This window comes from Neovison vison, chromosome X (genome assembly GCF_020171115.1).
Source record: "Neovison vison isolate M4711 chromosome X, ASM_NN_V1, whole genome shotgun sequence".
Classification (NCBI taxonomy): Eukaryota; Metazoa; Chordata; class Mammalia; order Carnivora; family Mustelidae; genus Neogale; species Neogale vison.
The window spans coordinates 98,532,868-98,593,815 of NC_058105.1; the positions used below are offsets into that span (position 1 = coordinate 98,532,868).

General features: G+C 41.3%; 1 protein-coding gene and 1 pseudogene across 2 annotated transcripts; one reads left to right on the top strand and one right to left on the bottom strand.

Moving 5' to 3' along the window:
- Positions 1–21,679: 21,679 nt before the first annotated feature.
- Positions 21,680–22,261, top strand: LOC122896667 (annotated as a pseudogene).
- A 3,691-nt stretch (positions 22,262–25,952) lies between these two features.
- On the bottom strand, positions 25,953–60,263 carry LOC122897321 (cytochrome b-245 heavy chain). Of its 2 annotated transcripts, none has more exons than XM_044235521.1 (13): positions 60,160–60,263; positions 58,075–58,123; positions 56,412–56,522; positions 47,715–47,799; positions 44,957–45,102; positions 42,784–42,974; positions 39,873–40,002; positions 37,648–37,740; positions 34,777–35,030; positions 33,491–33,653; positions 32,163–32,309; positions 29,407–29,531; positions 25,953–28,129 (listed from the first exon to the last, which is right to left on the bottom strand). In XM_044235521.1, the coding sequence occupies exons 1-13, from the start codon at positions 60,183–60,185 to the stop codon at positions 28,003–28,005; spliced, it is 1,647 nt and encodes a 548-aa protein (XP_044091456.1). In that variant the 5' UTR covers positions 60,186–60,263; the 3' UTR covers positions 25,953–28,002. The 2 variants fall into 2 exon arrangements, with proteins under 2 accessions (XP_044091456.1, XP_044091455.1); XM_044235520.1 differs by having other exon boundaries at positions 58,075–58,170.
- Positions 60,264–60,948: the final 685 nt, after the last annotated feature.

Genomic DNA, 60,948 nt, shown 5'->3' on the forward strand with positions numbered 1-60,948 from the left:
TAGAGTCTACCACAAGTGTGGAAGATAGCTGAATTATTTCTAAAAAATTGGGGTACTTTTTTGCAAACTGTATTTATTTTACATACTGTATTTATCGGATGATGGAAATTTGGATTGTTTCTTAGTTTTTGATATTATGAAAATGCTGTCCTGATCATTTGTGAACAAGTTTCTATGTGGGCATACGTTTTCATTTTCTCTTGGGTACATGCTTAAGAGGGTAATTGCTGGGTCATATGTTGTGGGCTTGGATGGGATGCCAGTAAGAAATCAGCAATGCCCATTACCCTTCCACAAAGAAATGCTCTCCCACATTATTTTAAAATATATAGTTATCTTGATATAGTTTCCATTTTCCCTCTAGGGATAGATAATGCATATAAGAAATGTTTTAGTTTCTCCTTAATTCTTTTTTTTTTTTTTAAAGATTTTATTTATTTATTTGAGAGAGAGAGACAGTGAGAGAGAGCATGAGCGAGGAGAAGGTCAGAGAGCGAAGCAGACTCCCCATGGAGCTGGGAGCCTGATGTGGGACTCGATCCCGGGACTCCAGGATCACGCCCTGAGCCGAAGGCAGTCGTCCAACCAACTGAGCCACCCAGGTGTCCCTAGTTTCTCCTTAATTCTTATATTAGTTTCCTATTGCTGCGTACACTTGGTGGCCCCAAACCAAATGAATGAAGTTTCTTACAGTTCTGGAGGTCATAAGTCCACATGGTCTTACTGGGATAAATCAAGGTTAAAGCAGGGCTGCATTCCTTCTGGAGGCTCTAGGAAAGCATCTGGGTTTTTTGTGGGGGCTTTTTTTGTTTTTTGTTTTTGTTTTTTTGCCTTTTCTAGTTTCTAGAGGCTACACACATTTCTTGGTTAGTGGTTCCATCATCAAAGCCAGAAGTGTAACGTTTTCAAACTTCTCTCCTCTCTGACCCCTGCTTCTGTCCTTGTTTCTGACCCTGAGCCTCCAGCCTCCACCTTTCCTTCCCTAAGTCCCCTGTGATTATACCAGGCCCACACAGGATAATCTCACCCTCCCAAATTCTTTAACTTAATCACACCTGCAAAGTTCCTTTTGTCATCTAACATTTTTTTACAAGTTCTAAAGATGAGAATGTGGATATGTTGGGGTAGTCATTATTTGGTTTAGTACAACTAGACATTCACATGCTGAATGTCAACGGACTTGATCTAAGTATCATAAAATAGGGGGCTCGAGCCCATGACCCTGAGATCATGACCTGAGTGGAAACTAAGAGTCGGGCACTCAATTGACTGTACCACCCAGGCGCTCAGATTCTGAAGTTTTTAAACACTGTGTAGACTGACATTGTCCAGGCCGAAGAAAGCAGGTCTGTGGGTCAATATGGCCCATGGGTCATTAGTCTGTCTCTGTTTAATGGCCTACCAGGCCCTACCTTCCCCACCCCCGCTTTCCCAGTCTCTTCCCCTGTTTGGCTAATGGCCAGACACTGCAATCATTCCACGATGGTCAACAGGCAAGGGGAGAAAATTAAGTCAGCCTTAATTTTGTTGTCTGGACTTAAGGCCAAGTCAGTATGTCTGGGAGTGGCTGCTATCACGGCAACCTCGATGACAACTACACAGAACTACTGTTCTATGAATCGATAGTATGCTCTCTTCCGAGGGCAATTTGGCAGCATCTAGCCAATGTTTAAGTGTTATTTTACATCCCATGATCTCAGTTCTTAGAATCTATACAACAAAATGACAGCATTAATGGATGAAGAAAAAAACAAGAATTTTCCTTGCCATAGTTCATAAAAGCAAATTTACAAAAAGAAAACAACTACCACTAGGACAAGAGATAAATTATGGAGAAGAAAAGAGGAGGTATCACACTGGGCTTTATAGATTATAGTTTAGAAACAGATAAACAGTTATATATTAATTTTTAAAACTTAATTTAAGTCACACATGAATGCATTTTTATGGGTCGCACTTCTAATATAACAAAAGCTTAACAAGGCCCTTGCTCTCCATCTTGTCCCCTTTTGGTTCCCCACCTTGTCATCCACTCCCAAGGGTAATAAGAGGTAATAATTGCTGTCATTTTGATGCATGTAATTTTTCCCACATTTATATACATATATACACGTACCACCAGAAAATTGTATAAAATAGAGATGATTCTGCAGACTGTTCCTTTCAGGCAACAGTATACCTTGGGGATTTGTTTTCAAGTGAACACACACCAAGCCACCTTGTTAAGTTTAGCTGCCATATTACATCATAGGGTACGGATCGGCCATAGTTTATTCCTTTTCCTCCTTGTGGGAAACTGGGTAATTTCCAATGTTCCACTCTTACCAACAATACTGACACGAGTATCTTTGCCCAATCTGCCTCGTGTCTGTGTGCAAATGTTTCTCTAAAAATACTTGAGAAATAGAATTATTGGGTTTTAACATGCATACCTTTCAAATATTAATATATTGCATTTCTTCTGTAATCGAAAAATCATCATTTGTCTTAAGAAGAAAGAAAACAATTCAGACTCTTGAAAATAGCGAGCAAATATATTTGCACACGGGAGGGAACATTTCCTCCCACGGACATACATACAATGTACACATAGAAGGCTAAAGCAATCCTGCGCCAGCCCTTTAAACAAACAAACTCAAGAGCAAAGAAGAAAAAAACGTGTTACTAGGTGGAAGTAAGAGCACATGGTGAAGCAGCACATGGCTCCGGCAAGGGGAAGCTGGACAAGTTCGGAATGCCCAGACTCACGGACTAGAAGGGAATGGGAAGAGAAGGGCTCGTCATAAAACCGTAGAGTCCTGGAGTTGGAGGGAACTTTGAGTTTGCCTGTATTAACCTCTGACCACAATAGAAGTTCTTTTTACAAACACATTTGGCAGATGGTTTATGAGGGAGGTCAGGGAGGGCCTGGCTTGGGGGGATGTTCTACATCCCAATCCATTACCTGGCAGGGTAATGTCTTTCGTTGAACTGGTCCCCTTTGATGCAGAAACATCAAAGCATCATCGGATTTCATGGAGAAGAAACCCTGGGACGTCTTTACCCCCGAGCAAATACACCTGTGCACACACATTTAGGGTTGGTATGGGCTTTGGCAGATAGAACATTGAAATGCTTGTTTTGTCTTCTCTTCTTCAAGGAAATTTAACTCCCTTGCAGGTTAGCGGTGCTGCCACCAGGGGACAGAAGGAAGCCACTGATCCTGTCCTGATTGTGAACTTGAAAGTTTGTGCTCTCCCCAAGATTCAGACAATGGCTTGACTGGCTTCGATCTCTCACCCAAGATGTGCAGCCCTAGAGCTCCAGCTGCTCCTAGAAAATGTATCCGTTTGTTAAACCGATTAAAATCTGTCAAGTTTTAAGCCTGTCACGCTGGAACCCTCATTTTCCAGGCCTCTGAGTGTATAAACTGGAGAAACTGAGAGTTTGATTTGCAGCAACTCTTCTTCAGAGAAGTCCCTGAAATGCCAAATCCTGCCATCGCATTGGAGGCCTCTCGACTGTGTCTCATTTGTTTTCCTCAGTGGCCCTTCCAGGCCTCCTCTTGCCAGCCTCCCAACGCCTCTTGTCCTTCCCTGGTCTCTTCCCATGTGGGACACGGAACACGGGGCTGGGGGCGGGGAGGGGAGGTCAGTAAATCATGCAGTTAAAGTTTACTTAGCAGGGCGCCTGGGTGGCTCAGTGGGGTGAGGCCTTTGCTTTTGGCTCAGGTCATGATCCCAGGGCCCTGAGATCGAGCCCCATATCGCGCTCTCTGCTCAACGGAGAGCCTGCTTCCTCCTCTCTCTCTGCCTGCCTCTCTGCCTACTTGTGATCTCTGAGTGTTGAATAAATAGAGGAAATATTTTTTTAAAAAAGTTTACTTAGTGTGCACTAGGGGCCAGACACTGTTCCAGGCTCTGGAGGAACAGAGGAACAAAACTCTTCCCTCACGGAGCTTACATTCCGGAGGAGAGGCAAACAAGAAACACGCGTGTTCAGACAGTAATCAACGCTACACAGAAGTAATAATAAATAAGAAGTAATGCAGGTCTTACCAGACAGAGGACTGCTTCCACACTCAGATGCTGCTGCTCGCCCGCCGCCCGAAGGTCAGTAGTTGGGAGAAGAGAAGTGGTCGGAAGGGAAAGGCAGCTTTATTCTGGAAGGGGGCAGCCTAGAAAGATGGCGGACTGACGTCCCAAAGAGCTTGTCAGGGAGTAGCAGGATGTTTTTAAAGGGGAAGGCGTGGGAAATGGTGATGGGACTACACGCAGGACAGGCCGCTGCTCGGCAGTTAATCATTTGTCTTTGCAAGGCTTCCAGATTCTTCCACTCTGCCAGTAATCAGGGCTCCCATGTGTCTGTTATTGAGGATACCACGGCCAGCAATGGCTGTTTTTGAGGGCAGTCAGGCCTTACCTTCCAGAAAGTCTGGTCCTTTGGTCCTCAAGGCTGGCAGTCAGCAGGACCTCAAGGGAAGTAAGTGAGTTCTGCTACAACCTATGGGGTTTAGGCCAGCAGGCAGGGACTGCATAAGCTTACCGGCTGGAGTGCTATTACACAGGGGAGGGGGATGGGGAGGGATTCAAGGAAGGGGCAGTGGCAGGGCTGCTACTTTCAATGGGGTGGTCAGAGCAGACCTCTCTACTGAAGGGAATATTCGAGGTGAGATCTGGAGGTGAGGGGGTGAGTCACACAGGCTTGTGAAACAAGATGCATTCCAGGCAGAGGGAAGCACGAGTGTAAAGTTCTTGAAGTGAAACCAGCCTTGGTATGTTTGTGGGACAGCAAAGTGGCCAGTGTGGTTGGAGCTGAATGAGAGAGGGAGCGAGCAATGGGGAATAAGACCAAACATGTAAGAGAGGACTTGATCACATAGGACCATTTCTGCGTGAGGCGATAGAACCCTGAGGTGATGGAGTCTCTGTGGCTGCTGCGCTGAGAGGAGACTATAGGTGGACAAAGACAGAAGCAAGGAGCCCAGTGAGGAGGCCATTGCCGTGGGTCTGGTGAAAGATGGCGGCTCAGATGAAGACAGTGGTAGGGGAGGGGCTGAGAAGTGGTCAAATTCTGGAAACATTTTGAAGGTAGTGGTGACAGGATTTGATAATGTATTGCCTGTGGCATTGTGAAGAAAGAGGACTTGGGGTAGGTTATGGTTTGGCCAAAACGAATGGAGTTTTCTGTTTACTGCAATGGGAAAGACTGTGAGATAGGCATCAAAATAAGAAAAACACTACACCCCTCACCATAGCACATATGTCCCCCAGTGTCCATAACCCCACCACCCTCTCCCTACGCAAGACCATCTTTTGAGGTAGACGCCTATCCTGCATCCCAGTGAATTTCAGTATCTCTGTACATTTTCCTTGATCACCATTGTTCTATGAAGATAAAATGTAGTACTTAACTTTTGTGGAAAACACACTGTCCAGATTCAAATCCTTATTCCTTTGTTTCCTAGATGTGTAACACTGGGAAAATTGCTTATTACCTCACTGCCTCAGTTTCCTCCTCTGAAAAGCAGGAATGAGAACATGAAGATTAAATGAGATGAAGCATATAGAGTCCTCTGCACAGAGTAGAAGCAGGGAGATAGAACAGGCCCCAGCCTGGGTCTGTAAAGAAGAAACATGTTGAACAGGGCCTCTTACACTCAACCAACATACCATGCTTGTGTAGCATAGCAAGAAGTAAACTTCCATTGCTTGAAGACACTGAGATTGGGAATTGTTTGTTACTGCAGCATAACCTAATCCTGACTGACTGACATAGAAATTGAGTTTGGAAGTAGGGCATACTGTACCAAAACCTAAAATTAGTGACTTTCACATAGTCATCTCTTGGTGGGTAGCAAAGAAACAGGTATCAAAGTTTGAAAAGGTGAAGATCTCTGTTATGCGGAAACAAAACATGGGTTTAAAATGTTGCCTATAGTCACTTGGGAAGAAATTCCTTTATCTATGAATCCTGTGCAGGTGGGAAAGATGGAACATCTAATGCTAGGAATGTGTTGTTGGCTCTTAGCTGAGACTACAGGCGCATGGCAGGACAGCACTTTCTAGGGCCCTTAACATTAAGTATAGGGAAGGCACAGAAGAAGACACAGTCGCTTTGAAGTCATGTTAAAAACTGAGGGCTCTAGGGGCGCCTGGGTGGCTTGTTGGTTAAGCGTCTGCCTTCAGCTCAGGTCATGATCCCAGAGTCCTGGGATTGAGTCCTGCTCAGTAGGGAGCCTGTTTCTCCTTCTCCTTCTGCCCCTCCACCTACTTGTACTCTCTCTCTCTCTCAAATAAATAAATAAAATCTTTGAAACAAAAAACAAAAAACAAAAAACAAAAAGGCCTTGGGGTCTATCCTGGAGCAGTAGGAAACATTGAAGAGTTTTTATTTTATTTATTTATTTTTAAAGATTTTATTTATTTATTTGACAGAGAGAGCACAGAGAGAGAAGGAACACAAGCAGAGGGAGTGGGAGAGGAAGAAGCAGGCTTCTCGCTGAGCAGGGAGCCCGACATGGGACTCGATTCCAGGACCCTGGGACCACAATCTGAATCAAAGGCAGATGCTTAACAACTGAGACACCCAGGCACCCCAAGGGGGTTTTAAAAGAGAGTTTATGGAAAACAGGCTGGCCAGAATTGTATCCCCTTCCAAACATTTTGTCAACAATAAATATGCACAAATCTGATTATGTGAAAAAGCATTTAAATACTCCAAAACTAACACAACATAATCTAACATAATATATCATAACAAAATATAATATAGAGTAAAAGTGAGAATTCCCTTTGACCTAACCCCAGATCCCTCTCACCTCTTCGCACTATTGTATCGTTATTTTGGTGTGCATCTTTCCAGACCTTTGCTATGCACCTAAACTCACACACACACACACACACACACACACACACAGGCTTCCTTTTTTTTTTACATTAATGGGATTATACCCATAGATCTAAGTAGATGGCTGTATGATAGGTATTCCAGTGTGTGGATACACTATAATTTATTACTGATGTACAAGTATGATGTTTCCAATACTGCATAATTATCCTTCTATACATCTAGTGTAGTTGTAAAGTCTGACTCCAAACCAAAGTGTATGACTCCCTATACTTTAGAACATGTAGGACTCCTTCTAACAAAACTTAATTTCTCTGTTAAGTCCCTTCTATTATATAGAAGTAAAACTAACCAGTCTTTTAAGGGTTATGGCTTTACTGCCCCCTGTGGAATTTGGGTCACAGTTCCAGGACCTTACACAAGCCAAGAGGGCTGGAGCATTTGGACATTTCCCACCCCTCCATCTGTCCATTTTCCCCATAAGATCTGGTAACTCTCAGCTGGTCCTGTCCTGCATCTGGCCACATGAATTTCTTTCTAAGAGATTTTCTATGGGCATATCCACATGTCTCGATGGCATATCCCTTTTCTCCCTCAGGTCTTGCCAATACCCCACCCCTTCTGTTGTATCTTCCATTGTACCTTTAATTTTACATTGTCAAGGTTGGCAACTTTACTTTCCAGTTTTTAAGCACAGCCAATTCTTCTGTGCTTTGTCCATTCATTAATTCTAATATTTAAAATAATTAGACAATATCTACATCATTATGACATATAATATATTTCATGATGATAATAATACCTATATTTCTTTTTAACTTTGAGCCAAGTTGCATGCTAGGATTATTTTTCCTTCCCTATGGATCTAAGCTCATGACCATACCACAAAAAAGGTGATATTCCTAGTCTGATGTTTGAATGGATTCCTTTTTTCCAAACTCCTATCAAATGCTTTCAACATATGCTCAAGAAGCCCAACTCTCTATCCCTGCTTATTCCACCACGTTTCTTTATTTCCTGGAGATCACGTTGGAGTGTTCTTTCCTCCTGCCTCTATCTGAATTAGCAGCTCAGCCTGAAAAACTGCACGGCCATAATCCCAAGGCATTCTTTCCCTGCTCCCCTGGGTTAGAGACATTTCACTTTAGATCTTATTTCCTCATTTGGTTTAGATTACTTCCTTATTTTTCAAAAATACAGCCCCAAGTGACTTCTCATGGAAGAGTTATGGGAGGTTAATTTTAGTGCACCTAAAAATCTGAAAACGTCTGAGATTTCCAGCTGCTCCACCTCCTCGCCACCGCCAAGCCTCCTCAAATAAAGCGATAGTTTGTATGAGGTGGTATTGCCTGGTGATCTTAATTTGCATTTTCCTGATGGCTAATGATATGGAGAATTTTTCGTGTTTACTGGTTATTTGAATATGTCTTTTTGCGAAATGGCTGTCCAAGCGGTTTGTCCATTTTTACTTTTTTTGTCTCTTGGTTATGGATCTGTACAAGTTCTTTATATATTCAGACTCTGAGTCCATTATGGCCATATTTATTATTAAACATCTTCTCCCAGTCTGTGACTTGTCTTTTCACTTTCTTATTAATATTTTTGATGAATAGTAGTTCCTAATTTTATGAAGTCTGATTTTAATTTTTTTTTCTTTATGGTGAGTGATCATTGTATACTCCTTATTTAATCTTTGCCTAGCCCCAAGATCATAAACGTAGTCTCCTCTGTTCTACTCTAGAAGTTTTGTTTGTTACCTTTACAATTTAGGTTACTTAGGACTATGATTTCTCTAATTTTGGGCTGTGGTATGAAGTAGGGGTCAAGATTTAACATTATTCCATACAGATATATAATTTCTCCAGCACTGTTTATAAAAAAAAAAGACCTTATTTCCCTTGACTTAATTGCAATGGCACATTAATATATGCTTATAATATGTGATATTAACTTGAATATAAATATAAATATATATATATATATTTGCTGACTTTTCTATTTTTGCCCCAATACCACACTATCTTAATTATTATACCTTCATAGTGCTAGTAGGCGTACGAATTGGGACAGCCACTTTGGAAATTCTAGTGTCTAGTAAAGCTAAAAATATACTTACCTTATGATCTAGGAATTTGACTCCTGCATATTTGCCCAAGAGAAATAAATGCATCGGTTTACCAAAAGACATATAAGAATGTTTGTACAGCTTTATTCATGAGAGCCAAAAATTGAGAATAAACCAAATGTTATTAATGGAGAATGGATAAATGAATTTTAGTGGACTCATACAATTGAAGATTACGCCACAATAAAGAACAAATCCCTGCTTCCCATAACATGGACGAATCTCATGAATATTTTTGAGCAAAAGACAGAGAACTGCATATACTACAAGATTCTATTTCTTTTTTTTTAAGATTTTATTTATTTATTTGACAGACAGAGGTCACAGAGAAGCAGGCAGAGAGAAGAGGAAGCAGGTTCCCTGCTGAGCAGAGAGCCTGATGCGGGGCTCGATCCTAGGACCATGGGATCATGATCTGAGCGGAAGGCAGAGGCTTTAACCCACTGAGGCACCTCCATGATTCCATTTCTATGAAGTTCAAGAGCTTGCAAAACCAAACACACTGAGATCAGAAATCAGAATCGTGGTTACCTCTAGGGGGCAGGGTATTGACTGTCAAGGGGCAAGATGAAAATTGGGTTCCAGAAATGCTCTGGCTCTGGGTCTGGGCAGTGTTACACAGGTACCTATATGCATGTACGAATTGACTGAGTTGTACATTTTAAGGTAAGTGTTCATTATACACTTTGCTTTATCAATGTCATATGTCAATACATTTAAAAAAGGAGATGGAAGTCCAAAAATGTTTTTGTTCTGCCTCACAGTTGAATGTTTAGCTGGGTTAAAGGACACAAACTGTGTGCTTCCTCTCGCATTTCCTCAAATGCCTCCTTAATGGCCCTCTTGGACGGGGCCCCATCTGTGTGGCATTGCTCCTTTTCTGTCAGACCTCCGTGAAATCTCCCAACACAGCACAGGAGGTCTTGTTTCTGACACGCCACTAAGGCTAGACGAGGCTACCCAAAAGTGTGTGTGTGTGTGTGTGTGTGTGTGTGTGTGTTGGGGGAGTGCAGCAATGAAAAGGAGAAACCATTATTCCTCTCCACACGACTTCACTTCCGGTCACCAAATGTGTGGACACTTTCCCACACTGACCAAATTTCCAACAGCAACTGGGTGTCCTACGACTCACTTCAGTTCCGACACCGTCTACCTGGAGTTAACTCGGATCCCCCAAGTTCAGAGCCCAGTCCCAGGACACTGCTCCCATTCTGGACGCCGCCAGTCACAAGTCCCAGGTTGTCATCTGCACTTTGACTGACCGGCTATGAGTCAGAGTTCCCACGACCTGCTCTTCAGGTTCGGTCAGTTGTTAGAGCGGCTCACAGAGCTCAGGAAAACCATTTATTTATGAGGTCACCAGTTCATTATAAAAGGTTATGGCTCAGGAACAGCCAGGTGGAGGAAGCGCGTAAGGCCAGGGCTGAGGAGTTTTCCTGTCCTCTCGGGCTGTGTCAGCCTCCGAGCACCTCGAGGAGTCCAGCAACCTGGAAACTCTCCGAAATCCGTGGTTCAGAGATATTTATGGAGGCTTCGTCATATAGGCTGGATCAATTATTAGTCTCCAGCCCCTCTTCCCTCCCTGGAGAATGGGGAGTCGGCCGGAAAGTTCCAAGCTTCTAATCATGGCATGGTGTTTCAGGTGACCAGTCCCCATCCTGAAGCCATCCAGGAGCCCATCCAGGTCTGCTTCTTTAGACCCAAATGTGTTCCTATCATTGAGGAAATTCCAAGAGATTTAGGAGTTCTCTGTCAGGAACTGGGTCAAGACCAAATGTTAGAACAAAAGATGCTTCTAGTACCTTTATTGCTTGGGAAATTGCAAAGATTTTAGGAGCTCTGGCCAGAAGCCTGGAATAAAAACCAAAGTAAGTATATTTCTTATTATATCCCAATATCACAAAGGGTTATAGTCCCTTGAAGTGAAGTTGGCCAATGGAAAACAGACAAGAATACACTAGGAAGATTTTTTTTTTAAAAAAGGGAATGCATTTAAATATCACTCTAGGAGTATTCCCTTTTCAGTGTTATAGTCATGACATTAAATCTGTAGAGAAGGAAAAATAATCCTAGTACACAACTCAGCTAGAAACTAAAAATAATATGTTATTAATATGTATATATGTACATATATGTCATGTTTACTGGTTACTCAATGGACCCTATCAATATGATGCTTTGTGTTATTTAGCTCAGATAAATTATCTTTTACTTTCTTTGATACTTTTTTTGTACCTTCTATTTCTGTACTGTCTTTCTGGAACTTCTCTTGGTTGAATAATGGACTCTACTCTTTTCAGCTCCATGTCACTATTCTCCTCCTTTAGATCTGGCATTCCCATGTCCTTAAACTCTCTGGCATTCTTTAGGATAAGTATGGCATCCGTCTACACTTTGGCCTCCTCTTCAGATACTTCCGGTTTTGGTTTCCTTCCTCCTAATTCATGAATTATCATTTCTCTACCAAGTAGGAATTGGTATTCTAGGAATACATTGAAACCTTTTATCCCTTGAGGTCCTCATCTAGTCTCTTTGCATGGGTAGTTATACTATTATCTTTTTTAATGCACTCTAAGAGCCTTCAGGGAGAGAGAAGGAAAATTGCTTAGGGTCAGTTTGCCGCCTTGAACTAAGGTGTCTAAATGTTTATTACATAGTTGAGTCTGTCTTTGCCATGTGACTTGTGTATTTCATGACTGCTTAACAGGACCATCTTTTTCTAAAAGTTAGGCACGTTTTTGATTCATTTGGCTTATGTAAACTTTTAGAGACAAGTTAATAGTTATCTGCCATCCCAAAGCAACCAACACCACCTGTCCCCAACCTTTATCCACAGGTCAACACATCTTTATTTCTGAAAATAACTAATTGTGGTTTTTTAAATATCATAAAGAAAGCGGAAAGTGAAAAAGTTGTTTGTATGTTCTATATTTTTCACTTCCAGGAGAAGCTTTAAGGAATTATTTTTAGAAAAATAAAACTCTATTTTTCTTCTTTTGATGCCTTAAACATCACATAATTTTGATTTTCCCTCCCTGATCTTAAAGCAACCTAATTCCTTATTTTTATCTTTAAATTATCTATAAACAAATTTTACTTGTTTTTTAAAGGATTTTCTTTATTTATTCATGACAGACAGAGATAGAGGGAGGGAGAGGCAGAAGCAGGCTCCCTGCTGAGCAGAGAGCCTGATGTGGGACTTGATCCCAGAACCCTGGGATCATGACCTGAGCTGCTTAACCGACTGATCCACGCAGCTGCCTAACAAATTTTACTCATTTAGGCAGAATCTACAGCAAAGTTCTCTTTTCCTCTCCCCCAGAAATCTGGACATTACTGTACTGGAAATGGACATACTAATGATTCAAAACTTATTAAAAAATTAGACATCCTAATGATACAAAACTTAAGCCATCTGGGAACACTTGACAAAAGTCGTTCTCAATGTTTGAACTTTGCGGATGACTAAAAATTTACCTTTTAAACATGGGCGTGAACAAAAATCTTAACCATTATGTATGAATATTTTAGTTGATTTAACATGTTTTGTCAATGGACTGCTTAAAACATGATGGCCATTGCATGTATTATTTTACCAAATTGTAAGTTCTAATTAATATTTTCAGTCCTTTAGGTCCTGGACAGTACACCGACCAGAGGAAAAGCTCAGTATACATAGCATTTGTTGAATAAATGTAGGTAGAAGGAAGGAAGGAAGGAAGGAAGGAAGGAAGAAATGCAGTACGATGATGGCTTGACTCACTGAGCCACCCAGGCGCCCCCACTATTTACCTTTTTAAGAGCAAGGAAAAATAATCACTCCATTTTATTTTAATATTCCCCATTTTGTTTCACCCCTATAGTCAATGCTGATACCATCTATTTATGTTTTGTTTTTTCCCTATTCCCATCTCCTCACCCTTTGGTATACAATACCTTTTTTTTTGACAGACAGAGATGACTGTAAGGACCTATTTTATATTTTTATTTTAGCCAGAGGCTTCCATTTAGGTTAAACAATAACTTTGTTGTTTAACCCTTAAACTGTCCCTGCTCCCCTTCCCCCAGGGGACTTAAAAACAAGTCCCGGAAACCAGCTCTAGGTGTGGAGGCCAAGAAAGACAAGGCTGTACCTACCTCGAGTCTCGCCCTGACATAAGTACAGCCATCTTGGCAAAGCAAAAGCCGGCACCTTGCACTGTTAGAGGGGGTTAGCATCAGAACGGCCATCCTGAAGGCCGGGAAGCCAGGTCCCTGAGCGTCCCTAACCAGCCCACCCTGCGCACGTAACTTGAGATAAGAGAAAGTAGCTAAAACCTAAGAAACAACTTAATCACATACCACCAGGGCGGTTAGGCGATGGCGCCACAGGGACCAGATGTTGAAGAAAAACAAATAGTTAACTTGCAGGGATCAGGATCCTGCAAGTCAGGAATCTCCCTTGGCTTGCAAATGTCCCAGTGATTTACAACAAAAAGGCCATCTTTTCAATGGCCCAATTTCCAGAGACAAATGGCTTAGTACCTCGAGGCCTAAGGTCGCCCTCCCCACCATAAAACTGAGGGAGGATGAGGCAGAAGGAAATTTAAATAAAGCTAAATTTCTTCTATAGCTAAATCTCACTTAACCGCCAGGATGGCTCCAGGGTGACGCCGGGGTGGCAAAAGGTTAAACAAAGTTAAACTGTCAAAGTGGGGCGCAAGATATGTATGTAGCTATGGGAAAGTGCCTTGAAAATGCTATATAAACACTTGGCTTTGAGTGTTGGGGTCCTTGTTGAAACGCGCTGCGCCGGGCAGATACTTGGACCCAAGCTAGCTGGAAATAAACCTCGCTGTGTGACTTGCATTATCGAGAGTGTTCTCTGTCTAATTGAGGGGTGGTCGACTCCGTACCCTAACAATCACAAGTAGGCAGAGAGGCAGGCAGAGAGAGAGCCCGATGCGGGGCTCGATACCAGGACCCCAGGATCATGACCTGAGCCAAAGGCAGAGGCTTTAACCCACAGAGCCACCCAGGCACCCCATGGTATACAATACCTTAAAGAAGATGTCTCAAAATGGAAAGTAAAGTTGGCTGAATATTTGCTACAAAAAAAGTGTGAAAACTCATATTCTGAAAGGGTGTTGTACAGCTTACGTCCACTGTGAGTTGGACGCAGTCAAACTTGCTGTTGCCTTTGGGATCTCGATAAAGGTGGCTGCACCTTTGCCCTAGCGGAATGGAACACTAGGTAACAGACACGAAGTTGACAACATGGATATCTGAGCATAATATTTTAGCTGCGGGTGATGCAGAGCCTCCAGCTGGGAAGGGGAAGGATCAGTTAGCTCTGCTGACCTTCAGGAGCTGGGTCAGGAATAACCACCACAGGAAGGGTGTGCCCTGGGTGCCAAGTGTGTTAATTAACCTCAGGCCATGTTTAGATAGCATGGTGGGTTGGTGTTTTTTTGTTTTGTTTTGTTTTGTTTTTCTTATCAGCCAATGCAAGGAGCTCTGAAATTTGCTCTAAAATCCCGCAGGAAGGATAAAGGTGACTCATTCTTTGTGCCCTGAATTTCCCCCCATGTGATCTGAAAGAGTGAGGTTTAGCTTTTTCCATGTGAGTGGGAGGGTTAGAGATTTTATTGTAACTTAATTGGGAAATGTATGACTGAGAAGAGGAAGCAATATTTAGCAATCGAGTGATCTAACATAATGGTAAATTTAGTGATTCCTTAATCTGTTAACGTAATTCTAAAATTTATGAAGAAATTTTGAGCCTGATTTGTCTTATAAATCAGGTTTACTGTATTTGCAGTAGTCTTCTCAAAAGGATACATTTCTGAATAGAATCCTTTGGGGTGCCTCCAAAAGTCAGGCGAAGTCTCTAGATCATTAGTTCTCAGAGTAGGATTGTGAAAATAAACTCACAACAGCCTTTTACCCCCCACACAGTATACATCAAAATTTAGTTTCTTCTTAGACTATGATATCCCGATTTCTTTTTTTCTTTTTTTTTTAAAGATTTTATTTATTTATTTGACACAGAGAGATCACAAGTAGGCAGAGAGGCAGGCAGAGAGGAGGAGGAAGCAGGCTCCCTGCTGAGCAGAGAGCCCGATATGGGGCTCAATCCCAAGACCCTGGGATCATCACCTGAGCCAAAGGCAGAGGCTTTAACCCACTGAGCCACCCAGGCGCCCCCTGTATCCCAATTTCTTGAAAACTGACCATACGTTAGCGATGATTAGTATTAACTGGAATATCCCACTCAGAGACCGCCTCAGTCCTCACCAAGATGATGAAGACGACAGTTTTAAAAGAATCTCAGGCCAACTGGTTGGTCTTTGTTGAATTTTTAGAAATCTCTAGGGATCAGACATCCTAGCCTTCATCAGCAATTTGGTTTTTATCCAACAACACTTACAGCTGTGAAATTCTGTCCTTTTAGAATTTAGCTTCTTCCTCATATGATTTTATTTCATAATACCCACACGCACACACCACACAATATGGATGGTAACTGGCCATTCTCTATCAGATATACATTATAAATAAAATAAATATCAAAAAGTAGATTTCATAAATATTATTGAGTCATCCTAGAAACTTCTTTTCTCTAAGCAAAAGAATTTTGGTGCTTGATAGGTCTGATCTGAATTTCAAGTAAAAATTAGGTTCCATGGAATAAATGGTGACATCAGAGAACCCGGCTTCCCAATCTCCCTCCCCACAAAGCTCAATAGACACTATCCATGAACAAAACCAGCTCTGGGAGTGCTCTAGAATCCACGCAGGATATTTTAGAAACACAGTGGAACAAAAGGAACACTAAGAGTAGTACACAAAAAGAGAAGGAAAACAGATTCATTTTGCCTGCATCATCCCATCTCCCAGCCCAGCGTTGTTCAACACCAAGAAGGAACTCCCCAGCCAGAAATAGTTCCTCTCACCCTAAAAGAGTGGGTTGAGTGACCAGTTTCCACAGCCTCTTGGGACACTGCATGAAGGTTCCGCTTCAGTTTCACCCCACCCAGACCTGCAAAGCTGAGATGTGTTGAGCCAGCTAAGAATAAGGAAGAAAAACAGAGGCTGTTATTAGCAAACACACAGTGGCAGCAATCATTGTTCATAGAAACCTGCTGTGCAGAAAAACTCAGCCGATTTTGCTACTGATAAAGCCAAAGGTCAGCACAGCGCCCACAGAACCCCCTGCACGTGGCCCACGTTTTGCCCCACAGGAGTTTTCTGGCTGATGCCAGCTGCTTGAGTCTCTCCTGCTCCTCCCCTGCCCCGGGTCTGGGACCATCGCCTGCAGCCATTGAAGGCTCTGTGGCCGGGCAAATGAAAGGCACCGCCCACTGGAGTCCCTGCCCACTCCCAGCAGAGCCCAGGAGCAATGCTCCCAGCCTGCTCTAGCTTCTGCAGCTGCACAAATGCAGGACCTCAATCTAGGCTCCCCTAGCTGAACCCACTACTATGCCTGGCCTCAAGCCTAGCCCGTTCAGGTGTGCACCTGCCCACCACTGGCTTGACACCAGTCCTTGGCCTCTACCCTAGCCAGCAAGCACAGGGGCGTGTATACAGCCATGGCTGAGTGCACCAACACCAAGGGCCTTTGCCCAGATCGAGTCCTTTGTTCCAGCCCTGGCCAGCACCACCATGCCCCCCCTATAGCTAGCCCCTCTTGCTTTGCAGGTGTACACCCCCAGCCTGAACCTGTCACCAGCAGTCACAGGGGAGCACAGCAATAGTCAGGTCCTCTGCAGCTGCTAGTGACCCCAGGGTTAGCCCTAGCCCTTGTCACCTGCCCCAGTGTCCATCACTACACCTTTGCCGGCAACTGGCCCCAGCCACCAGGAAGCCCCTGCAGCTGGCCCCCATGGTTAAGTGTGTGCATACAGAAGCTCCCTACCTGCTTACCCTGATCCTTAACTACTAGACCTGGAGGTGCTAGTTAGGATGCCAATAGCCCCTGCAGCAGCCACTGCAGACTCCTCATAGTCCCCACAAGGATCACATAGTTACTGATGCTGTGGGTCCCAGTGGCCTGAGCCAAAGAGACAGCACACTTCCCCAGACCTGGTTCTGCCACACACCTCCACATGTGGCACCTTGCATCACTAGACCCAGTGGATTACAACACGACAAAAGTACCCCCAACCAGAGGTAAAAGATTTCCCTTACTGAACCCAATCCATAAGGTCTGAGAGAGCTGACTGCTTTTTCAAATGTGTAGACACCAGTGCAAAGCTATAGGGATCACAAAGAATCAGGGAAACACGACACCACAAGGGAATACAATAAAACCCCAGCAGCTGGCCCCAGAAATGGAGATCCAGGAATTGCCTGACAAGCAATTCAGAGTAATTATTCTACAGATGGTCCTCAGATCGCTACAAGAGAACTCAGATCAACAAGTTAATATCAGGAAAATAATACAAGAATAAAATGAAGAGCACTACAAAGAGATTAAAAAAAAAAAAAAAGAACCAAAGAGAAACTTTGGAGCTGAAGAATACAATGACTGAATCGAAGCATCCAATTGAGAGCTTCAACAGCAGACTTGAGCAAGCAGAAGAATCAGTGTGTTAGACGATAAATCAATTGAAATTATCTAGTCAAGGAGCAAAAAAGAAAAAAAAAAGAGTGAAAAAGAATGAAGAACACCTAGGTAAGTTATAGGACACTTATAAAAAGAAATAATGCATACATCACCGAAGGTTCTGAAGGGAAAGAGATGGGGAAAGGGATAGGAAGCTTATTTAAAGAAATAATGGCTGAGAATTTCTCAACTCTGGGAAGAGTTGAACATCCAAGTTCATGAAGCCAATAGGTCACCTAAAAATTTTAATCCAAAACAATTTTCTTTAGCACACATAATAACAAAACAGCCTAAAACAAAAAACAATAAGAGGATTTTAAAAGCAGTGAGAGAGAGAGAGAGAGAGAGAGAGAAACTATCTTATACAAGGAAACCCCCGCAAGGCTTTTAGCTGATTTCTCAACAGAGACCTTACAGGCCAGGAGAGAATGGGATGTTATATTCAAATTGCTGAAAGAAAGTGCAGACCAAGAATACTTTACCCAGCAACATTCCTTTTCAGAACTGAAGGCAAAGTAAGGACTTTCCCTAATAAGCAAAGCCAAAGAAATTCCTCATCAATAAATCTATCCTACAAGAAATGCTGAAAAGAATTCTTCAAGCTGAAACAAGATGATGCCGATTAACAGCATGTAAACATGTGAAAATGTACAACACACTGATAAAGGTAAGCAGAGAGTCAGGTATAGAATCCTCCAATACTATAGTATAGTGATGTGTTGTTAACTACTTAACTCTAGTGTAAAGATTGAAGGAAAAGATGTACTAAAAATAGCTATAACTTCAACAATTTGTTAATGATTGCGCAACATGGAAAGATACAAATGATGACATCAGAAACAAAAGGGAGAGTAAAGGCATACAGTTTTTGTATGTGATCAAAATTAAATTCTTATCAGTATAAAATAGACTGATATATGTATATATGATGTTTTATGTAAGCCTCTTGGGATTCACAAAGCAAAAATTTACAATACATACAAAAAAGATAAGGAGAAGGAAATCAAACCATAGCACTGTGGAGAATCAATAATTTATAAAGGAAGACAGTAAGAAAGGAGGCAAAGAAAAATAGAACTACAAAATGGCTGGAAAACACTTTCAAAGATGGCATTAGTACCTCCTCGCCTATCAATAATTATTCTAAATGTTAGTGGATTGAATTCTCCAATCAAAAGGCAGAGTGGCACTGGGTATTTACCCTAAAGATACAAATGTAGTGATCCGAAGGGGCATGTACACCCGAATGTTTATAGCAGCAATGTCCACAATAGCCAAACTATGGAAAGAACCTAGATGTCCATCAACGGATGAATGGATAAAGAAGATGTGGTATATATATACAATGGAATACTATGCAGCCATCAAAAGAAATGATATCTTGCCATTTGCAATGACATGGATGGAACTAGAGGGTATTATGCTTAACAAAATAAGTCAATTGGAGAAAGACAACTATCATATGATCTCCCTGGTATGAGGAAGTGGAGATACAACATAGGGGATTTGGGAGGTAGGAAAAGAATAAATGAAACAAGATGGGATCGGGAGGGAGACAAACCATAAGAGACTCTTAATGTCACAAAACAAACTGAGGGTTGCCGGGGGTAGGAGGGTAGGGAGAGGGTGGTGGAGTTATGGACATTGGGGAGAGTATGTGATATGGTGAGTGCTGTGAAGTGTGTAAACCTGGCGATTCACAGATCTGTACCCCTGGGGCTAATAATACATTATATGTTTATTAAAATTTTTTTTAAAAGGCAGAGTGGCTAGATGGATAAAAAATAAGATCCCAACTATATGCTGCCTACAAGAACTCTTCATGTTTAAGAACACACATAGGCTGGAAGAGATGGCAAATATATTCCACACAATTGGAAACCAAAAGAAAACAGAGATAGCTATACTTATATCAGAAAAAAAGACTTAACACCAAAAACGATAATAAGAGACAAAGATGGTCACATAATAATAAAGGGATCAATTAGTCATTGATATATGATTATATAATAATCATAAATATATATGCACCCAACATTGGAGTTTCAAAATTTATTAAGCAAATGCTAACAGATCTGAAATATAAAATACAATAATACAATAATAGTAGGAGACTTCAATACCCTACTCTAAACAATGGATGGACCATCCAAAAAGAAAATGAAGGAAATATTGGATTTGAACCATACTTTAGACCAAATGGAAATAACAGATACATACAGAAGACTCCATCCAAAAGCAGCAGAATAAATATTCTTCTCAAATGCACACAAAACATTCTCAAGCATAGATCAAATGATAGGTCATAAAACAAGTCTTAGCGAATTTAAGGAGATTGAAATCCTAAGTGTCTTTTCTGACCACAGTGGTAAAAAACTAGAAATCAATAGCAGGAGGAAACTGGAAAATTTACAAATATGTGGACATTAAGCAATTACACCTGAATAACCAATGGGCCAAAGAAGAAATCAAAGGTAAACCAAGAAATATCCAAGACAAAAATATCCAAGAAATATCCAAGAGACAAAAATGGAAGCCCAACATGTCAAAACCTATGGGAGGCTGCAAAAGCAGTTCTAAGAGGGAAGTTTATAGCAATAAATGCCTACAGAAATAGCTCGAATAAACAGCTTCACTTCAATTCTCAAGGAACTAGAAATAGAAAAACAAACTGAGCCCAAAGTTAGCAGAAGGGAGGTAATGAAGACCAGAGCAAAAACAAATAAAACGAATAACAGAGAAATAACAAAAGATCAATGAAACTAAGAGCCAGTATTTTTTGTAACGATAAACAAAATTGACAAAAGCTTAGCTAGACTAACTCATAATAAAAGAGATGTGACTTAAATAAATGAAATAATAAATGAAAGAGAAATTACAACTTATACCACAGAAATACAAAGGATCATGAGAGAATACTATGAATAATTATACACCAAAAAACTGGACAACCTAGAGAAAGGGATAAATTCCTAGAAGCATACAATCTGCCAAGACTGAACCATGAAGAAATACAAATCTGAAGAAACCAAAAAAAGAGTAAGGAGATTGAATCAGTAATCACAAACCTCCCAACACAGAAAATTCTAGGACCAAACTTTTAAAGAAGAATTAACTCTGGGGTTCCTGGGTGGCTCAATCCATTGAGTGTCTGACTCTTGGTTTTGGCTCAGATCGTGATATGAGCATCTTGAGATCAAGGTCTGAGTCTGGCTTCCAGTTCAGTAGGGAGTCTGCTTGAAGATTCTCTTCCTCTGCTCCTCCCTCTGCTTGTGCATGCACATTCTCTCCTTCCAATAAATAAATAAGTATTTAAAAAAAAAGAATTAACCCAATCCTTCCCAAACTCTTCCAAAAAATTGGGGAGAAGGGAACACTCCTAAATTCATTTTACAAAGTCAGCTTACCATGATACCAAGGCCAGATAAGAACATCACAAGAAAAATAAAATTATAGCCTAACTCTAACGAACACAGATGCAAAAATTCTCAGCAAAATACTAACAAACAAAATTCAACAGCACTTTAAAATGATCATACACCCTGATCAAGTGGGATTTGTCTCTGAGATTCAAAGATTATTCTACATACATGAATCAATAAGTGTAATCTATCACATTAATAGAAAAATAAAAATCATATGACCATCTTAATAGATGTAGAAAAACCATTTGACAAAATAAAAAATCCTTTTGTGATAAAAATGTTCCCAAATTGGATATAAAATGAAGACACCTCAGCAAGGATGCCTACTCTCTTCACTTCTATTCAACATATTACTGGAAGTCCTAGCCAGAGCAATCAGGCAAGAAAAGTAAATAAAAGACATCCAAATAGTAAAGGGAAAAGTGAAGTTGTCTTTGTTTGTAGATGATACAGTCATGCATGAGACAATTGTCAAGACTCCACCAAAACACTGCTAGAACTAATCAACAAATTCAGTACACTTGCAGGATACAAAAATCAACATCCAGGAAATAGTTGTGTTTCTATACACTAACAGCAAGACATCTGAAAAAGAGTGCAGCATGCTGCGGAGGAATGGCAGTTGGTCTGCGGTGGGTTCAGGTCTCCCCGGTTCGTTGGTGGCTTCTGAGCTCTGCTCTCCCCACTGAGCTGCTGTCCTGTGAAGAGGAAGCCATGGCGCTCTGGGTCACCAGGAACACAAAAGTTAATGTTGAAAATAAGGCAAAGATCAGTATGGCAGGCACAAATTATGTGCCTCTGGCCACAACTGCGGCCTCCAAGCCGGGGCTGAGGCCCAGAACAGCTCTTGGAGACATTGATCACAAAGTCAATGACCAACCACAGGTCAATTTGCCTCTGAAAGAGGAAGCAAAAACTTTGGTTCCTGGAAAAGTTATTCCTAAAAAAAAAATACCTAAACCTCTGGAAAAGGCACCCGAGTCTGTCGGAACCAAAGTCAGAACCTGAGCCCATTAAAGAAGAAAAACTTTCACCTGAGCTGATTTTGGTTGTTACTCCCTCTCCAAGCCACAATCTTCTGAATGTGCCCCCTGCAGAAGAATCTCTGTGTCAGGCATTCTCTGGTGTAATTCTTTGCAGTGAATGATGTGGATACAGAAGACAGAGCTGATCCAAAACTTCATAGTGAATTATGTGAAAGATGTTTATGCTGATCTGAGACAACTTGAGGAAGAGCAAGCAGTCAGACCAGCACTGAATGTTCTCGATAATGGTGAATGGATACCAACTCTATAGCATTATCTGTCATACACTGAAGGATCTCTTCTAAATGTTAGGCAACACCTGGCTAATGGTATGGTCACGGTGAATCGTGGGCTTAGAAAGCACGTGACTATCAAGAACAAGTATGCCACGTCTAAGCATGCTAAGTTTGGTGCTCTGACACAGCTAAATTCTGCACTAGTTCAAGGTCTAGCCAAGGCTGTGGCAAAGGTGTAACTGTAAACATGAGTTGGAGAACTATAATGACTGCAAATAAAATTGGCACCATCTGCCGTCTCTACATTATATGTTATTTTTACTTACGTTTAATAAAGTTTGTGGTCCTTTTTACTTCTTATACCTTAAAAAAAACACCTAAAAAAGAAATAAACAATCCCATTCATGATAGCATCAACAATAATAAAATACTTAGGAATAAATTTAACCAAGGTGATAAAGTATCTGTACACTGACAACTATAAGAATTGGATCAAAGAAAATGAAAAAGATAAAAATGAATGGGAAGATATCTCATATTCTGCATTAAGAGAATTAATATCATTAAAATGTCCATATTACCCAAAACCATCTATATATTCAATGCAATCCCTATCAAAATAGCAATGACATTTTTCATAGAAATAGAATAAACTATTCTTACACTTGATCTTAGCCAAAAGGCCGAGAAGCGATTAGAATAAACTATTCTTAAATTTGTATGGAGCCACAAAAGATCTTGAATGGCCAAAGCAATCCTAAGAAAGAACAAAGCCAGAGGCAAACTATACTACGAAGTTATAGTAATCAAAACAGTATGGTGCTGGCATAAAAACCGACACATGGACCAATGGAACAGAACTGAGAGTCCAGAGATAAATCTCCACATATGTGCTCAACTAATATTTGGCAAGGGAGCCAAGACTACTTAATAAAGGGAAAAGATAGTCTCTTCAATAAGGGGTGCTAGAAAAACTGGATAACCACATGAGAAGAATGAAATTCTTCTATATTACACTACTCACAAAGATGAACTTGTAATGGATTAAAGACTTAAACATAAGGTCTGAAATCATAAAACTCCCACAGGAAAACATGAGAAGAAAACCCCTTGACATTGGTCTTGGCAGTGATTTCCTGCATATGACACCAAAACCACAAACAATGAAAGCAAAAATTAATTACTAGGACTGCAAACCAAAAAACTTCTGCACAGTGAAGCAAACAACAAACAGTATGAAAAGGCAACCTACTGAGTGGGGTAAAATGTTTGCAAATCATATATTGGATAAGGGGTTAATATCCAAAACATATGAAGAACTCTTACAACTCAGTAGCAAAATCAAGAAATCCAATTAAAAATTGGGCAGAGGAATTACACAGACAGCTTTCCAAGGAAGACATACATACGGCCAACAGGTACACGAAAAGGTACCCAACATCACTCATCATCAGGGAAATGCAAATCAAAACCACATGAGCTACCATCTCACACCTGTTAGAATGGCTAGTATCAAAAAGATAAAAGATAACAAGTGTTAGCAAGAATGTGGAGAAAAGGGACCCCTTGTGCAGTGTTGGTGGAAATATAAATTGGTGCAGCCACTATAAAAACAATATGTAGGTTCCTTGAAAAATTAAAAACTAAAGCTAGAACTATCTTACGATTCAGTAATCCCACTTCTGGGTATATATGGAAAAGACTTGGCATTAGTATCTTATAGGGATACCTGCACTCCCATGTTCCCTGCAGCATTATTTCACAAGAGCCAAGATGTGGAACAACCTAAGTGCCCCGCAACAGGTGGATGGATGAAGAAGATGATTTATAAATATAAAACGGAATATTACTCAGCCATGAAAAAGAAGGAAATTCTGCCATTTGTGGCAACCTGGATGAAACTTGAGGACATAATGCTAAGTGAACTAAGTCCAACAAAGAGAGACAAATACTGTGTGATTTCACATGTATGTGGAATCTATCAAAGTTGAACTCAGAAACAGAGTAATGCGGTGGCTACCAGGTGCAAGAGTGTGGAGGGCATTGAGAGCTATTGGTCAAAGTATACAGATTTACAGTTAGGAGATGAACAAGTTCTGGGCATCTAAGGTATGGAATGGGATTATGGCTAATCATACCGTATTATATACTTGAATGTTGCTAAGAGACTAAATCTAAAATGTTCTCACCCCAAACATCAATGGTAATTAGGTGACAGGACAGAGGTGTTAAGCTAATGATATGGTGGTAATCATTTTGCAAAATATGAATGTATTAAATCAACCCTTCATACATAGTACAGATTACTGAGGTTTAAGAATCCAGCTCTTTTGTAACCAAGGTAATAAGAATTGATTCAGTGAAATTTCATTAGTGTATGCTAAAATGTCTGGGTAAAAGGCTGTTGGAGAAAATGAGATTCATATGGCCACGGAGTATTCCCCAAATGTGACTTACTAGCAACAAAAGTAAAATGAAACCTTTACATATATAACAGAGAAATCTGGTGATCAAACAATACCACCAAAAACAGGACAAACTGAGAGTACTTACCCCCTAATGCAACGCACTGAGGATACAAAGTCACCTGTATGTAGGTGACAGAGTAAATGATAGTTCTGTATCAGTGTGAAATTTCTTGGATTTGTTCATTGCCTTGTGGTTATATAGGTAAAAGTTGTTCTTTGGAAAAACATCATTTGGTGAATCATCATGTTGTAATGCTTTAAATATCTTACAATTTTATTGGTCAATTATATCTCATTAAAGCTGAAGAAACATTACAAATAAATATAAATAAATAAAAGTAAAAATAAGCACGGATTGGCTTAGCTAGCATTTCTAAACTAAGAGACAATATTTTTAAAATAGATTTTATTTGTTCATTTGAGAGAGACAGACAGAGAGAGCACAAGCAGGGGGAGAGGCAGAGGGACAGGCACCAATCCTCTGGCATAAACCGGAGGATTATACCACCGCGGTTACCCGGTGAGAGTGCATAACTTGTACCTAGCACAATAGCTTTGAAAATATCCTAGGTTACTCACACTTTGCTGAATCTGCTCGTGTGGTAGAAAGAACATGGACTTTTTTTTTTTTAACCAGAAAGGTGTGCATTAATGTTGACCCAGTTCCACAGTAGTTGTGAGATGGCTTGTGCCTATCATTTGTTTGGCTTAGACGAGGATGTTTTGCTAAATGTTAGCTAACTGTGTTACAGACATTTGTTTTGGGTGCTGGCCTCTCCTCCACTGGCAGCTCTTGCCGACCCCCCAGAAGAACACATGCCCATGCGTCTACCCATTTCCCAGACCATGCAGATCCTAACTGAGAACTCATTCAGAACAACGGCCAAGACCAAATCGTGAGCATATGGGTATATTCACAGTCTGATTTGCTGACACCTAACTGCAAAGTTAGAGCCTACAAAATGAGTGGAAGTGAAAGAAAGAGGTCTCATACAAGATCTTCTTTGCCTCTGAGATTCTGTCCACAACATGAGGTGACACTCTTGTCTCCTCCCAGTGCCGTGAGGGTCACCAGGCCATGAGCACCAAACTCGGTACTTAGTTTTCCCTTCCCAGCCCCTAAACAGTGACACGTTTGGCCCATCGTATGCAAAAACACAGAGAATCTCAGCCCCACTGGGGCAGAGCCCATCTCTGCTGTGTGAATCCACCCTTTTAATACTAAGAAGATCAATAACACAGACACCAAGAGAGCTCATTCATTTTAACAGTAGAGCACAGCTTTATTAATTCTTCCTAGGAATCATCTCCCCGGGCCCCGCCCACCCCCCACTATCCAAATACAACAGCTACAAGTATTCAAATTTCATAAACGCAATATTGCAAAAGCAGGGGAACTAAGAAAAGCCTTCATAGTGCTGAGATAAAACAATGCTTAATCATGCTCTCAGTACATGTTACTAAATGCTAAGTACTAGAAACCGGAAGAGATCTGCGGGCAGCTGGCAGCCGGCGGCTTGGGAGAAGGATGGACGACAAGCCGGGTAACACAGGACGGCGCTCTCTGTTCTGGTAACTCTGTTGGTATCCAGGTTTAAAAAAACAAACAAACAAACAAGCAAACAAAGAACCCTGGAGACACACTTTCAGGGCACAAATGGACCACGGAGGGTAGAGAGGGCCAAGGTTCTCAGATGCCTAGAACTGTGGGTCCCCCTCTTGATCTCACTCTGGTGGAAAGAACTGACTCTGTGAGGACCAGAGCCTGTGTCAGAGTAATAGCACAATGAAAATTTGCTGAATGAATGAACTGATACCTGGCTGCAGTGTGAACAGGCCAGACCTAAGTTTCTCTGAGTAAAAGCTTTGCTGGGATGTTTTGGGGAGGCAACATTGTCCACCGCAAGCCTGACTTGTCAGGACAGACCTGCAGTGACCTGCACACCCTGGGAGTTTGCCCAAAGGAACAACCAAGTTCTTACTACTGTATCCTGGTCATCGGAATATGCCCACCCAGCATCAAAATTTGCAGCCAGAACCTCAGGTTCAATACCACATGCTCATTTTATGTTGATTACTATGGAATCTGGGGTGGAATGTGACTAGTGTGAGACCTCCCCATCCCTCCCTGTCCCTTTTGTCTTTTTCGCTTTCAATCGCCTTCCTCCTGTTCTCTTCCCCCCATCCTCCCCTTTTCTCCTAACCCAGTCTTGTGCCCGTTCCCCAGCTTTCTTCTTTCTTCCTCATTACCAAGGTTAAGTAGTTCTAAATATCTGTGGCTCACAGTGTGGGTGGGGCAAGTAAAGCTATTTTTAGTTTCCAGAAATAAGAGCATTTCCAAGAAAAACAAAAAACAAAAAACCCTGTTCCTGGCCACACTAACAGTGATTCAGAGACTCTCTTTTGAACTCATGCATATCTAGAACATTCTACTGGGTGTGAATTCAACACACAGTAAGCTGGGGATTTTGGCTTCCAGGACATAAATTTGATGATGATGATGATGATGATGTAAAAATAAACCAGTATTCACACAAGTAAGAGCCATTTTGTGTGTGTATTAAAATAAAACAAGGGGTAGGTGCTATTTTAAAGCAGCTGGGCATATAGGATAAATCTTTGGCACAATTCTTAGTTTAAGACTTTAAATTATTTCGACTTGGGCCTTATATGGTTCTAAATGTCTTTTCATTCATTCAGTAAACTTTCACTGAGTATTCACTCTGCCAAACATCCTTGTAAATGCTCTTAAGTGTTCAATCCTTCTTGGCATATATTATCTCCTAAATATTCGGAAGATTTCATTCACTATGGCGACAATAATTACAAAGATAACACAAGACGGAAAATGAATGGCCACTCCCTAGATTGTTGCCTCTTTTGGGGAGTAGATGAGCCTATCTCCAGGTGGCCTGGTATCACAGAAAGACCCCCAAACCTGGGGCTGCGTGCACTAGATGTGGTCCACGCTTCAGAATCTTTGGGAAGTTACTTCCCCATTTTGAGTCCCTATTTTTTTTTAATCCTAAACACTGAGTCCAGGAACCCTTGCCCTACCTTTCTCTGGCATTATTATGAGTGAAACATGAAATCAAGTTTGTAAAAGTGCTCTGAAAACCATAAAGGCCCATACGAATGCGAATTATCACTATCAAACAATCTTTAACATTCCTTTCAGGGAAAACCTTCCCCTTATAGCTTGTTTCTCTCTTTTTTTAAGTGTTGGGGGGCACTTACATGATCAACTAGCATTATTGGGTTAGGTACTTGGCAGCATAACCCACACTGATCTCACGGGAAGACAGCAGTTAGAAGTTTTCCTTGTTGAAAATGAAATGCACTCCCCGGGGTCCAGACTCAGAGCTGGAGATGCACTGTTTACTGAGGGTTTCAGCTAAGGCTTCAGGTCCGCAGAGGAAAACTCCTATTCTGGTACTTCAGGGGAAAGAAAGGAAAAATAAAACAGAGTCAGGCTTTTGGATGAGACAGACTACAAAGCACTTGAGGGCATTTCCTCTTGATTTTAGGCTCTAGGGCAGAGTCCCCCTGCTCCTTTGTCTTTTCCTCTATGGGCCGAGTTCAGATTACTCTGTGCGGGGAGTGTGGTTCAGCCCTGTTTGTGGGGACAGCTGCAAAAGGCTGTTGACTTCCCTGGGAAAGAGCCCTCAAGGAGAGTTCATAGAAACCTCTGCCGTAGAAAAAATGGTGGTGAAGTGATGTTTGTGGACTGGTTCCCTTCAGGGCTCTATGACGACTCTGCCAACAGCTGGGTGCGGCTTTATCCTTCTCTGTTTTAGACTCTAAAGCCTAGTTCCTCAAGGTGTGGTCCCAGACCAGTAATTTCCTAGTCAGCTTTTTAAGAATGTAGATTCTCAGGGCGCCTGGGTGGCTCAGTGGGTTAAGCCTTTGCCTTCAGCTCAGGTCATGATCTCAGGGTTCTGGGATTGAGCCCCACTCGGTGGGAAATCTGCTTCTCCCTCTCCCTCTGTCGTTCCCCCTGCTCATGCTATCTCCCCCAAGAAAGTAGAATCTCATCTCCCACCCCAGACCCACTCAGTCAGCATCTGCCTTGTAATGAGATCCCCAAGTGATTCATATACTCATTAAAGGATAAAAAGCAAAGGTGTGAAAGGTATATTTGTGGTGTTTTCTTGAGTTTATCATGTGTTCTAGCAAGATAGAGGATCTCCTCAAACTTCCAGAATGGGTACAGCTTTAATGAAGGCACAAAGGACCATAGGATGTCTGGCAACTTGTGATTTTAGACCCCAAAACTAAAACTGAAAGTGGGCACCATATCTCCTTAATGATAAAAGTCTAAACCATATTGAATGAAAAGAAGTAGATACACCAGTGAGATTTAGGAGCCAAAAGAAAAGAGCTAAGTTATGGCCTCACTTGGGAGGAACAGGGTTCAGAAAGGCAGACATGAGTCCCCCCGCCAGCATCTTTGTTTATAATAAGTAATATAATATAAGTAATATAATCCAGGTAAATTTGATAATTATTATAATTACTTACTATAATTATAATCCAGGTAATTTTGGTGTGCTCTAAAGCCTCCCTTGTAAAGTCATATGTATCTGGAAACTTTTATTGGGTGTGAATACAGTAATCTAGGTATTTTAGTTTTCAGAATATACAAATCTAGCTATGTTTGGGAGCTGCCTCTTTCGGTGACAGCAAACGGGCTGGATCACCCAACTCCTTACTTTGGGTGTTGACTTGCGATTGTCTTGAATTCATTATCCCAGTTGGGTCGTCCATACAAGGTCTTTTGTTTCAGGCCTGTGATCACATCTTTCTCCTCATCATGGTGCACGGCAAAATGATCGGCCTGTGGGAAAGGACACGTATTCACAAAAAAGAGACAGGCTGTAAGGAAAACACAGCTATATTTACGTATCTCGCAAGCCAAGTTCTCACTACCCATTCTAACCATATATATATTTGAGGGCTAGAAGGTATACAAAGATGAACAAACTGGGTCTCCTCAGGGAATTTACAGTCTAGAAGGGCAGACCTTGAAGTGTGAGCATGAATAATCCTTTTTGCAGAACAGGGTATCATGAGTGCCACAGGAGAGGTACAAATATCTCAGTGAGAGTGAAGGAGGGAGGTGGAATGGGATGGATGTAGGAAGACAAGGTTGGCAGCACTTGGCATCGGGCATTGAAGGTGTGGGTAGGATTTAAATTCTGACTATTTTTCTCCCTGTTCTACATGTGACTTTCTCTCTTGACCCTAATAGACTCCCACTCCTTTAGGAGAATTGCTAAGAACTAAAACAACCACAGACTAAAATGCACTCATATCTTGGCAACATAATGAGACAACAAATCAAGCCTAAAGCTAGTGTGTGTGTGTGTGTGTGTGTGTGTGTGTGTGTACATAGTCACCTGTTGTTTTCTGCTACCATTCTAGGGGGTCTCAGTTCGAACAACAGATAGTTTTCATAAAAGTGGTTCATTATATTTGTTTATAACTTGAATCAGATTTTAAATTCACCAGACAGGGTATGGTTGATGGGGATGGAGGAGGTTAACAAGGGTGACCACTGTGGTTTAATAATCCTGTAGGGACTAATTTTGTAAAGCAAAACAGCTATTTTGCAATGCAAATAAATTTCTCATCTAAAAAACCATGTCTGGTTTTTTTAAATAATAAAACTGCAAAGTAATTTATAAATTATAGATTTCTTTCCCCTGGGTTTCATTTTTTATCAAATATTTGCTGTTTTGTTTTGTTTTAAAATTGCAGAAATGGCATTTGAAATACTTTTTTCTTGGGGCACCTGGGTGGCTCAGTGGGTTGAGCTGCTGCCTTCTGTTCAGGTCATGAGCTCAGGGTCCTGGGATTGAGTCCAGCTTCAGGCTCTCTGCTCAGCATGGAGCCTGCTTCCCCCCACCCCCGCCTGCCTCTTTGCCTACTTGTGATCTCTATCAAATAAATAAATAAATAAAATCTTTTAAAAAAATCCTTTTTTCTGGAGCAACAATGTTCATGGTCATGTGTTCCCAGATCTACAATTGCAACAAGACTCTTCTAAGACTTGGAGGATCGATGATAAACAATATGCCAAAACCCAAATGAAGGGTCAGTTTTCACAATCCAAGGTGCTTGTGAAAGTTGCCCAGGAGGTAGGAGGCAATGTGTGGCTATGGCCACCTTTCTCCCTGACACCAGCCAGGGAAAGGCAGAGACTCTTGTCTTAGCTCCTTACGCAGGGAGAGCTTATGCTGCTTCTGCTGCTTCCAGGCCAAGTCATTGATGTTTGCTTATTTAGAAAGATTTTAGGGGCCCCTAGGTAGCTCAGTCAGTTAAGCGTCTGCCTTCAGCTCAGGTAATGATCCCAGGGTCCTGGGATCGAGTTCCGCATCAGGCTCCCTGCTTGGCAGGGAGTCTACTTCTCCTTCTGCCTCTCCCTTTGACTTGTGTTCTCTCTCTCAAATAAATAAATAAAATCTTAAAAAAAAAAAAAAAAGAAAGAAAGATTTTACCCCGTAGGAATCATTAACTTGTTTCAGAGTTTCTCAATTTCAGCACTTTTGACATTTGAGACCAGATAATTCTTTGTTGTGGGTGAGCTGTCTTATAAATTGTAGAATGTTTTCATTGTTAACATGGGAGCTACACATGCACACACACACATACATATACAATGTGTTATGTTTTATGTATTGTATGTTATATTAAATACACATATACAGACATATATGCTATATACATATGCACACATATATCATCTTCATTAAATGTATTTTGATTTATTGATAAATGATAATCATGAACTAGTAGGAGTTGCTAAGAGTGCAGGTTCTGGAACATTCTGCCTCTGTCTCTTACTAGTTGGGTGCCCTTGGACAACTGACTTAACCTGTTCTGGGCTTTGCTTTCCTTGTCAGTAAAGTGTGGAGAATAATACCAGCTACTTCATAGGACTGTTGTAAGGATTGAATTTGACAATCTGTGTAACCACTAATAAAAATACCTAGCACGTGGGATATGCTTAATAATTATGAGCACTTATTATTACCATTTACTAAATGTATTGTGTGTATTGTAAAATAGACATGAACATAAAATTAAAGGAATATGTATGTGTGTACAGATAGAGGTAGAGATAGGCATAAAGAGAGGGAGAAAGACAGCTAATATTTTCTTCCCATTACCCTGTGGATCATCTTGTCCAGGTGGTTCGAGACCCTTGGAAGAAGCATGACTCTAAGAAAGTCAAAGTCACGGCTCTTATTCCCTGTGGGCTCCCTAGCTTTGATTCCAACTTCGAATCTAGTCTCAAGAGTCTGAACATGTGTGGACACTGAGTGAGAGCGGACGGGCTGGATCTCCCAACTCCACTAACTGTTCTTGGTAAGAATGGAATAGGGAACACTCCAGTAACCAAAGGGAAGTCGGTCTGCCCCGGGGAACTGTGGGAAGGATGCGAGAGCTGGGATCTTGCCCTCACCTGAGACTCATCCCAGCCCGTGAGATAGATGTTATAGCTGAGGAAGCCGGCGTTGTTCCTCTCCTGCATCTGGGTCTCTAGAAGCTGCAGCAAGTCCGCAAACCACTCAAAGGCGTGTGTGTCCCGGCACAGCCAGTAGAAGTATATCTGCAAAAGGCCGCATCAGAATGGACAGATGGGTTTCTACCCCACCCAACCCTGCAACCTTTCCCTGTTTCCCTAGAAACATAGGTTTTCAGAAAGCTCTGGACATCTCACAAGCTAGCTCACATGAACCTGCACAGGCCTTCACCCCGTGGGGCAGTAAATACCCTGGTCTCAGAAATGCATGGCTTAGGAAAACAACATCAGCTCAGCGCTTTCCCTCTGGGTCTGCTCTTGGCCACCTCAAATCCCTGGCTTCCTTTGTCCCGCCTCTCAGAAAGCCCAACGGGCTCTAGGCTAGCTTCACTGCCTGCTAATACCAGACATTCCTGAGTTCCTGGGTTGGGGGGTGGGGAGCTGCTCTCCCTTTACCTTCTCCATGTAGCAAAGAGAGAAAGGGGAGAATAAAAAGTCACCGTATGTTCAATGTCCCTATTCGAGGTTATCTCTAAAGTGATTCGAATGAATCACTTTATTAAAGTGTTTTATTAAAGATATCCTTTACCGGCAACGAAACCAAATTTACATGTGAACAAAAAATGCCCTGGGAATTTACTCTGAGGAGATACCCGTAAGAAAGTAAGTACAAGTTTCATGAAAGGGCGTGTTTCCTGCCCTCCCCTTGCAAAAAAGGGGGGAAAAAAAGGCATTGGGGGACCGGAAAAGCAATCAATCTCAATATCTAATACAGGATGATAGAAAAATGATTCTGTACCCTCTCAATGGAACATAAAGAATCTTTAAAAAGAATCATTATAAAGCCTGTGACAACACTGAAAAAACACTATGTGTTTTTTTTTTTTCGAAAAAGTATACATACTCAATATTTACAACTTTCCAAGAGTACGTAAACACGTGAGAAAATATTGGACAAGAATCCACAAAAAGAGTAGCTACTGCATTAGGGTTGCTAACATTTTCCGTCCCCACTACCTTTCTTCCCAATTTCTTCTAATGCTCTCCAAGTGCAGTATATTACTTGCAATAATAGACCCGCTTATTTATAAGCACATTTGACTTATCAAACAGCCCTTTTATGAGAAGTCTGTCTCTCTGGAACCACCCGGAACTTGTCTTCACTTCCTTTGGTCTCCGCCAGCCTCTGCCCAGAAGACTCTCTTCCACTTTGCTGGGCCGAGTGGGATGATTGCCCCCAGCCCTCCAAAAAAAATGAAGGGACTCACCTTTTTGAGTCTCAGATTGGTGGCGTTGTTGCAGTATTTGTACCAGACAGACTTGAGAATGGATGCAAAGGGTGTGACCCCAATCCCTGCTCCCACTAACATCACCACCTCGTAACTGAACACATCTTCACTGGCTGTGCCGAAGGGCCCGTCCACAGCTATCCTGCAGGGAAGCGTGCGAGGAGGCGGTTAGAGGGTCACCTCGCACTGCAGAGTAGCATGGGGCACAGCTTATGTCCCACCAAACTGGCACAAGGTATCTACAGGGCACACTCTTCTATGAAATGGCTTTCAACTTGGTGTCAACATTGTGGTTCAAAGTGAGAAGAGGAAGTTTTAGCTAACTGAGAACATTTGGTAACTCTCAGAGGCATTTTTTTTCATCTCTCCAGCCTTTCACCAACCACCCACACACACACACACATACACACACACCTATACCTCTTGCCAGGGCATCCCACAGTTGAAATTCCTGCTTACATTGCACGCTGAAGTACAGTGCAAATTTTCTGTCATAGCATCTTGTGAATTTAAAATCTTCACTTTTCATTTGTCTATTTATTGAGTCAAGCAACAAGCTTTTCTTGAGCATCTACTAAGCGCCTGGCACCATCTCAGGCACGTGGGAAGAAGGGGGCAAAGTGGATAATATATGGCATTTACCCTCAAAAAACATAGGTCAATTAAATTTTAAGAATATCCTTGATGGGGCACCTGGGTGGCTCAGTTGGTTAAGCAACTGCCTTCAGCTCAGGTCATGATCTCAGGTTCCTAGGATCAAGCCCCATGTCGGGCTTCTTGCTCAGCGGGGAGCCTGCTTCTCCCTCTCACTCTGCCTGCTACTCTGCCTGCTTGTGCACTCTCTCTATCAAATAACTAAAAATAAAAATTTTAAAAATAAATAAATAAAACAAACATATCCTGATGAGATGTGTTCCCTCTATCTTTAAGAAAAAAAAAAAGAATATCTTTGATACACTATAACTTCGTTTGTTAGAAAAGTTACTATACCTTGGCCTTGACCCTTACATATTTAAAGGAATTTGGGAACACTCATTACTAATATTTGATTCAATATTTTCTATTTGACACAAGATTTATAAGTATATGCTTAAACGCACCACACACATAAAATGGGGAACACCGACATAGCTACCTATATTTGTAGAACTTGTGTGTTTGCTCACGCCCAGGAGACAGTGTAGTGAGAGATGGGAAAAGGGGAGCTATTGGGGGACAGTTTTCGTGAACTTGCACACTTCTGTAAATATGCTCTTTGCACTTACTTAGGTAGTTTCCAAGCATCCTGAAACTCCTGCTTATCACAGCCACAAGCATTGAAAAGTCCTTCCGTCCAGTCCCCAACAATCCGAATATGGATGCTGAAGAAGTCTTCCTCAGGGGCGGAGGTCAGTGTGAAAGGGTGCCACTCCAGCCTGGACACCTTGGGGCACTTGACAAAAATGTATTGTCCCACTTCCATCTTGAATCCCTTCTTCTTCATCTGTAGCTCGATGGTTTTGAAAGGGTGAGTGACCACCTACAAAACAAAACATGTCTCTGGGGGGGCGCCTGGGTGGCTCAGTGGGTTAAGCCTCTGCCTTTGGCTCAGGTCATGATCTCAGGGTCCTGGGATCCAGCCCCGCATCAGGCTCTCTGCTCAGTGGGGAGCCTGCTTCCTCCTCTCCCTCTCTCTCTCTCTCTCTCTCTCTCTCTCTGCCTGCCTCTCTGCCTACTTGTGATCTCTCTCTCTCTGTCAAATAAATAAATAAAATCTTTTTTAAAAAGTCTCTGGAAACTACAATTTCCCCCCAAATACTTGCCTTTTCAGTGTCCATACGGACAAAAGGCTGAGCTAAGATGCCACCCATACATCCCTTCTTCAAGCCCAAAGAGGCATTTCCTCGAGTGCATGCGTCTCATCTCTCGTGGCTTGTCCTCAGCTGGAGCCCATGGCCTGCCAACTCCCAGACATCTTCCCAACTCACTCCCTGGAGGATCCGCTGAGGCTGCAGCTGCAACCGACTGAGAGTCATTCATTTCCTCCCAAGCCTAGCCATCTTTCCTTTTACAGGTTCATCTCCTCAGAACACACCTCCACCAACCCTCTGTCTGCAACTCTCTGTCTCCAAGTCTTTGCCAGGGAGTCCGGCCCAAGACATCAGCCTACTGTGATATTTTTTCTCCAAAAAGTCAAGGCATGTGCTAGAAACAGGAAGAAGAGATGGCTGCCTGCTCAGCCTTCCTGTCTTCCCAGGGGACGATCGAGAGCCTTGGCAGCTGGATAGAAGAAGGGGACCCTATTGGCTGGCAATATAGCAACATCCCCCAAACCAAGCCAAATGTACTCGTCTTTGTCCTGAGTCATACCTTGAACCTGCCTGATTGCATGCATTGTGTTTACATTTCTACCTATCTGGGAAGTACATCATCGGTCTATCCCAAAGTCAGCTCCCACCCACCCACTGCCATCCTCATTCTCCGTGTGTACAAGGGTTCATGACAGCTTTGTTTGAAACAGCAAACAATTGGAAACAGTCCAAACACCCATCAACTGGTGAGGTGGTAAATAATTAAAAAAAAAAAAAAGCAGTCCAAAGAAAAGCTGTCATTACAATATCGTTTCTGGGACAATTCCTGAGATACCGAGGACTTTCTATGTACAACTAAAAAACAAACCAAGGGGCATCAAGGCAAAGAAAAATCAATAGAAACAAAATTGCAGCTCCCTAAATGTTGACCGAGGGTGCCAAGCTTTTCTTTTTGTGAGTGAGGAGGGTTAAGGCAGGAAATCCTTTCAATAAATATTGCCAAGCATTTCCAAAACTTGTGATTTCACTCCATCTTAAATGATTAAGCAGTACCCAACATCCTTTCATCACCGAAATAAAGAATCTTAAAGCTTCATTTTGAAGCCAAAAAATAAAAATCGACAAAAATTATTTTGAAAATGATGTTTACCATGTTGCAATTTTGTACCTTGAGAACATTCTTTTGGCTGCATTAAATGAAATAAAACACATTAGCAGAACTGACACCTTGTTTCTTAGTTGTTTTTTACTTTTTTATTTTTTGAGAAGAAAATGAATATCTGTTTTTATGAGAAGAAAACGAGTATCTATTTTCTCCACAGGAAAGCAGATTTGTTTTTAAAATATGTTCGAGAAAAATACTTGCCTGCTTAGTCAGGTCTAGCCTAGTAAGGGAAATTTTGTGGCAGCCTTTTTTCCTCTTCTGTGGGCTTTTTCCTTTCATACAGTGTAAGTATCATAAAAGGAGAACTGCTATAGCTTCCTATATTTCATGATTTCCAGTGCCAGCTGGACTAACTTTACTCTGGCCTTCCACAGATGCCAAGAAAGAAAAGCTAGGGAGGGCAGAGAGAATTCATGTGTTTTGCAAGAATAACCCATACTAGGCTTTTAGTAAACACTTTTTGAACTGTACTGAGTTGAATTCAATTCTATTTGATGAAACTAGTTTTGTCTCTTATTTCCTGAAACATAACCTGGAGTTTCTATTTCTATTTATTGAGTCGGATATTTATTTAGTTAGTAATGAGAAGCAGCAGAGAAACAAAACACATGATATTCTGTGATGACAGTCACAGTACAGGAAAGGAGGTAAAGGGAGACCAAGAAAACTACCTCCACCTCAATCAGACCTGCCCTTGGCTCCCTGGTTCTTTTGGCGTCTGAGTATTTTAAGGCTCAGTGTGTACCCTTTTGAACTCACGTGTTTTGCTTCTTCACTCTTACCCGCCCACGTCATCGCTGGATGCCAATGGATCCTCCTCCTCTCTCTCTCTCTCTACATACACACACACACACAAACACACACGCACACACGCACGCATGCACGCACGCATGCGCGCACACACACTGAGAGAGAGGGAGAGAGAGATTTATTCATGCACACAGAACAGTCCGCTTTATTTTTCAACAGAAAATGTTAATTTGTACTTCCCCCGGTTAAAAGGTTCAACCATCATCAAGCTAAGTATACCAACTGAATTCGACCATAGGTCTTCTCTCTGTTCTACATTTAATCAAAAGAAACCAAGTGAAAGACAGCTCTGATCAACGGTACAGAAAACTTGGGTAGATTTGTCCATGTTATAGTTAGATACGATTAGTTATTCTTAAACCAGACAATACCTTGGTGATGACCACCTTCTGTTGGGATCGCCAAAACCGTACCAGCCTCTCACAGAGATACAGAAACATGGGACCCACTATCCACTTCCACGTCTGTAATCAGAGCAAAAGATGAAAACGGCATGTATTCAGGGGTAAGAGCTAATGAAAGATTAATGGGAATGAAAAATTTCCAAAGTCAAGTTAATCTTTGTAAGCTTGTTTAAATATTTGATATCCGATAGGTAAATTTCTTATACAACAGAATGCACGAAAAATATCGAAAGTTAAAATAAAATCTTAAGCCAATAGAAATGAGCATTGTCCTTGGCCACATTGGGGAACTTTATCTACAGTATAAAACTTTCCCAAGAGGAACTGCCCACAAGAATGGGATTTCCTCCTGGTGTTGCAACAGCAGTTGCAGTAACCCTACAGCAGAACAAGATTAGTTTCAGACTTAACATTTCTCTTAAGGATAGCATTTCAACAACACCATATTTTTAATGCAACATTGTAGTTGCTTTCTCTCAACCATGTAGTCAAAGCTTAATCTTTTGCAAGATAAGAAATTTCATGCAAGAATTTAGCTGTTTCTCCAACATCCTCGTGAGTTCTGGGAGCTATGCAATGCACCTGCTGAACAGGGACAAGGCCAAAGATTTTCAGATTTCTTTAGGTTCCTCTCAGAATCTTCAATGCTTCGCCACACTGGAATTACCCTGTAGTATTACTGGCTATATGAAAACCTTTAGGGTAAACAGATCCATCCTGGGACTCCGTCAGTTAGGTTCCCAGTTTAATACCTAAAGTAGTAAAGAGCTTTAGGAAGCGATATCATTGAAAAGATGGCATTTCAGAATGGATCCCAAGAAAGAAAAAGAAATCACAAAGGGCTTCCTATAGTCTCACCTATGATCTTTCTATTAAATGTTTCAAGGTAACTTTAGATTGGAAGTTGAGAGCGCCTGAATGTCCCCACCTCCCACCAAAATTGAAGACTATCTGCCTGTAAGTCAGATATATTCTGCTGCTGGCCTTTGTTTTCATGGCACAGGTTTTCAAAATAGCCTGGCACCACCCATCTCTTTCCTGGGAAATCGAATGGAATGAGGTGTTGGACATCGCCTCTACTCGCAGAAACCCAGAAGCTCCTTTGAGGTAGATGCCTGTTAAGTGCCCTGATTCCAGCCGTCTTCAAGGAAGGGTGCCTTCCCTTAACCCGTAAGAGGACCTGCAATACAGTTCCTTTTCTACCTTTTCCACTGATGTGCGCATGTACCGGGGGCAGTTTGTTGATACATCTGGTTGCTTTCATTAATGGGCAAGGATGCTTAAAGTTATTAAGTCCCTGGACAGCAGACTGTCTTAGAAGAAGAAAATTCCTATGTTAAGAGAGTAGGAAAAAAGAAAGGAGAAAATGGGGTAGGACTTTTGCCTTTACATTATACTGTGCTTAAAAAATAATAATAATAATAATCCTGTTCAGAAGCCCTATACCAACGTTGATTTTTGCCTAGCTTTATACCAGTAGTTGGCATGGTAACCAATAAGGTACACTGCTTGTCAATGGAGGAAAATAAATGAAGAACACAGGGCCCACTTCTCAACGGAGAGGAGATATTGAGAATACATAAAACTTTGCAGAGCACACAACAGGAGCACCCAGTGGAAGGTGAATATTCTACCATGTTTTCCCTTAGTCATCCTTGCCATACTCTTGTGTTGGTATAAACCTGGATGTCCAGTGTCCTTTATGTGGTGCAGACATGGGCCCCTGATGCTTAAAGGCAGTCTTATGTGTTACTTCATCATTTTCCTTCCCAGCTTTGAAAGCTGTACAGAAAGTCTTACTTCGTGGTATCTGAAAAAGCCCTAAGCTCCTTATGAGCGATTATCTGAGCTATCCAACTCAGCTCAGAATGAAATCCCTCTGGAAATCATTACTGTGGCCCTCACATCCAGAAGAGAAGAGATGGAATTTCTTGAACCCCCAACAGCACTTCCAAAAGCAATGCTTTTCCAAGTTTTATATCAGGTTGTTCGTAATAGACCAAAGCAATCCTTACCTTTCAAGAAATAATTCTAGACAATAAGTATAGGAGAAAAAAGTAGATACTTATAACATTCTAACAGTTCCGTGGCATTTGTAACAGACAGCTCTATGACATTTGTACATATTTCTGAGACATAGTTGGAAGATTATTGGTAAAGAAATTATAATTGTAACAATGAACTATACATACCATAGGAGGGTTCCCAGCGAACTGTGGGATTGCACATTTTCCTGGTTTTCCCCATTCTGAGGGGTCTTTGTCACACTTTTCAGGGTTGTCTTTGTCTAAACTCTCTTGGGTTTGCTGGCGAACAATTCGCCTGCGGAGGAAATGTAAGTCCAGACCATTTAGTAGCAAGAAACTAAGTTCTTCGCTTTTTGAGAATCTGGGCATATTTCAAGTATTCTAGAATGGATCCTGTACTTCCTACTTAACAGTGATATCTCATTGACCCTTCTGAGTAGATTTGAGGAAGGGAAAGAAAATATGTCTTCTTCAGCAATAGAAAAAAACATTAGTACAATGGCACAAAGAATACGTTAGTTTTGGATCATCAATACCTGTTTCCTTAAAGGGAGCATTTGTGCTTCTGTTTCAAGTATTATTTCCATTTACAAACAAACAGACCTGTGCTCGCTTCGGCAGCACATATACAAACAAACAGACCAAAACAGGAAAACTGCAAATCTAACAGAGCAAGTACTCGCCCATACAGTGCCTTTGTGGGAATTACAAAGAGATGTCCCCTCTGTGAGGACAGTCCTAGAAGCAAAGAGCTTGGCCAGCAAAGCATAGGCGAATTTTACACGCCACGGACAGGTGCCCCTGTGTGGTTGACCATCACACACAGTAGCTCTGAGGCTTAATCCAAGCACTTCATCTGATGTTCCAAAATTGTCTCAATGAAACTGAAAGTGTTGAAATCAATTTAAGGAGACTTTGCGGAGACTCAGACATTTTCACAGATATCAACACTAATGGTGCGTCCTTGGAGGCACTAAGAGCCTGGTCATTTCCATTCCACAGATTTCAGCTGAGCATTTGCTAACACACAAGACAATATGGGTTTAGTGGGACCAGAGGAAAGCAGACGCAAAGTGAGTCATGTTCCTGACCTCAAGGAACCTAAACGGCAGGGTCTTCAGAAAATATACTAAGAGACACAGAAGGCCCCCTTTGTAGTAGCTGTATGGGGGACCTAAAATGTGGTGTGCCACGTGGTATATTCTGTGAATGTTTTAATCCAAGGCTGTCAACCATCCTTTTCTACCCTAGGACTCGGGGCCAAGACTTACTTTGTACTGAGCATCTATTATGTGCCAGGCCAGAGGAAAGTTACTCTACACAAATTATCTCAGTTGTACCCCCATAACAAGCCTGAATGGTAAGTACTGGCACCCCAGTTGACATACGAGAACACCGAGGCTTAGAAAAACTGGTAACACAAAGTGATTTGTAACAGAAAAGCAGAATGATTTGGAGAAAACAATTTTGGGCCCGTCAGACAGCCTTGGTTTCAAATCCCAGGTCCACTCCTTGATAGTTTGGTAGCCTTGGGCAAGTTATTTAACTTCTTCTGTGCCTCAGTTTCTTCAGCTGTAAAATCGGTCTAATAATACCTAACTAAACCTGTATTTTAGCAATCAATTGACCTGATGCATAAAATATGCCAGCACAAAGTAAGAGTCCCACAATTGATAACTGTCAAAATTCCTGAGGGTCAAGTTCACATGGGGAGTAAGTGAGAGAAAACAAATTAGATTCTCTCCTCTTCTCTGCGCCAGGACCAGAAGTCAGAAAACCTGGATTTTAATCCCAGTTCAGCTGCTGCCTTGGCCATGAGACTATAAGCAATCAGCCAGCCAGTGTAGGTGGCAGATTCTTTTCAGATGGCGAGTGGGGCAAATACACGTCCTCGCCTGCTCCAAAGGAAAATGCATCATTGTGAAACTATACAGACATAAAGTGGGGGGATTACTAAGCTAGGGAGGGGAAGAGACTCATTTTTTATGTCTGGATTCTCTGAAACAGCTGGGTTCTGACCAAACCCCATTTAAAGATACTCATTTGCTTTAAGAGAGAACAGAGTTCTCTGTCTACACAGAATTTTCAGAGCTTATAAAGGGTTGATCAGGGGTCAGAGTCAGCAAGTCGGTCAAGAATGCATATGAGTAATTGCCTGATGCTACTTCTTCCCACCCTTTCCCTTTTCACACTTAGGTCTTAGGCACCTCTAGGCCAACTTGGCTCCCAGGAGAGTCACTGAGCCTTGAGCATGTGCTCTCCTGATGCTTAGTTACGTGGAGCGCGAAACCCACCAGGGGACTTCCCCAGGCCTGCTTTTGTGTGCAGGTGGGAGAATCAGCTGCTGTGAAACAGCATAAAAAGGAAACCCAGTATAAAATAGGATTCCCCATAAGACCTACTGTGCCAACCACACGTGCAGGCACTGTGACTCTCTATGAGGATATTCGTCACCACTGGCCTGAGACCCCCTGGGCCCCAGTCCCCCAGGACATGGGGATGTGAGTGTTATCTCTAGAATGAGTGCTCGATAAAAGTGAGCTCTTACCTTTATTGTGTTAGAATGCTGCAAGGCAATAACCGTGTATGTTTCCTTCTAGTATTGCCCACCGTGCCAGAGAGCAGTCCTCATGCACCGTAGATAATCAATACATGTCCAGCTTGAATCGAAGCTCACTGAACTACAGCAAACCCTGTCACCTGGTTAATCAGGTGTCCCTCTAGTTTGGGAGTTTGTCTAATTTAGTAGAGATTGAGCCATAAGAACATCACTGCAGACATCCAAGACCCCTCCAGCACCCTTAACGTGTTTCACACCCTTGCAGAGGTACTCAAATATTGGTGCATTTTTCAAGCTTGTTAGAATGAACTGCCTTAATAATAGCTATTGTTAAATTACTAGAAATAATAGCTAGTCATCGGGTGCAAGAAATTGAAATGCTGCTGAGTGGTCTCTGTCCAACTGACCTCTGGTGTCCCCTCATATTCCCTCAGCAGACAGACTCGCCACACACAGACTAGGTCACGGTGCCTCCGACAGCATCACACCTAGAAATTAAAGGATTTAAACACTCACTCAGCTCCATGGATGGCGAGGCCAATGAAGAAGATCACAAAAAGGTGGTGTGTGTACCAAAACACTTCAAAGTAAGACCTCCGGATGGTTTTGGCAGAGGAGGTGATAATTAGAATGAGGCACAGGGTGATCACGATACCAGTGATGCCAGCCACGCGGGTCACAGCCACATACAGGCCTCCCTCAGGATTCTGCAAAATACAAACACACACACACACACACACACACACACACACACACACATTATCCGTAGGCTCTCAAATACAGGACGACCTATTTATAAAGTGTCTGGTGTATAGGCCAATAGATATTTTCATTCCTCCCTTTCAATAATCCTAACCATCCTTCACAGAGTGAAATAGATTTGGAATAGATATTTCTCAATTTAAAACCGTCTTATGTGGTCGAGGTGTCATAGGAAGTACTAACTGATAGGCTGAAATAGTTCTAAGGGAGTATTGAACAAATAGTTCTAAGGGAACCAACTGTAAGATGTCCTAAAAGAGTCTGAGGCTCTTTCTCCCTTTGGTTTGGAAAGGGCCACGGTGCTTAACGGGCAAATGTATTCTGGACATGCCCCCCATCTTAGGTTGGGTTCCCCTGACGCAGACAGACCTTGAGATGAGGATTCATGAGTAAGTGATTTTAAAAAGGTGTGCTCCAAAAGACACTGGTAAGAAGATGGGCAACAGGATAGGAAAGAGGAAGAAGTCAAACAAGAGGGTGAGCTCAGGCCAAGTCTTTAGTGAAGGTTGCTTCAGAGTTCATCCTGACTCAAGGCAAGGAAGCTGGCTTTTCATGGCCTGCACCCCACAGGTATTGGCTAATGGCTGCCCACAAAGAGGTAGCCATCCAGGCCGTTCCAAATCTCTGAGCTTGTGCGTCAAGGAACTTCCGTAGCCCCAGGGTGGTCCTCTGAAGAAGAAAGGCAGGTATCAGAAATTGGAAGTGAAAACATGGAAAGGTAGGGGGAGCACAGACATAGTACAAGTGGTCCAAAGAGATCAAGGCAAAGCATGACAGCATCGGCTCACCTAGTGTGCTCATGTTGCCTTCCTTCTATATCATTGTACAAACAATGAACAATATGAAAGAAAAATTATCCCAGAAGTTACAGAAAAGGAATTTCTTTTTCTCTTAGGCAAGTTGTTTCCATGTTGGTCTGAGGAGAATTATTTCTGCAACATTAAGGGATATTTTTTCTCATCTTTTCTAAACATGAGGAAACATGTTTGGAATTCAGTGTATAATTATGTGACTTGGCCATCTTCCAAAGCCATTGGGCACATGAAGATGACTCAGAGCTTCTCCGACTGAGTGTAGGAAACTCTAACAACTGCTGGAAGGGAAGCAGTCCTTGCTGTGGATACCTCAAATGGCTTAGCCTGGAAGACCTTGGAGTTACTCCCAGTTCACTGTGCTTCCCATGGGATGATAATCAGCAGACATAGGCCACCCCTCGGATGTTGTAGGCAAGAAGGAAGAAAAGCACCTCTGTCTGCTGTCAGCTGGTGGCTAGGCTGGTATGAACCTTGAGGCCAGAGTGTTCCCTAATTCACATAAAGAATCTCATAGAACACCTGCATCAGATGAGGTCGGTGTGTGACTGTGAGGGAGTGGGACAAAAACAAGACCACTCCGGAACTTTGTCAGAGCCAAGACAACAACACAAGGGACTGCTGCTAAGACACCCAATCCTAGAAAGACCCCCAGTTCCTGACCATGCCTGATGCAAAGCAAATCCTTGCTTCCTTAAACCCCGCCAAAACCACCTGACGGAAGTCCATGTCCTATAACAAGCCTCCATGAGCACCTTCCTAGAATGTCCCAGATTTTCTCATGGTGCGAGGCCTCTTTTGCTGCAGTAAGTAATAAACTCAACTTTGTTTGACTAGATGTGTGTTCTTGTTTTTCTTTGTCATGGGTGAGCCCGAGTTACTCCAGATTCTACAGGTGAGCATAAGGAACTGGAAAACATCTAGAGACCCTCCACACATGGGATCAGGAGTGCGGAAGACATTTTCTCTGTACCCACATTCTTAGAAACTATAAACTTTGCCCACTGATGGTCAAGTTTTATCATTGTTGGTGTTCTGCCCAAGTAGAGTTCTTCACTCATTGAAATCTAGTCCTCAGTTTTAACGGCCTAGTCTGAATCCAGAAATAGACTTACCGGGATTTCCTCTCGAGCAAAATTGAGGTAAGTTTCACCAGGTTTATCTCCAAGTCTAGAGAGTGCTATTGAATAGCTATCAGATTTGTTGACTCGGGCATTCACACACCACTCCACATTAAACAGATGGGCAATGGTATGAATCGCTGAAGAGGACAGAGAAGAGAAGGGTGCAGTCAATTTTCGTGTAAACTGGGTTTCTGGTTATAGCCCCTGACTCTATGATAAGATACAGGGAGACACAGGGATGGCCCAGGACACTTAGAAACAAGAACTGGGTCTCCAGGCCAGACAGGCAAGACTAGAACTCTAGTGGGTAAGCTATTCTCTAGTTGTGTGATCATACGCAAATCACTTGACCTCTCTGGTCTTGGTTTCCTCATTTGTAAAATGAAGATGTTTAAACGACACTATCCTAAAGATCCAATCAGTTCTGAGATTCTACAAAATAACCATGGTCTCTGAGGATATTTAGGTGTGCTCTCATTGTCTCTCTCCCCCTGATATGTTTATGCTCAAACAAGAAGACTCTTGTGCAATGTATGCCTTTGGCCGGCCCATTCACCTGATTCTGACATTACTCCAGAGAGACAATAACATTTTATTGAACTAATATAAACCAATGGCCACAAGAGTGAATATCTTCTTGAAAATTGCTTTCCTTACTTAATAAGCACTTATATACAACTTCCCGGGTGCCAAGAACTGTTATAAGTGCTTTATAATTACTTAATCCTTATGTGGAGGCAATGATGTAAGTACTGTTAGTACCATCTCATCTTACAGATGAGGAAACTGGAGCATAGATTGCTTTAATATCCCGCCCAAGATCACCAAGCTAGGAAGCAGCAGAATTAAGAATCTAATTCGAGCAATCTGGTACTCAAATTTTTGCTCCTCACCATTACACTATGTTGCTTTCTAATAAGATTTTATCATGCATTTTGATTTTGAACCATCTTATTCACCACAGTTCAGAAAGCCTGCATGATCTACTAATAAAAGAGAAACCCAGTTAAACACTTGCAATGTAAACCTATTTTACTCAAATTATGGGGAAACTCTTTAATGGCAAGGTAAAAGTTTCTTTTGTTCATCACTGCCAATTGCCCAGCACATCACTTATTTGTTAAGTGAATTAGTGAAGATCTGATTAGGGTCCCAAATACATCCCTTCTGCTAATACTGCCACTTTAGTAATTATAATAACAACACATAATAAAGAATATATATATACATATGTATACCTAGTAGATATATAATAACAATAATAATAAAGGAGACTCTTGGCTGATAAGGGCTATCTTACCTTTAAGATAAGATAAGATATTGTCTCAGCTTATGGGTTATGGCCCCCATAGGGTTAGTGCAAGAAATCCGCAAATCTACATGTTCAACCCTAGTATTTTTGTTAATGGATAAATAAAAGCTCTCAGTTGTGGACTTTTTTTATATTAAAAAGCATGGGGAAGGGTGAGGACACTGAGATTTTGTCAGAAGACCCCAAGATAAAAAAAGTTTTAAGACTTGAAAGAATAGGGTGCCTGGGTGGCTCAGTCAGTTAAGTGTCTGCCTTTGGCTCAGGTCATGATCCTGGGGTCCAGGGATTAAGTTCCATAGCAGGCTCCTTCTGGGGGGAGCCTGCTTCTCCCTCTCCCTCTGCTGCTCCCCCTTATTGTTCTCTCTTTCTCTCTCTGTGTCAAATAAATAAATAATATCCTCTTAAAAAAGAGTTGAAGGAATAAATCCTACTATGGCAATGGAAGACAGAGTGGTGAATATTTTTTAACAGAATTCATTCAAAAAGTACAACATATCTTGGTGGGAATGTAAATTGGTGCAGCCACCATGGAAAACACTACGGAGTTGCCTCAAAAAAACTAGAAAAAGAAATAGCATATAATCCAGTAATTATACCCAAAGAAAATGAAAACACTAATTTGAGAAAAAGATATATGCACCCCCATGTTTATAGCAGCATTATTTACAACAGCCAAGATATGGAAGCAAACTGAGTGTCCATCTATAGGTGAATGGATAAAGAAGAAGTGGTTTTATATATATATATATATATATATATATATATATATATATCAGATATACATATCTTATATCTTATATATATCTCGTATATATATCATAACATACTCAGCCATAAAAAAGAATGAAAACCTTGCCATTTGCAACAACATGGATGGACCTAGACGGTATTATGCTATGTGAAATAAATCAGACAAAGAAAGACAAATACCGTATGGTTTCACTTACATGTAGAATCTAAAAACCAAACCAACCAAACCAAAAGAACCAGAAACAGACTTATAAATATAGACAGCAAACAGGTGGTTGCCAGAGGGGTTGGGAGTGAGGGGATGGGCAAAATAGGTGAAGAAGATTAAAAGATATAAACTTCCAGTTATAAAACAAATAACTCACAGGGGGGTAAAGTAAAGCACAGGGAATGTAGTCAGTAATAGTTACTAACTTTGTGTGGTGGCAGACGATAACTCTGTGTATCATGGTGAGCATTTTATAACGTATGTCATTGTCAAATCACTATGTCATACACCCGAAACAAACAAGATGCTGTATGTTAAGTATACTTCAGTTAAAAAATTAAAAAAAATACAACATAGCCAATCACCACCTGATCTACCTAAAAAGGCTGACCTCTTCTAAAATAAAAGGTATCTAGGAGAAGAGGAAACTGTCTGGTTTCAAGTTTTCTTTGCAATCTCACATATCTTAATCAGCTCACCAGTGTGAAGCGCAATCATCCATGCCACCATTTTATGGAAAGTGAGGTTCCTGTCCAGTTGTCTTCGAATTCTTGTGGAACAGCACTTTGGATTAAGGGGAAAAGAATAAAACAGTAATTGTTATCAAGAAGGTTTTCTGTGTGCCAGACAGTAGATACAGATCATCTCACTTAATTGTCATAACCACCCTGAAAACACTCATTCTATGCCTTTGATAGATGAGAAAACAGAAGCTCAGATACTTGTAGTCATCTTCCCAAGATCAACCAGCCAGTGAGTAGTCTACCTGACAGGTTCCTGAGCAACCACACACAAGCACAACCGGCTCAGCCCCAGGAGCCTGGAGAAGTTCGTTGAACAATAAGTGTTAGGTCCCTACAACCAGTCTCTGCATATTTTACCTGGACCTGAAGGAGGAGCTCTCTGTCTCTTTGTCTTCTCCATCACTTTTTCCCACCCCAGAATGTTTGTGAGCTCCCCCACAGTTCCTCACTGGCAGGTAGCAAAGGCTCATCCTTGTGAAGGTGTCAACCAGTAAGTTAAGTGTTAGTTAGGTGAGAGATTCAAGAGTTAGCTCTCCCTGGAATACCGGCGGTGTCATAGGAAAGGTGTATGCATTTCACATGACCCTGAAAGTCTAATGGGGACACAGACTAGTGAACAGCTTTAGAATAAGTGAATACTTTTAGAACAACACCCTTCGAAGACATACACTGTGGGAGGAAAAAAAAATACCCACCCACCTCTGTTGATAGAGACAACATCTCAAGGAGATATCATTAACCAAATATTAATAGCAAAAAGAATGATAGGTAGTATTTACAAAGAGCTTGTGCAAGGAGCTGTTTTAAATGTTTTATGTGCATTCTGACTCTTCATTTTTGCATCAGTCCTAGCAGGGAGGGACCATTATTATCACTGTATAACAGGTTAGGGAAAAACCTGTGGGGAGGTAGCCTTAGGTCACATAGTTAATAAGTGGCAGAGTTGGGATTTAAATCTATCAGATGCCAGAGTATTAATATTCTGATGTTTCATACCTTGTATGATTACCTTGACATTAAAAATACTATTTTGGTCAGTACTCAAGTGTGACTGTCCTTCTGATACGTGTTAGAGGATGTGGATTTGAATCTTGATTTAGGTCAACGCCCAAAGTAGAAAAAACAAACTCTGTCTTATGATTGAATCCAAACTTTGTCCTCCTGAAAACTGGTCAAATGCTTGCTTTGGCTGCTTTGTTCCCAAGTCTAAATGTACTGCCATAGAGATACAGAGAATTGTTAAGGAGAGCCAAGTGCAAAACAAAAGAAAAAAAAATCTTAGTATAAGTACTTAGTATAAGTAATCTAAGTATATCGGGTTCTAAAAATATTATATTTAATCTAGAGTTGTTTAATATTTGACTTATTATTTTTTTAAGTAGGCTCCACAGCCAGCATGAAGCCCAATACGGGGCTTGAACTCATGACCCTTAGATGGAGACCTGGGTTGAAATCAAAAGTCAGACACTTAATCGACTGAGCCACCCTGGGCCCGGTGGCTTAGTTATTTTTAATAAAATGTTCTGATTTTATAGAAAAAAAATGTAATTGTGTGGGAAATTGTGCTTACTCCACTATCTCTCTGTTAGCTACATCTACAGAGAGCATGGCACCATGAGAGCAGATTCCCGGGACCACAGCAATACTACTAGGGAGGAAGACACAGGATTCCAGAGAAAGGAAGAAAGAATTAGGCTTCACTGAATGCTTTCTGTGAGCCAGGCAGTTTACCCATAATCATTATCTCATTCAGTGGCAACAAGATAAGAATGATTGTCCTCATTTTAAGATTAAAAAAATTTAAGTTAAATCTCACATTGGCTGGGATGCAAGTCTCTTTGTCTTTAAGGTTCACACCCTTTTCCATCAAACCAGATGCAATGATATAGTCACTATTACTTTACAAGTCTAAAAAAAAACCCGAGACAAGACTTCAAGTACTCAGCTGCAAGGTGATCACAGAAAACAAGGTCAGGGGGAGTGACATTGGGAAGACAAAGCAGCCAAAGAAGGGCGTATTATCAGATCAGCAACCACTGCCATATATCCTACCATATCATATATCATATCATACCATGGTCTCTCTGACTAGAGGATTCTGAAGCTATAGAAAATGCTCCAGAGGTTTTCTTTTCTTTTTTCTTTTTCTTTTCTTTCTTTCTTTCTTTCTTTTTTTTTTAAACTTGAGGCATTAGAAAGTTTAGGAATTCATCCCTCGACTTCCAACCGTCACCGGCCAAGGGCAGGTGCCAGGGCACAGATTCCTGGGCATTTCAGACTTGCCCCAGGAGAGGGCCTAAAGAAAATCCTCAGGCAGAGAACGAGTGGGGCTTGCAGAAGGCAGCGAGCCCATGCACTATAGAACCACAAGTGTGGAGCCAACATGACTGAAAAACCAGCAGCATCAGCTACAACTAAGTGTCCATGGCTGAAGGTGGGCCATGACTCAGGCTCTCAAAACAAGGGTTTCCTGTTTGAAGTCACTTAGTTCACATTTCTGTTGGTGAAAAATTGTCTTTGGTTTTTTTTATATAGCCTTGTCATCTTTTCTGTTTATTTCAAATGCTGTACATTGTCTTACTACTTTATATTCTTTACAATTTTAAAGAAATATCTTTTTCCTGTTTCCCAGTTGCTAGGTTCCTCCATAGTTTCTTGGAGTCCTCGTAGCAGACAGAATTCAAAGACGATCCCCCATGACATTATATAATATCTTCCCTTTGAGTGGGGCTGGGACCTGAACTGTGAATACGATGGAATGTCACTCCTGTGAGTTTGTTACATTATATGGCAAAAGGAAATTTGCAGAGGTAATGAAAGTTCCAAGTTGACCTTAAGAGAAAATTATCTGGCTGGGCCTGAGCCAATCACATGGCCCTTCAAATGTGGGTCCAGAACTCAGAGACTGAAGAACTCAGAGATTCAAGACACAAGAAGTATTTGGTGCAATGTTGCTGGCTTGAACATGGAGGAGGCCAGATGGAAGGAATACAGAGACTTTCATGATCTGAGAGCAGGCCCTGAATGGCTCTCAGCAAGGAGACAGGAACCTCAGTCCCACAGCTGCAAGGAACTGAATTTTGCCAACAAGAATGAGTTTGGAAGATTTTTACCTAGGGTTTCCATTTGAAAATTCAGTCCACTTGGTACCTTGACTTCAGCCTTGTAACATGCTGAGCAGAGAACCCAACCAAACACAGGAGGCTGCACCTCTCACTGGCAGAACTGTTGGCTAATAAATTGTGGTTGTTTTAAGTCACTGAATTTGTGGAAATCTTTTACACAGCAACATATAATTAATATAGTCCTTATTGGAGTGATGGAACACATTTGGAGTCTTAAGACTGAGAGAATGGGAACAGTAGGATCAGAAATCAGTACTGAATTAAAGTTCAGAGGGCAAGTTCTGCAAAACTTGCCATCAGATATACATGTGTTGGATCTCGGTCCTACCACCAATATGGTCAGTTTCTAACTTCCTCACCTATGTATTTATCATAGTTCTTCTCTCATAAGTCTGTTTCCTAGATTCACTAAGAGATGTTTAATAAATATTTGAGGGGTTTTTTTGGTATCATTATTTAACTTTTCAGCTCGTATGGCTTGGCTCTCTAGCTAAAAATTAAGCTTCCTATATGCAGAGCAATGTATCATATGCTTCAAAAAAATATCTCTTAGGGCACCTGGGTGGCACAGTCACTTAGGTGTCTGGCTCTTGGTGTGGCTCAGGTCCTGCTCTCAGAGTCACGAGATTGACTCCCACATCAGGTTCCACACTCAGTTCAGAGTCTGCTTAAGTTTCTTCCGCCCTCTCCCTCTGCCCCTCCACCCTCCTCTACATGCCCTCTCTCTCTCTTTCTCTTTCTCCAAAATAAATAAATAAATCATTTTTTAAAGTCCCTTGATAATTATTTGGTTAAATAAGTTACATTTTCACTGTTCTAGAACCTAAGATGATTATTCTAAATCTATAGTGATGTATTTACCCATATATCTATACTTGCCACACTGATTTCTTTTCTACTTTCTGACAAACTGTTTTGAAATTTTGGTGGGGGGGGTGGTTAATACACTGGCTTCTGCATGCTGAATTTGAAGAAAAGAATATGGCTTTAATGTGGCCTCTACAGTGTCTCCATAGTTCTACCTTTATCATCATCAATATAGACCATCAAAAATGTGGAACAACAGATTCTGATGCCACCATCAGAAATTGAATTGAATGCTTGAGAAATAAAAGGCCCATTTGTAATACTCTGATCATAATAGGTAATTTTTTAAAAGCTAGTTGATATGAAACACATATATCTTAAAAAATGAAAAAATATAGGCCATTAGTTACCAATGGGTCATTGGAATGGATCTCACTGAGGCACAAATCCTTAGTTTTTCCCAGTTGCCTTCTATGATATGCTCAGGATGCCCCCCGCTGCCAAAAAAAAAAAAAATCCAAAGAGAAGTCACAAGTCATGTTTATATGGGGCTTCCAAATACAGTTTCCTCACCATTTCCTAAAATGGGAGCAAGGCAGGTGGTTGGTGGAGTGGAAAGGAAGAGCTTTGCTGCCTGTGACCACCTAGGGCTTGTTTGTTCCTCCTCATCGCACAGATACCATTTTTATGCTTTTCAGTCGCTTCTGAATTATTGCCAGCTACCTCCTAATTATGCAAGTTGCCATGATGTCCCATGGCTTCCTCACTGAACTACCCCTTTGCCATTGACTTCTAAAGGAAGTTTCTCTTTTACTGTCATCTAGAGCCTAGCCTGAACTCACTTGGCTAACATTCAAGTGTAAGGGAGATTATTGCATCATCTCAGCAAATTTCTATGCTGTGTTCAAACCACAAGAGAAAAAAATTTTTTTTGAAGATAAAGATTTTATTTATTTGATAAAGTGAGAGAGGGAGAGTGGGGAAAAGGTCAGAGGTAGTGGGAGAAGCAGACTCCTTGCTGAGCAGTGAGCCCAATGTAGGGCTCCATCTGAGGACCCCAGGATCATGACCTGAGCTGAAACCAAGAGTTGGACACTCAACTCACTGAGCTACCCAGGTGTACTGAAAAAATACTTTCTTTTTTTCAAGTGAGAAATGGAACCAAAAAGGAGTGCATATTTAATGGGGTATAACATGAGTTTCTGTAACATGACCATTACAGAAACTTAAAAGTTCTATTTTATGTACACCTGGTATCACCACACATGCCATGAATTCACTTAAATTTGATGTTTATAAGCAATTTGGGGGAAATTACAAAATCCACCCTTGAGTCTATAGAACTCAGGCAAAGAAGTTGCCAGTGATGTCCAAACCTGGTGGCAGTAGGGTATGTGATGAGTAAGAACCTCAGTTTACTGAGGTATAGCACTGTTGAGAGCTTTGAAGTCGCATGTTTCTTCTCTATCCCTTCCACAAAACTCTATGTTCCTTGAGTTTTACTCTTTACTCACCATGTGTCACAAGTACCTAGCACACAGCTGGCAGTCAACAAATGTTTGTTGACTGACAATTCAGCAGTTGACAGCTTAGTCAATTAATATACTTTTGGAATGTTATATTCATTCGTACAGTTACATTGTCTCACCTGCTTTTCAGCTAAAAACAACAACAACAACAACAACAAAAAAAAAACCAAACCCATGCAACAGGAAGTCCAAGAGACTTCCCTACACCATGTGGTTATACGGAGCCCCACTGACGGCCTCTCACTGTCAGACTGTATAAGGTTACAGATAAGAGCTGACTTTCTCACCTTCCTTTTTCTTTCTGATCTGAAGACTGAGACTCCAATCGATTAGAATTCAGTTTCTACATGGCAAGGTGGGGATTACTAAGCCCCATCCTACCCCATTCCGCGCAACAAAGCAGGCTGAGAGCCTTTGCCTTTACCTTCCCCAGGGTGGGCCAAAACTGGGGATTTATTTCTTCAAATAATCAGAAGGGTTATAAAGCAAAGTCTAACTTTAAGACCGCTAGAAACTGAGTGGAAGTTCTGTGACTGTGCAGTCTGCGGGACGTCCTACTGGCAAATCCTTGAAGTGACAACAACCTTGTCATTTCTGGCCTGTGCTATTCAGCATGCTCCAGCATTCACATATATGGCGGACTTTTGAAGACCGTCATACGACGCGAAGGCGGTTTTGAGTTTCAGTGGCACATAGGAAAGTGAATGGTCTCTCGGGACACAAAGAGCAGGTTTAAATTCCAACATTGTCATCTCATTTCATCCCCGTGTCGCTGACTTGACATGCAGCTTTTATGAGGCGAGCTCTAGGAAGACTCGGTAGGAGGCAGCTATTAGGAGTTCCCACACTGGTCGCAGGATGGTCACTCATTTTAATCCCAATCAGAAAAGAAGTTTCGTTTGCCAATTCACACTTCAGATTGGGAAACCCAAAAGGAGGGACACTCCCGGTCTCTAAAAGAATGTTGCTTGCTCCTAATTTTATAAAATATATTCTCCTACATACAGATCTCTCCATATTAGCAGAGCATCTCTGCAATTTGAAAAGCAGCCTTATTTCGTCCCTGTCTTTGAAGACGCTCATGAAGATCTTCCCTCCTGGGCCACAGGAAGCCTGAAAGCGGCCATTACAACATGTGCATTTCACGAGGCAGGGCAGCTCAATAGCAGTGAAATTTGGGCCTGGGTGGTAACAAGGATTTCTTAACTGGCCCTCCTGGTGAAAATGCTGCCTGTTTCTCAGCGTTTACTTCCTCTAAATAGAAAGTATTCAAACAGGGCATAGGGGGAAGACCAAAAAAATGAATCATACCTTCCTAAAAACAAAAAGCTACAATACATGAGCTTCATTTAGCAAATGTTCATTGGGCACCTACAGTATGCCAGGCCTTGGACTTAAGAGGTGGCTCGCTGCTAAAACTTGAAATTGAATGGAATTTTACCTCTGTGGTTTCTTAGATGGGGAAAATTATTTAAAAATCCTAAACCCTTGTAATCAGTGTCTACTGTTAATTGTATCCCACTAATCCTATATTTGTTAAATCAACTAGTAAGTTTACTAAGATTAGGAAAAATAAGGCAGAGTTCAAGGCAAATTCTACTTGATATTGACAGTTTAGATCACTTTCCTTCCCCCAAATAGTCCACAATTGCCAAATTAAGTATTAACTTCTCAGGTCTACATTTAAGGTCCTAGTTTACAAGGAAAGTTCCAGCTGTCCTCTGCAGCCTTAGTTCAGACACATGGCCTTTACAATCCCTACATCCCCACCAAAGTACATTGCTCACGTCTCTCCTCTATAAATTATCTCCACTAAATAGATTTTTTAAAGCTGGTTAATATAAAACACATACATTTTATTAAGATAAAAACAGAGGCTAGTAGTTACTCATGATCCAGTAGAATGGGTCTCACCAAGTGATCAATCCCTAGCTTTTCCAAGCTACCCTCTTTGGTGGGATCAGGAACCTCAAACAAATCCAAAGAGAAGCCACGTGTCGTGCTTCTATGGGGCTTTCACAAATGTAATTTCCTCGCTATTTTCTTTGCATTGGCCCATTCCATTTTCTCCAGGTAGAATGTCTTTCTCATTTATATCTCCTCGTGGCTTGTCTGATCCTTATATGCCCATATTTGATGCCACCTTTTCGAAGAAGCCTTTCTTCATTCCCTGCCCAACTTCATTCCTAATCCCCCTTCTTTGATACCCCAGAGCCCCTTATTTCTAATGTTCTGTGGAACCCATCAAATGTGGTTTTGTAGTATACAGATTAAGTAGATTCTAAGTTCCTTGTTTCTCATCTTTGTGTGATAACAGCAATAAGAAATTCATGTGCACTGGGTGTTACATGTAAACAATCTTGGAACACTACATCAAAAACTAATGATGTATTATTTGGTGACTAACATAACACAATAAAAAAAGAAAAAGAGGCCTATTAAAAATTATAAAATTATTTAAAAATTACAAAAATTTTTTATAATTAAAAAACTGTAATATGATTTTAAAAATTATAAAAAATTATTTAAAAATTAAATTAAATTAAAAAGAAATTCATATACTATTTTATAGGTCACAAAGTTTCTTCTTATGTAATATTTTCTTTCTTCTAACAGTACATTTAGGGGCTCACCAAATTGTTGAAATGAGGGTTAAAAAAAAAAAAAACGCGCTGGACATTTAGAAAGCACCAAACTCCTCAGTTCCATGGACTCAGTACCTCTTAGTCACCCTCAGTATACTGTGACTCATCACTCCCTGATTCCACCTGCTTGGGATGTTATTCACGAAGAGATTTTCTCTGACTTAAAAATTTTGAAAAACATGCTGCTGTAGGATTAATTCCCAAATCCCATGTCAGCCTCATAAAGTCCATAATATATTATATTATGTATGTCTGGTGTGTGTGTGTGTGTGTGCGCACGCACAAGTGTTTTATGGCTCTTCTTGAGCTGTAGGTTGATTTTTTTTTTTTTAATGTCTGTTCCAAGTTAAATGATTGTCCCAGGGAACTCCATCAACAACTGATATACAAATAAAATGGAGAATCAAGCACAGTTCAGCTTGCAAATACTGGCCAGAGGTTGGAATCCTCACAAACCATTAGTCTGCTTTTCCTCAGAAAGGACACTTCGTGTAATGGCCTTTGAAAATTTTGAGAAGCGTCAACTTTGTAAATGTTTGCTCTTACCGCGCTGGAACCCCTGAGGAAGGAGAGCAGATTTCGACAGACTGGCAGCAGAATCAGCATGCAGTTGAAATTCAGGCAGGCTGCAGGGGCCCTGGCCAATGGCAGCGCAAACTGGAAGATGTGGGATAGGAAGCAGGTAACTCCTGTGAGCACAGAACACCCCTCCCCCACACCACCGCTTCTCCAGGGTTCCCAGCACGAGGCCCACCAGAGACGTCAAGTTATCTGAGAAGGAAGGTCCTTCAGAACCAAGAGTCTTACCTGGAGGACCTGCTGGGATCCTTTGCTTTACCCTGGCCCTTCTCTCCTACCCCAACCTTTTACTATGAAAATTTTCAAACGTAAAGAGAATCTGAAATATTTTCACAACGAACACCTGTTTTCCCATCTCCCAGGGTCCCCCTCACACAGCTGTGTCCGTCTATCTGTCCTCTAGCCATTCGTCAATACATCTTATTTTTGATGCACTGCAGATATCAGTTCACTTCCTCCTAAATACTTAAGCATGTGTATCATTTGTTAGAGTTCAGTATAGAAACTGGGGCTTTCTAAAGAAGATTTTCTTAGTTTTTAGACTCACTTCAGCAGTAACTTAGGTTGGTCTGCTGTAATGCTTTGGCATTATAATTGTTCTTTGTAACGCTTAAAGAAGTTTCATACTTTGGAGGGGAAAACAAAGGTAAATCATCCTTCTCAGTATCAGCCTGGATTAGTTAACAACAATTATAATAGCACAGTATTATTATGTAGTATAATTGTGTATACGCAGGATATATAATACATAGTATAATTAGCGTTACGTCATGAATTCACGGTTTCAGCATAATGTAAAAAATGGTATCCTGGGGGCACCTGGGTGGCTCAGTGGGTTAAAGCCTCTGCCTTTGGCTCAGGTCATGGTCCCAGGGTCCTGGGATCGAGCCCCGCATCCGGCTCTCTGCTCAGTGGGGAGCCTGCTTCCTCCTCTCTCTCTGCCTGCCTCTCTGCCTACTTGTGATATCTGTCTGTCAAATAAATAGATAAAAAATCTTAAAAAAAAAAAAGGGTATCCTGTGGGGGCCAGCTGTCACTGTAATTGTTGCCCGTTTATCATGAAGAAGAGTCCTGGCAGTTCAAGGAATACAAGAACGCTAATGGACCCAAGGAAAGTTGGGGACCTTCACTCTGCTGGCCTAGTCAATGAATGTGACCCTCGGGCAGGTTCCTCAAAGGCTCCATCTGGAGGGAGAGGCTTATTTCCTGAAGGTCATTTCACAACATGTCACAAGACGCAGGGCTCTCCATGCACGAAAGTTGTCAGGAATGAGATGATTTAAAGACTATGGAAAGTCTCACTTGTCCCACCTGTGTCACCCTTGAATTAATCTCACCAAATCTGCCTGCCATTCCAGGGTTGGCATTAGATTTCTTCTTTAAGCTCAACAGTGGCACAGTAGTTCCTGGGAGGGGAGGGATGCCGCTGGGATTCTCTGACACACTTTAGTTTGTCTCACACGGGAAGGCCTACAGACTTGCCCAGGTGGTGGCAATGGAGGGAGTGAGGTAATGGTGCCGTCTGGGTTGGTGAGAACATTTATTTAAAGTGTTGAAAGGAGTATGAACCAGAATCTTTGATTAGAAATGTAAGCCTGTCAATATTGCATGAGATCCAACTCATACTTACCCCAAGAAGTTTTCGAGTGTAATGGTACTGAGGTTCAATGTCATAAAACCTGTAGAACCGGATAAAGAGGAAGACGTTCATCCCCAGCCATACCAGCTGCAAAAAGAGAAATAGTTGTGTGACGTTTCCACATTTCAATGGGTAGATTTCACGCAAGGTTGGAGTCAGAGTAGGGTCAGGGCTTCCCCAGTCTAGCCTTCAACAAAGGTAGTTACACATCTGAGTGTGACCATCTGAGAGTCAGCTCCTTCCTCCAACAGTGCCCCTACACTTCGTGATCATGACCTTTCCACCTTGTGGCATTCCCTGTGATGGTTTTACTGCGGGCCAGGATGCCAGGTTATTATCAATATAATAATTATCAATAATTCACCTCTGTTGTTTCATTGCTCTTTTTTTCTTAATGAGTAGCGGGTGAGTCTTCTCAAAAAGAGAAGGGAAAGGAATAGGTTACGGTGTCGTCCCCTGCGCCCATAAGGCACTGTGTTCTACTCTCAGGGATGCCGTCACCTCCCTCCAGCGCACAGCACCCCACCCCAGCTAGTGGGAGTCATATCGGCTAAAACGTCAAGCCTTTAATTCTATTTGGTAACTTTTGCTTAACTTTTCATAGAGGGACTATTGAACATGAATGAGGGGGTGAGGAGCATGGGTTTTTTTTTTTAAAGCGACCCTCCTACCTTTTGACTGCTCATTTCATCCCAAGCACTGACTGCATTGAGTGAGGCACTGCTCAGTCTCGAACCTTCAGCTTCATAGTGATCTTTTCTTACCTGTGCTTTAACGCCATTAAAGGTCTGTAGATGCCTGAGAACAATCTCTTTATGAAGAAGCTATTTAAACAACTTCTCCATTCCCTAACCTTGTCATTCTTACTCTTGCTTTCCAGACTGTGTCTTTAATGTCAAACGTATGAGTGTGCAATTTAGGAGGAGGTCATCTCCTGGGGAAAACTGTGGTAGGAGCCAAAAGTATAATATGAACTTGTTTTCTATGGGAGTAGTCTGTTTTCAAAACGGTGATAAAAAATCAAGTTAACAGCTCTGAGTCCTCAGAATTCTATATTGCATTAGCATGTTGGTTTGGCATAATTTTTTAATGCACAATATTTCTTGGTTTTCTTTTCTTTATGCCCCCCTTCCTCTCTGTGTCTGCAACTCAAAGACTCAATATTTACTTCATGATAAATTCTTTCAAATTCCACTGACAAGTGTTCTTTTTAACATCAGTACAATACTTTCATTGGCTATTAGGAAAGGCTATTTAAAAATCACATTTCTATTTTCCCAATTGTCTGTGATTGCTTTGCTGAGACTGCCATCTTAAAATAATAGTTGGTCCTTTTTATGGTAAAAAAAAAAAACTAAAGAGATTAACATGTCTATTTGAAAATTAGCCCTATCTTTACTTACAAAAATTATTTCTCAAGATAGATTAGATTGATTTATATAGTCACATATAATATTATAATATATATAATATATCCACTGTATATATGAGTCTAGTTTATTTCAATTTCCTCCTCTTGAATTTTTATAAACCTCATAAATAACTCAAGTTTACCTCAGAGGAAGAAAAGGTACTTTTTAAAAAAAAAGTTGAGAAATTCAATTATTTTTACTGAAATCACTGAAATAAAGGCCATCTCTCATACATGAGCTGATCTTGTACTTGTTATTTGGAAAACGGTGTAAAATTATGATTGCCCATTTTTAAATGGTATAAGCACATAAAAAGTAGAGAATTTGCCTCTGAGTAAATATTGATAAAAAACTTAGACTTAGAGATCATTAGCATGAAATGTCTTCTACACCCTCTGTGAAATGCTGGCTGATTTAGTACCCCCAAAGTCTCAAGAAATAAAGTAGGTGAAGTGAGACCCTGGATATATTCTTTTCATTAATAAGTTTGGAAGACTGCCCTCGGTCCCGCTTACAGATAGACGTATGTTCACATGGTAAATCCGCTTCAGTGCAATTTCACAAAGAAGCAAAACAAACAAACAAGAAACGTTGCCCTCTTTTAGTTTCCCAGAGAACCCAGACAAGTTGGAGAATTCATCATTTCTCTCTCATCGGTACTTACGACGACAAAGATGGAGAGCCCTTCATTCTCAATCCAGTTCCCCATGGTGACAGACGTTCAATGCCTTGTGTCTGCTTCTCTTCTTTGCTCTGCTTCTTCTTCCCATGAGGAAATGAAAACAGCAGCCTGGGGCAATCAGTTTCCTTTTCTATTATCAGAAATTAGCTAATCATTGGTCAACTGAAAATCTTGTTTCCATAAGAACTTTAAATCTTTAAACCACAAAAAAGCTGCGGGAAAAGGGTCCATAATAATTCGATCATAACTAAACATAGTAGGAAATGAAACCAATTTCTACAACTGAGAGACAACAGACCAATGATGGTATATATTTTACATACGAACTTAACTTTTTGACTAATCAGTTTTTAAGTAGCCGCTTTGAAAAGTCACTCAACTAGCCATGACTTCGTACTGGATAAAAGTCATTAAATAAATATCTTTTGGCAGGGTGAGCAGCATTTTACAGTCTCGTTGAGAAAAATAGTAACAATAATGATGGTTGATTTTTTTAAAAGATTTTATTTATTTATTTGACAGACAGAGATCACAAGTAGGCAGAGACACAGGCAGAGAGGAGGCAGAGAGGAGGAAGCAGACCCCCTGCCGAGCAGAGAGACTGCTGTGGGGCTCGATCCCAGGACCCTGAGATCATGACCTGAGCGGAAGGCAGAGGATTAACCCACTGAGCCACCCAGGTGCCCCAGTGATGGTTGATATTTATAGCATGCTTACATCATGCCAGTTGTCTAAGACACATGTGTGTGCGTACACATATATACACACACG

Bases quoted from the DNA above. Each gene is read 5' to 3' on its own strand.
- LOC122897321 (XM_044235520.1), bottom strand. From the start codon at position 60,204: ATGGGGAACTGGATTGAGAATGAAGGGCTCTCCATCTTTGTCGTC. The intron at 42,975-44,956 runs GTAAGTCTATTT...TGTATTTTGCAG, and splicing joins TTGCTCGAGAGGAAATCCCG to AATCCTGAGGGAGGCCTGTA. The intron at 33,654-34,776 runs GTAAGTGCAAAG...GCTTCCCTGCAG, and splicing joins GATGCTTGGAAACTACCTAA to GATAGCTGTGGACGGGCCCT.